Source organism: Notamacropus eugenii, chromosome 7 (assembly GCF_028372415.1).
Source record: "Notamacropus eugenii isolate mMacEug1 chromosome 7, mMacEug1.pri_v2, whole genome shotgun sequence".
NCBI classification, from domain to species: Eukaryota; Metazoa; Chordata; class Mammalia; order Diprotodontia; family Macropodidae; genus Notamacropus; species Notamacropus eugenii.
The window spans coordinates 7,663,876-7,735,964 of record NC_092878.1 but is presented as its reverse complement, the minus strand read 5'-3'; the positions used below and the strand labels follow the sequence as shown (position 1 = coordinate 7,735,964).

The window sequence follows — 72,089 nt, the reverse complement described above, 5'->3', positions numbered from 1 at the left end:
CTTGTAAATACTCCATAAGCTGATATTTCTCTGACCATAGTTTTACAACCCAGAGGATAGTTCTCCCATTGGATGATTGTGGTTCACTCAATCAGAAGAGTCTTTGGGATCTTGATAAAAGCACCAGAAGAACAATGAATTATATTTAAATACCTTTAGTTGGTCAAATAAAGGAGAGTGTTATACTTTGATTCAGGATTCCTTGGTATGAATTTGGCCTCATACAAATATGGGAAAGCTGTTTGAACATGTATGAGTAATTTAAGTTGTTAGTTTCAGTTTTCTCATCTATAAATGGGGCTAATAATTCTTGAATTACTTGCCTCAATGGGATTGTAAAGGGGAAAGTGCTTCACAAATCAGCAAGTTCTAATGTAATTCTGTCACTCATTCCTAAAATAATTTTAACTGACTTTTCGTCTCATTATATATTATCCCCAGCAGAGTGAAATTTAATCTAAAATCACTTTTGATTTTTTGGGGAAAAATTAGAGGTGGTTATAAAACAATAAAACAAAGATCTTTTCTAAAACAGCCCGAAACTACTTTATGATTGGACAACAAGAATGAAGAGGCCTGACAGCTTTGAAATCCTAGAGGAGCTTTGATTGTCAAATTTGAAAGAAAGGGTTAATTTTACAAGAAAATTCTGAATTATTTCTTCATGTCAAAAACACACTTTTATGTATGCATATACACTGAGTACAGTAAACATACATGTGTGTGCACCTTAGTGTATAAGTCATTGAAAGTTTTAAGATATTTTGTTCCATATACAGAAAGCACTCTTCTAAAGTGTGGGAGAGTTGTGAATAATGATCACAGCAACTCATTTCAATCCAAGAAATGTCTGTGTGTTCATTATAACAGATGCTGTTCTAGGTACTGAAGCTGATTTTAAAAAAAAAATTAAGAGGACAGGGCTCTTCCTTCAAGGCATTTGTAATCTTTTGTTATTTCATTGGGTCAGTTAGGTGGATAGAGGGCTAGGCCTGGAGTCAGGAAGACTCAACTTCTTGCGTTCAAATCTGACCCCAGAACCCTATTAACTGTGTGACCCTGTGACTATTTTTGCCTCAGTTTCCTCATCTATAAAATGAGTTCGAGAAGGAAATGACAAAACATTCCATTATCTTTGCCAAGAAAATCCCCAAAGGGCTCACAAAGAGTAGGACACAACTAAAAAGACTGAATAACAACAACAAATTCAGAGAGAGTTTGTAATCTACCTGAGGGAAATGAAATGCATTTAACTAAGGGCATAAAAGAGAAGATAGAACAAAGTCTTATTAGAGGTTGTGCGTGAATGAGGATACTAGAGTTACAGATCTGTAGTCAGGAAGATGAGTTCAGATTCAGCTTCAGATAGCTATGTGACTCTATAAAATGAGAAGTTTGAAATTGAAAACCTGGGGAAACCACCTAATCTCTTTGTCTCAGTTACTTCATCTTTACAATGAGGGGCTTGAAATCAAGAGCCACTTAAATTTCATTCACCTCAAAGTCTTTTTCGTTATTGTTAGGTAAAATGGCTTGCCCAAGGTCACATAGCTAGTAAGTGTCTGAGGTCAGATTTGAACTCATTTTTTCCTGACTCCAGGCCTGGTGCTCTATCCACCGTGCCACCTAGCTCTCCTCAGTCTTTCGATCTTGTGATCAATAACTGATTTAACAACCTTGATTATAGAGAGATAATTGATGTATCATTGTCAAATAGGACATACTCTCCAGGGATAGACTGGAGCTCATCTCAGTCTTTTCTTGTCTAACACTTTCATAAAGACAGAGTTGTGGAATACGCAGATGACAAATATGCAGTACTTAGAGTGTTGGTCCTGGAATCAGGACAGCCTGAGTTCAAATCCAGTCTCAGACGTTATAAGTGTGTGAATCTAGTCAAGTCTTCTGTCCCTTGTCTGCTTCAAAACATCACATCCAGTGCTGTCGGGAGGATGAAAAACGAGATAGTATGTGTAAAGTGCTGCGGAAACCTATTTGATTGTTCTTGTTAATGCTTTGAATGAAAGAATGAAAATTAAAAAAAGATTTCATGGAACTGGAAGGAAGAAGAGAAATGAAGAGGGATGAATGCTAATAGAAATCATTATAAAATTTTGTACTTAGGTTAAAAAAATCAGTTGAACCAGTAATGAATGTCAAAAAAAAACGGTTAGTCAGAAGTTTATGTAAAGAAGACCAGAGAAGTTGAGTTGACTCCAAACTCAGTATGACTCAATTTGACTCTAGCAGAATGTGGAAATCATAAATATTAATGGTGTCTTTCTTAGATGTTGTCATCCAGTTCTGTCTGACTCTCTGTGAAGCCATTTGAGGTTAACTTGGCAAAGATACTGAAGTGGTTTACAATTTCCTTCTCTAGCTCATTTTACAGATGTGAAAAATGAGACAAACAGAGTCACACAGCACGTAAGTGTCTGAGACGAGATTTGAACTCAGGTCTTTTTTACTCCAGGGTCCAAGCTCTATCCACTGTACCATCAAGCTGCCTTTACTTAAAAACTCAAAGGGATCTCTGGTGCTCTTCATTTAGAAGTTCCTTTCACTGATGCAGATTGCAACTCATCTAAAATTTGACCCCCCCCCCCACATAGATATGCATGTATGTATATATTTCTGCATATATGGATTAGGTTTATTCCATGAACGTCAAGAGGGCTAAGATGGTTTTACTGTAGGTTAGAGAATGCACACTTCAGCTCCTTTTAAACAAATGAATGTTTCAACATTAAGAGTTATCCATTGCTCTTATGAATCACATAAGAAGTAAGTTCTCCATCATTGGAGATATCCAAGAACGACAATAGAGGTCAAAGGTGAGAGATTTCCAACATAGAAAGTCTGAACTAGATAATCACTAATATCCTTCCTAGTTCCCAAATTAATAATTTTATGATTGTTTATAGGTGTGAGAGGGACAATTGGATGTGCTCACGTCTGGGGCCACAAAAATTTTCAGGAAAGGGAAAAGAAAAAAATTATATGCAAGGTCAAGGCAAGATGACCTAAAGTCAGTGAAATAATCACTGGAATAGTTAGCCTCCAAGAACCTGGGCTGGAGTCACAGAAATCAAAAGGGTTTTTTTAAATTTGTTTTTGGGAAAAACAGCAGCATGTTCCAGGTCTAGAGGCCATAATAATGGTGGTAGTAGTAGTAGTGGTAGTAGTGGCAGCAACAGAGATTATGATGGTGGTGATGGTCGTGGTGGTAGTATATGTATGTGTGTATGTGTGTATGTGCATGTATGTGTGTGTATGTGTGTGTGAGACAAGGCCTCTCCAGGCAATTAAGTTAAAGCCATAAATTAAAACTGGTGACTTAAATCTGAGAGTGACAGTTTGAGTATATTTTTCTTTCACTCCAGAGGAGTAAAAAGAGTAGGATCTACTGATTGGCTTACATGTTCCAAAAGCTCTACCAGCCAATCTCATCTGTTAATAGATCTCAGTTAAATTCACATCAGCAAACATAATACTCCATAAATCCATCCATTTCTCTGATTTGGTTTTTCCTTTTATTTCAGTCAAGACAGGTTTGAAATTTTTCAGAAGGAAATTTTTCTGACCAAAAAATCTAAAATGAAAAGTGATCTTTTTCCCTCACAACATATAGCTTAGAGGTTATGTGTGATGATGTGTCAGAGCAACTAGGACACTTCAAGAGGCTAGGGAAGCCAGAAGAGAGAGTTAAACAATGGAGGGATAGAGATAGGACCACCTGTGGATATTGGTGTCCCCATGCTTAGGGTTTCTTCCTTTCTGTCAACCTTCACCAGAAAATTTGCAATATAGTAGAGGAAAATAGAAAGATGAAAAGATGTACGACAAAGTATTAATCTGTAAAGGTTGCATTTTAGGCAGTGTGGTAACCAGAAGATATTTGCAAAGGTGGGGATTATGATGGCAGAGTTCTCAGATCCTCTGAAGTCAGCATCACATAGCTGGACAGTTAACACAGGTTATGAGCCAACTTTACCTCTGACCCATGTCAAAGAATTAATATTATTGAAGGACAGACAAAAGTGATGGAATTTCACTAATGTAGCTTCTCTGAATTTGAATAAGGAGAGGATGTCATCAGGAGACACAAATCAATATAATATCAGGTACAAAAATCCAACAAACATTTTAAGTGCCCAACTACTTCTGCAGGCTGCTGAGGAACATACAAAATTTAAATGGAGTTTCCAGTCCACTAGGTAGATATGGCATGTGGCAATTCCTCCTTCTATAAATGACTTTGTATTTATTCCGCATACACTTACCTATGGGAATGTTGTCTCTTTTAATGAAATGCAAGCCCATCTGTGTATTTCTAGTCCCTAGCACATTATCTGCCATATAGTATGTATTTGATAAAATATTTTTGATGGGTTTAATGTTGTTTAGCCATTTTTCTCATGTCTGACTCTTTCTGATCCCATTTGAGGTATCCTTGGTCAAGATACTAGAATAATTTGCCATTTTCTTCTCCATTTCATTTTTAAAAATGAGGAAACTGAAGCAAACAGGGTTAAGTGACTTGCCTAGGGTCACATAGCTAGTAAATGTCTGAAGCCAGGTTTGTACTCAGGAAGATGGGTCTTCCTGACTCCAGGTCTGGCTCTTTCTCCAGTGCTTCATCTCAATGCCCTATGATGGATCAATAGTACAAAATTAATACATTATGCTAGAATAAATCATATAAGGTAAAGTGACACAATGAGTGGTGGGAAAATGTATTAGTTATGGGGGCACCAGGTAAGAGATTTAAGCTGAATTTTAAAGAATGGGTGAGATTTCGGAGTTTATAATCTAGTCAGGAGAAATGACACATCTAAAGACAAAAACAATATACGTGACTAGAATCATAGACTATAAGGAATGGAAGAGACCTCAGAGGTCCTTTAGTTTGACTCTTATTAGAAGCATGAACATCTCCAATCTAGGCTCATGCTGAAGACTGACAGAGACAGGAGTGCCTGCCAAGAGTGCAAAGCAGCAGGGGATAGTGGACAGAACACTCTCTTTGGAGTGAAAGGACCTGGATTTATCTCAACTCTGTCACTTCCTACCTGTGGGATCTTTGGCAGGTCCCTTACTTCTCTGGGCCTCAGACTTCTCAACTATAAAATGAGATGGTTGGATGAAGTCATGTTCTAAGATTCCACCAAGCTCTAGATTACATTGTAATAGTAATGATAATGTAGTTCAGTTGTGTCTGACTCTTCATTATCCCATTTGGGGTTTATTTGACAAAGACACTGGAGTGGTTCACCATATCCTTCTCCAACTCATTTTACGGACGAGAAAACTGAGGCCAACAGGGTTAAGTAACTTTCCCAAGGTCACACAGCTAATGAGTGTCGGAGCCCAGATTTGAACTCAGGAAAATGAATCTTCCTGACTCCAGTTCTGGCACCACCCAGCTGTCCTAACAATAATAATAGTAGCAGCTGACATTCATAGAGTGCTTAGAATGTGCCAAGCACTATTCCAACTGCTTTACAATTATTATATCATTTTATCCTCACAACAATCTTAGTAGGTAGGTGCTATTGTGAACCCCATGCTAAAAATGAGAAAACTGAGGCAAATGGTCACACAGCTAGGAATTGTCTGAGGCAGGACTTTGAACTGAGGTCTTCCTAGATCCAAGATCGGTACTCTATCTACTGTGCCACCTAGCTTGCTTGCTTAATATTCTCATTATCAACTCACTCTCCAGATTGATTCTCCACCTCACCAGCAGCATTGCTCCCCTGGAGCTGCCTCAGCACCTGGGGCCTGCTTTTCTGATTGGAGTGTCTATCATCAGGACCATCGTTTTATGAGAGGCCCCATCCAAGCTCACTATACTCCCAGGTCAGTTGACTCTCCAGACTACTCCACACCCACACCAGTTGCCATGCCTCTGTGTGTGCTCTCCCCTTTCAGATATATTTTGTCTTCTTTTAGCATGCGGGTACCTTGAAAGTAGGATCAACTTGTTTTCTTGTTTTTCTGTCCTCAATATTTCTCATAGTGTCTAACACACAATAAACATCCATCCATCTATCATCTATCTGTCATCTATCTATCTATCTATCTATCTATCTATCTATCTATCTATCTATCTATCTATCTATCTATCCATCTATCCATCCATCCTTCCATCCATCCATCCATCTATCTATCTATCTGTCTATCTATCATCTATCTATCTATCCATCTACATTTAGAGAAACCCCATCCCATCATTGAATAGCTTTAATTTCTAAGAAATAAGAGAATGTTAAGTGCAACAGAGTATAAATACAATAAAATCAAATTGTTCTTACATTACTATAGCAAAACTTCATGTTAGCCAGAATGTTTGGGAAATGGAGTGAAATGATTAAGTAATAGTGGATAATAATTTCTGCCTATAGTTGTGAATATGCAACATGATGCAATAAATCTTTAGCAGCAATGCTCAATAAAGATGAAATATAATGAACAAGTGTTAATGACGTGATACCTGCTTAGCGCTGTGCTGACTGGAGGATAGAGAAGAGAATGACTTTTTTTTTCAAGGAACTTAAAATCCATAAGGATTTCTTTGAATTTAGGTAGTTAGGCTCAGTGGACTCAATTTGGTTGGCAGAGTAGACATCCTGATTGGAATACGTTGATAACAGATGGAGGCCAATCTAGGTCAAGATTATTTGCAGAGTTCAGATGCTAGGCATAGTTAGTACAAGCCAGTCATTAACAAGAAGAATCAGAAAGCAGAAGACAATGGGCCTTGTTTCAGCTTGAAATATGATAAAAGTGTAGTGTAGGACACAGAAGTGCTCCTATAATATTGATACCCAGGATATTATTTGGGACTCAGATAACAATAAGCATTTATTAAGTTTTCATTAGGTTAGGCACTGTGCTAAGCACTAGAGAATACAAAAAAGGCAAGAACATGGTCCCTGCCCTTCACTAGGTCAAATTCTAATGTTTTGTTTGACAACAAATTTCTTTCATCCTAAAATAGACTGTTTTATCCAGTTAATGCCTAGCAGCAGCAGCAGTAGTTTCCACAACAGTAGTAATAATAGGAGTAGTAGGAGTAGTAGTGGTAGTACTAGTAGTAGTAGTAGTAGTAGTAGTGGTAGTGGTGGTGGTGGTGGTGGTGGTAGTAGTAGTAGTAGTAGTGGTAGTGGTGGTGGTGGTAGTAGTATAGCAGTAGTAGCAGTAACAGCAGCAACAACAGTAGTAGTAGAAATAGTAAGAGTAATAGTAGTAATAGTAGAAGTAGAAGTAGTAGTAATAGTAGAACAGCTAACATTTGTATAGTTCTTTCAAGTTGATAAAATACTTTACAAATATTACCTCATTTTGTGGGTGAGAGACAATATCTATCTATACCTATATAGAGATATATAAATGTATAGATATTTCCACACTAGAATTCAGATGACCATTCACCATCTTCCATTTTATCTACAAGAATGACAAAACAGTTGAGATGCTAAATGGCTTGTACACACTTTTCAGAATATAATCTAGATATAGATACACAAGAGAGTCACAGTGTAAATGGGAGTTCATCTTATAGGAAGTTATTACCAGTGGTAAAGGTTGGAGATGGAGTAGACTGAGAAAGGTCACCTGTGGAAGGAGTCAGGGAAATCAGGAAGTAGAGATGAGAATATTCAAGCCAATATTTGATAGAATAGTAGGCAGAAATCAGAGAACATTGCCACAGATGAGTCTAAAAGCTATGTCATATGGATTCCAAAAACAGGCAAATGAGCCCTTTCTAAGTCTCTGGAGGTCAGGCCAGCAAGCAAGTCTCAGAGGACCAGCTTTATGCATTTTGCTTGAATAATAGATATCTTCTTCCCAACATACCTCACTATTTAATTTGGTTGATAGTGGACTGTGATATTCATTGAAGATTTTATTACATTTCAATCTTTATTTTAAAAATCTATATCACTCTCAAAGGCTCAGCTTCCCATATTTACAAATCCAATATCATTTGCAGTTCCTTATTCACCATCACTCCACACATACAGATAATCGACAAACCTTTCTATTTCTACTTACCCAACATCTCTCACTTCTTCTCACTTCCACAGTCACTACCCTAGTTCAGGTCCTTGTCACCTTTTTCTTGGACTATTGTAATAGACACTATTGAGTTCTACTGCTTCTATTGTCCACTTTGTCTTCTAGAGTGATTTCCCCGAAGCAGTTTTGACTACGTCATTTACCTATTCAATTAACTCTAGAGGTTCCCTATTGATTCTAGGATTAATCATTTTTCAGAATTATTTTATCCATCTAAATGTCTATTTTTGCATAAGTTTTATAGCATGGTTTATTATCAATTCAATAATAAATGTATATAATTTACAAATAGGTGAATATGCATATATTTGGGGTATATGCCCAATTATTTTTTTTTATTACTAAGATAGAAGCAGCAGCAGTAGCTGTAGCAGCTACTGCAGTTTTGGGAAAATAATACGGAGACTACTGACCCAGAGGGCTACATTTAAATAATCAAATAATAGCAACCAAGCCTCCACAATAAAAAGACTGGTAAATAAGTTAGATTCCTGCCTTATATGATTCCTGCCAGCAGTGAGGTCCCCTAGTGTCAGCAATGTTTTTCCTTTTTCAGTTTGGTATAATTGGTATTGAATTAAAGCCTATTGTGTGTGGGCATGCCTGTGTGTGCGTGTGTGTGCGTGTGTGTGTGTGTGTGTGTGTGTGTCTGACAAGATTGCTCCAAGTCATAAGGGAAGGAAAGCTTTCTCTGCTGACTCATTGCAATTTACTTTCTCACTTTTCTGTCAGGATGAAAATTAAATTCAAGGTCTGCTCTCCTGCTGATAGCTGTCTGACAAGGTGTGAAATTCCAGACTTTACATGGCTGTAATCAACATATATAAAGTCTTTCAAAGTGACTTCTGAAGTCCTCCCCCTGGTTTTGGTCTTAAGGCTTTAGGTTAGCAGCTGTTGAGTATAGAACACCAGGCTCTCTAATGTTGACTCATTGTAGGACTTCCCATTCCTCCTTTACCTCAAGCCAGACATGACTGTCACTTGAGCTTTCCCATTTTTTGAGGTTTCAGTGTGTTAGGGGTCCTGATCTCCTTTTCCAAGCCTCTCTGTATTCTATATCCTTGCAGGGTTTCTATGAATAATACCTTAATGTGGCAGCATGATGAAGTAGAAAGAGAAATGGAGCTTGGATTCAGGATATGTGTGTTCAAATCACTGGGCTAGATACACTCATTATGCAATAAACCCTCGGTAAGTCACTTAACCTTTTTCGCTATTGTTTTTCACATACGTAAAATGAGAATTATCCTCCTTTTACTATGTCACAGGGTTGCTGTGAGAAAATGACTTTGTAAACCTTTAAAAAGGCCTTATAGATGTGTTATTGATGAATTAATAAACCTCTTTTCCAGTTGGTCAGCTCTTCCTGGGGCCTCCATTTTGTGCCTGTATACATGTACACATTTTTATTTTTGTAGGGAAAGGTAACAGAGCATAGTGCATAATGAAGTATTTTTCCCACTGTCTCACCTAGCTGCCTCATGGGAAGTAATCATCCCACCTCTGGCTCAGCTCCTGAGTTTCTGGACTTCAAAACTATGTCCCTAGCCTGAGTACCTCCATTCCCTTTCACCTCTCCCTTCCCACTCTTTTTTGTTTATTGTCTTCTCCTGTTCGAATATTAGCTCCTCAAGGACAGGGAGATACTTGTATTTTTTTCTTGTACTATATTATTTATATAGTTTTCAAGCTTTTTTATCTTATATTTATATTCCTGAGATTAGCACAGTGCCTAGCACATAGTAAGCACTTAAAAAATTCTTCCTTCTCCCCCCTACTCTGCATTCCCTTCCCCTCCCCCTTCCCCTTTTCCTTTCTTTTTTTCTTTCCCTTTCCATTTCCCTTTCCCTTCCCCTTTCCTTCTCTTCCTTCCCAACAACTTCAAAAAGTCTCTCTTTGAATGAAGGCAACATACAGCAACTCTTCACTTAACTCAGGGGATCCACTCTGAAAAGTGCCACCAGAGAACAAGTGCATCATATGAAGAATATTTCTATGAAAAATTATGTAAAAGATGAGGGCTGGATATCCCTTTCCACAAGCCATTACTCATGTGTGACTTTCAAGTCATTATTAATCCAGAATAAGTCTGCTGAGCAGACAAAAGAAATCTCTGAGAGACAGGGTCCCCAAGACTGAACAGAAAATGTCATCAGCCATTGAGAAACCTCTCCTTTAGGTCTAGAAGAAGGTCTCCTAATGGAACAACTACATTGTAGAGAGAACATTTTTTTTTTGTAGATATTCAGGTAGATTTCAGTATGACATAGGAATTCTGATAACCTGTTAAATTCTTTAAAGGAGATGACTCCATCTGTAATTCAGTGAGACCTGTAATTCAATAAGGATAGATAACCTGGAGTTTCTTAGTTTTTCAAGGTGGAGAAGAGTGACAACAAAGTTAGAAAATGAAAACACGTGATAGTGTAAGAAAATCAGAAACTTCATGGAGAGCATAGAAGGAGAAAAGTCAGAGGCAGCACCAGCTCATTATATCTATAAGCAATGGTTGTGTCTCTGTGTGTTTTATAGTCCCCCTCCCCCAACCTGCCCCCCAGACAGCTAATTTGGTCTTTAATAGTGCTTACTGGCAAGGGGTTATTTCATATTTTCTGTTGACTCAGTTATTAAAAAAGGAATGGATAATGGTGCGTATTTTGTGAATTATTTATAAAGAAATATTAGAGATTTATTATTGAATCCAGAAATTTTGATAGAAGTGGGGATTTTAATTTGTTTGTTTTAAATGGTTCAATTTATAGGTTTTAGTTCAAAACTCCATAAAATGTAAACAATTGACCACCCTTTACTTTCTTGAAGTACTATCTAGTGGTTTCCAACTATGTTATGTATCTTATACAATTTGAAGTTGGACTGGCCATAGGGAGGGAAACAGTAGAAAAAGAAAGTGAACGAAGAATACATATTGACTAATTTATGAAATGTGATTGGATGGAAATCCAGTGAATTAATCGACATACATGCACATGCATGTCTTTATATGTATTTACAAGTATGCATATAACTCATATGTGCATATATACATGTACACATTTTTCTTGTAAGGAAAGGCAACAAGGCATAGAGCATAGTGAAGTACTTTCTCCACTGTGTCCCCTAGCTGCCTCATGGGACGTAATCCATATAGAGATGCAACCAGATTAGCACTTATGCAAAATGCTATCACTCTGGTCTCTTCATCAGTCATAGCTACTGAAGACTCTAAAAAGAAAGTTTTGAGGCCAAATTCTTTGACATTGCCACATGGTACAGCAATAAATAGTATATTTATCAATGGAAATGACATTAAGGAAGACATATTACTGTCTGGTTTTCTGCTGTATGCTAAGTGCAACTATGCCTTTCTTTCAGATTTCTAATCAAAAGAGCTATATATTCTTTTCCCATTAGAATGTGACCTCCTTAGGAGCACAGACAGTCATGGTTTCTATTTATATATCCAGCACTTAGCACAGTTCTTTACACATTGTAAGCACTCAATAAATGCTTTATCACGCATGCTTTCAGTACCCCAAGCAACTCTCCAAGTCTATAACATATGTGTTCGTCCTTCGTTGCCAAAGAAGACCATGCCATCAGAGAAATGATGACATGACTTGTACTTGACTTTTGAGCGAGGGAGTGCTTTGCAGGTCACCAGACTCACTTCTCCTCCAGAGTTATCTGAATCTAGTGACTAGATATTCATCAGAATGACTGGAGATGACCCAGGATGAGGCAATTGGGGTTAAGTGACTTGCCCAAGGTCACACAGCTAGTAAGGGTCAAGTGTCTGAGGTGAGATTTAAACTCAGGTCCTCTTGACTCCTGTACTGGTGCTCTATCCACCACCAGCTGCCCCTCCAAGTCTATAAGTTGTAGAGAAAATACTGATCTTCATAGGCAAACAGAATTTCTTACCAGGAACTCCCTACACTAATGAAATCACAAATAACAGTTTAAAAATGTCTCATACAGGCATACATACATACATATATACATACTTATATACATTTACATATATACATATATATACATATATATATGCAAGCATTCCACATTAAAAATACATGTCCCTCCCACTCCACTTCCTCCTAGTATTTTTAACACCCATATTCCCCCAGTGATAATGAAATAGCATGATCTTAGCTAAATTACAGATGTAAGTTAACCAAAGGGGAATGGAAGGAAGCATGATAGAGGTAAGTTGTAATACCTAGGACTCTCAAACTACTGTTGCATTTATTTGAATATCTATATCTACATCAGCATCTATGTCTATGTCTATATCTGTTTCTGTATCTATAAATAGGGTCTTGGGCAACTTCCAAATCAGTAAATTTCTTCTATTAATGAAGGTTAATAAATTTTCTATAACTTACAGTCTCAGGAAGTTGTCTAAAGGACTGAGACATTAAATTATTTCCTAGGGTCCCCTAACCAATGTGTATCAGAAGTAAGAGTTGAATCCAATTCTTTGTGGCTCTGAGACCAGAACCATTCAATATTCCACAGTGCTTCTTCTCCTTTATATAAATCAATTAATCAGTAGCTATTAAACCCTGTGATGAGCACTGGGGATACACAAAGGCAAAGGACAATGCTTGCCCTCAAGAGCTTAACTAGGAGAAGCTGTGGATTGGTCGTATAGTGGGGTAGTAATAAACAGATAGACAGCGTGAGGACAATAGTGGCACACCCGAGTTATTAAAAGAACTATGGGACACTTTGATAGTACTGGATAGAATATATACATGTCTGGCATCTTACAAATTCTACTAAGGTTAATGAAAGGGATAGTGGTATGAGGAACACCCCAATTCAAAGAGATTTGGAGAGCAGGGAGAGTGGGCTCAGATGGTACACGTATGAGTCTCAAATCTGAAATATGCCAATAGCTCTTGAGTTCAACAAATCAAATTCAAATTCTTTCTCTAATTTTACTGCAATTCCATCACTCTGGACTCATTTGTTGCAGCCTAAAAAGCAATCTGAAGTCTTTGTGACTTCCTATCCTGCCCTCTTGGGCCTTGTTGTGAATTTGCTAGTCTCATTCTGAAAGTACGTCCCACATCGGCATTATCTACCTACCTAGTTCTTAATGTTTCGTTGCCACCATATGGCTCCAACTTTTCTTTTGCCCTAGCATTTCCTCCCCTCTCCAAAGATGAGGTTTAATTAGCAACACTGACTGTACTGTTTATGGTCTTCCTCAGACCCTGGCTCTGGGAAGGGCCATTGTGGAGGATTTACACAAAAACACAGAGAAGAACCACATGGAAAGAAATGAAATGGGACAGGTATGATTTGCACTAGTATGGAAAGTATTTATGCAAATTATATTAGTATTTCTTTTGTGTGCCACTGTATTTTTACACCATGAAAATGAATAAAATATTTGAAAACTCTTGTCCATCTGTCTTTTCTGACACTCCTATTACATACTTCACCTTCATGTCCTGAAACCTGGTTTCCATTCTTACTACTTCACTTGCAGTTCTCTATAGTTTCCAGCATTCTCTTCCTGAACAAATGCAAAATTTTGTTTAGTTTGGATTTTTAGCAGTTTTGATTCTCAGCTGATAGTGTGGTACAATGTAGGGACTGCTAGATTTGGAATCTAAGGACTAGGATCTGTCAGCTCCAAAATTTGCTAAATCTATGACCATGAGCAAGTCACTTCATTCTGTTGCACTTTACACCATTTTCTTCATAGGTAAAATGAGGATAATGAAATTTATTCCATATTTCATAGAGCTGTTGTGAGGAAAGTACTTTGTAAATGTTAAAATGCCCTATAAAATGGTTCATATTCTTTGATCCAGAAGTTGCAATGATGAGCATATGCCTCCAGGTGGTCAAATAGAGAAACAAATTTCACTAAATAAAAAAAATATTTCTTCATAGAAGGACACATTTTGATAGCAAAAAAAAAAAAAAACAAAACAAAACCCTGGAAACCAAGGGAGTACCCAGTAACCAACCACAATGCATTTATTAAGCTTCTACTTTATATTGGCCACTGTACTAGGTACTGGGGATACAAAGGCAGAAGTGAAACATGATCTGCCTTCAGAGACCTTACATTCTTCCAGGGTAGCACACATATGGAGAGTGAATATAAAACAGTGGGAGTGATGCAGTTGCAAGCATCAGGTAGAAGGTGGAACCTGAGTGATGTTTGAAGGTAGTTAGGGATATACAAGGTCGAAATGAGCAGAGAGAGCATTCCAGGCATAGAGGACAATGTAGGCAAAAAGGAGATAAGAGATAGATTGTTATGTATGGAGATCAGCAAATAAACCCGTCTGGGTGACACCAAGAATATGTGAAAACCAGTAATGGCCAGGGGGAAGAATCTAAGATGTATTCATATAATGGAATATTATTATGTAATAACAAATGATGTCTATGAAGTATTTCAGTGAAATACAGGAAGAATTATATATACTGAGGCAGAGCAAAGTAAGGAGAATCAAAGGGACAATCTATATAATGACTTTAGCAACGTATAATCAAGATATCTTTACATGGAAGCAAATCTCTGAATGACTGAAAGAGCTTTGATGGTTCTTCACAATACACAGTGAAGCTCACATCCATCCTAACAGTGGATAGTCTGGTTAAGATGTGAGTATGGCCAGTAATTATGCCTGACCAAAGTAGCCTCTATAATCATTCTTGCTGATGGATGGTTGACAGGAAATTCAATTTAAAGGAAAAAAGAAGGCATTTCCAAAGATGATGGTGATGCAAAAACCAAAGCTGTCTACAAAATATGAAAAATAATAGCCATGGCTGTAATCAAAGTCTTCTATAAGTTAGAGTTGCTGTTTGGCTGACACCGCTGCTTTGATCCTCCTCTGCAGTTTCCCCTTCAATGGACCTCTTCTACCTCTAAGAATCCATTGGAGTATTCTATTTGGACCCCATGGAAGCTATCCTCTGTGACAATGATGCACATTTTTGATAAGTACACCTCACTATATATTACAGCTCACTTGATATATACAGTAAGAAGATCATTAAACAGAGTTGTCTTTGTAATTATTTATTGAAGAATCTTGCATGACCTTAATATTTGTTTTAAAAATCTGTTGAAGAGAAGTTTTTATTGCTATGTTTTGCTTTACTGAGTCAAATGTGTGTGACTGAGTGGGTGGGGTGTTGTAAAAAACAAACAAACACAGTGGGATTGTGTATTCTCTGTATGTATGTATTCTTTGTGAAAATTGTTACATAGTGAATGATGAACGCTTTTTCATTCCTGTAATTTTTGTAGAGAATAATTTCCCAAACCCTGACTGTTACTTTCTCATGTTTTCATCAAGGGTATCCATCATACACATTTAGATAACTTTTATAAGCACTTTATAAAGAATGAGGGATTATGCATAGTGATCCATAGTTATTGATGTTCTCTAGATTTTATTAATGGAGCATTCATATGCAGTGATTTTTCCCCATTTTTTGAAGCTTTCCTTTTCTGATACATTGTATTAACCCTTCAATACTTTCAAGATAATTATGTCCAGCATAGATTTGTATGATATAGACATGGCTTAAGCTAGCTACTTCTGTCATCTTCATCATCAGAAGTACCATTTCTACACCTTTCTGTAGCTTACTTAAAACTGAGGCAATAGCATACAAATGTTGTGGTTCATCTGACACTGATGACAGAAATTATATTATAACTATTGATACATTTGTGCAATTTTTTGTCTTTGCCATGCTCCATATATAAAATGATCAACAAATAAATATTTCCTCATGTTCTTGAAAGTTCTTGGCATCATATGAATTCAACTGAATCCCACAGCAAGCTTTAGATGTGATTTCATACACTGCTTTTCATTGCTTTATGAGGCTGTGATTATTGTAATCTTTTATCCTCTGTGGTGTCTTATAAATTATTTTTTTTGAACTGCCATTACCTTTGGTCACCATGTTTTTTCTACTTAAGGAGAAAAGATATTTGTTGCATGGTCTTTGAACTCTTTTCGAGGTTCTTGTGTCTTAAACTTAGGAATATGAGAGTGTTGAAGCCAATGTCCTATTTTCAGACTTAGCCATTTGATGCTGTATGAATTAACATTATCCTTGACTGAATTTACCATTTTTAGCCAGCTGATGGACACCCAACAGAGACTTCCCACAAGTCTAGAGAATAAATGGTTGGTCCCAGCCTAGGAAAAGAAAGTTAGTTTTCTTTTGTTTTGGGGTGAAAATACTGGATAATATTTTGTGAATACTATGGGACAGAATTTTTTTTATAAGGAACTGATGTTCAACATCATGGTATTGGAGAAACAAACTAGACTGGGAGTCAGGAGATCCGCCTATATCTGTCATTAACTAACTAAGAAATTCACTGAACAAGTAATTTCATTTAGCTTTTGTTTCAGTATCTGTAAAATGAGTCAACTTGGATTCTTCAATCTCCTTTATCACACATATGTAATTATTTTCCAGTTCTGTTGATTCTACTTCAACAAAATCTCTTACATCAATCTCTTTCTCTCTGCTCATGTGGCCACCAGCCTATTCTAGGCATTTGCCACCTTTAACCTAGACGGCTATAATAACTTACTGATTGGGATCTGTACAAAAAGTCTCTTCTGTCTCCCAACCATCTTCCATACAGCTGCCAAAGTAATTTCCCCCTAAAGTCTAACTTTATCACTTCTTTGCTCAGTAAGAGTCAATGACTATATAATATCTCTAAGATCATATGACAACTCCAATTTTGCATTTAAAATCCATTGAAAACTGACATTGGTTTCTAGTACCAGGAATTTTATGTACTCTACTTCCTACGCTCTAAGATCCAAGCACACTGGACTTTTTGTTGTCCTTTACACATTATACACCTAAAGGTTGACCTCCTCACTTCTGCCTTTCACAATCCTTTGTTTCAGTCAAAGCATATTGGAAGTTCTACCAGCTATACAACATCTTTCTTGATTCCTACAGTTATTTGTAATTCAACCCTACCTCAATTACCTTGTATTTACTTTTTATATATGTATATATACACATGTGTGCATATACACATATAGTATACATATATAACACTTGCATATGTACATGTCTCTTATCACAGAACATAATCTCAAGGTCAGGAAATTTGTGTGTGTGTGTACATGTGTGTGTGTACCTGTGTGTGTATATAACTCCCACCTAGTTCAGTGGCTGTCAAATAGTAGGCATTTAATAGATGTATGTTGACTGATTGAAAGAAAATAGACTATCATGTATAATGCTGTTTCCAGGTCTCAAAAGTTTGTGATTCTGTGTACCAAAAGCTCAAAATTTTATAACACTTTTTTTTGATTTATGACCCAGGAATTCACATACTCAGTCACACCACAGTACTCACCTTGAAATACCTATATATTTGAGAAATGAGGCCTTTATCAGAAAAACTTATTGTCAATTCCCCCTGGTCTTCTGTTCCAATTTCCTGTTTTTTTTAAATTTTGCCTCAGCAAAACTTCTTAGTTTCTTGTAATCAAAATTGTCCATTTTATTTCTGGTAATGCTGTCTATCTCTTACTCAGTCATAAACTTCTTTATCCATATATCTGATAAGTAAATTTTTCTGTACTTCCCAATTCATTTATGATATCACCTTTTATATCCAAATCATATACCTATTTTTACCTCATCTTGGTATAGGATGTGACATGTTGGTCTATGTCCAGTTTTCACCAGACTGCCTTCCAGTTTTCCCATAAATTTTTGTCAGATACTGAGTTTTTGTCCTCTGAGCTTGGATGTGTGGGTTTATAAAACACTAGATTGCTATAATCATCTATTATAATCATTATAGATTACTGTATTTTGTGCAACTAATCTATTCCACTGATCCAACACTCTATTAATTAGCCAGAACCAGATTGTTTTCAAGATCATTGCTTTGTAATAAAGTTTGAGGTGTCTAGTACTGCTAGGTCATTTTACATTTTTTAAATTAATTTCCTTGATATTCTCGATCTTTTGTCCTTCCAGATGAATCAGGGTTAAGTGACTTGTCCAAGGTCACGCGACTAGTAAGTGTCAAGTATCTGAGGCTGGATTTGAACTCAGTTCCTCTTGACTCTACAGCCAGTGCTCTATTCTCTGCACCACCTAGCTGCCCCTAAACTAATTCTTTGTAGTTTGATTGGTATGGTACTAGCTAAGTAAATTAACTCAGGCAGAGCTATTGTTTTATTATAATTGATTGCCCTACTCATGAGCAATTAATATTTCTCCAGTTGTTTAGAGCTGTCTTTATTTGTGTGAAAAGTCAGATTTTATGACAATTTTTTAAAAGAAAAAGTGGGATGTGGTCATTATGTGATGCTTTTAAAAAATTCTTCCAGTATTACTTAAAATCATTTATGACTAAACTGTCTTTGGTGGAAGATTAGGATACATGGAATACTCATGAATATATGTTAAAATTGATTATGGACAATGCATGTGCGTTGAAATTATAGGCCCACAGTCACAAGGCATCAGAGATAAATGCTTATCCATATGCCACTGGTGAATACATTGCTTCTCTGTTTACCTTTTAAGTGGCATGACAAACAGAATTTTACCGTGGAATGATTACACAATAAAAGGTTATAAAACTAATTTTGGACCGAAAAAGAGCAGTGTGAGACAATTATGTGGTGGTGATGATTATGCAGTGAAATGCAGTGCTTTTTGGTTTTGTCCGTATAGTCCTTGTGCTTATCTTGGCAGGTAGGCTCCCAAGTGTTTTATATTGTCTGTAATTACCTTAAGTGATTCTTTTTATCTCTTCCTGCTGGATTCTTTTTTAATAATTTTATTTATTTATTTGTTTGCTTGTTTATTTATTTATTTTAAGTTTTCAACGTTCATTTCCAAAAAAATTTGAGTTCCAAATTTTCTCTCCATCTCTCCCCTCCTCCTACGCCTTGCATTCTGATTGCCCCTTCTACCAATGTGCCCTCCCTTTGAACATCCCTCCCTTCCTTCATCCCCATCTTCTTTCTTGTCCTGTAGGATAAGAAAACTTTCTATACCAAATTACTTGTATTTCTTATTTTCCAGTTGTATGCAAAAACAATTCTCAACCTTCGTTCCTAAAACTTTGAGTTCCAACTTCTCTTCCTTCCTCCCTCCCCACCTATCCCCACTGAGAAGGCAAGCAATTAAATATAGGCTTTATTTGTGTAGTTTTGTAAATGATTTCCATAAGAGTCATGTTGTGTAAGACTAACTATGCTTCCCTCCATCCCATCCTGCTCCCCATTTCTTCTGTCTCTCTTTTGACCTTGTCCTTCCTCAAGAGTGTTTACTTCTAATTGCTCACTCCACCCATTTGTCCTCCCTTCCATCATCCCACCAACCCTGCTTTTATCCCCTTCTTCCCTACTTTCCTGTAGTGTAAGATAGATTTTCACACCAAATTGAGTATGCATGTTATTCCTTCCTTGAACCAAATGTGATGAGAGTAAGCTTCCCTTTTTCCTCTCACCTCCCCTCCTTTCCCCTCCATTGGAAAAGCTTTTTCTTGCCTCTTCTATGAAAGATAATTTGCCCCATTCCATTTCTTCCTTTCTAGTCCCAATATGTTCCTCTCTCCCCCCTTAATTTTATTATTTTTAGATATGATCCCTTCCTGTTCAACTCACCCAGTACTCTGTGTCTGTCTGTCTCTCTCTATAATACATACATACATATATATATATATATATATATATATATATACATACATATATATATACATATATATACACATATATGTGGGGGGGGGGTTGTGGGGGGGGTGGGGGGGTGTAATCCCTCCAGCTTCCCAGATACTGAGAAAAGTTTCAAGAGTTACAAACATTATCTTTCCATGTAGGAATGTAAACAGTTCAACTTTAGTAAGTCCCTTATGATTTCTCTCCTGTTTACCTTCTCATGTTTTTCTTGATTCTTGTGTTTGAAAGTCAAATTTTCTTTTCAGCTCTGGTCTTTTCAACAAGAATGTTTGAAAGTCCTCTATTTCATTGAATGACCATTTTTTCCCCTGAAGTATTATACTTGGATTTGCTGGGTAGGTGATTCTTGATTTTAATTCTAGTTCCTTTGACTTGTGGAATATCATATCCCAAGCCCTGTGATCCCTTAATGTAGAAACTGCTAGGTCTTGTGTTATCCTGATTGTATTTCCACAGTACTTGAATTGTTTCTTTCTAGCTGCTTACAAGATTTTCTTCTTGACCTGGGAACTCTGGAATTGGCTACAATACTCCTAGGTATTTCTCTTTTTAGATCTCTTTCAGGAGGTGATTGGTGGATTCTTTCAATATTTATTTTGCCGTCTGGTTCTAGAATATCAGGGAAAGTTTTCTTGACAATTTGGTGAAAGATGATGTCTAAGCTTTTTTTTTTTTTTTTTTTTTTTTTTTTTTTTTATCATGGCTTTCAGGTAGTCCCATAATTTTTAAACTGTCACTTCTAGATCTATTTTCAAGGACACTTGTTTTTCCAATGGCATATTTCATATTATCTTCTATTTTTTCATTCTCTTAGTTTTCTTTTGTAATTTTTTGGTTTCTAATAAAGTCATTAGCTTCCATGTGTTCCATTCAAATTTTTAAGGAACTGTTTTCTTCAGTGAGCTTTTGAACCTCCTTTTCTATTTGGCTAATTCTGCCTTTTAAAGCATTCTTCTCAATGGTTTTTTGGACCTCTTTTTCCATTTGATTTAGCCACTTTTTAAAGATGTTATTTTCTTCAGCATTTTTTGGGGATCTTCTTTAGCAAGCAGTTGATTAGCCTTTCATGATTTTGTTGAATCTTTCTCATTTCTCTTCCCAATTTCTCTTCCATCTCTCTTACTTGATTTCCAAAATTCTTTTTGAGCTCTTTCATGGCTTGGTACCATTGCTTATTTATTTTGGATGCAGAAGTCTTCACTTTTATGTCTTCCCTTGATGCTAAAGATTGTTCTTCCTCATTTAAAAGAATGGGAGAGAATATCTGTTCACTAAGAAAGTAACTTTCTATAGTCTTATTTTTTTTACCTTTTTTGAGCATTTTCCCAGCCATTAACTTGAGTTTTGGGTCCTTTGTCAAGAGTAGGGTGGACTCTGGGGATCTGTAAGATGTTAGTTCCTCTGAGGTAGCACAATCAAGGGAGAAGAGTTTACTCCTCAATGATCTCCAGCTCTGCCATGCCAGCACTCCTCCTTACCCCAAGATCATGTTCACAGCTGAGGTTCAAATCAACTGGTAAATTCCCCAAGGGGCTTCAGGCAGGGGCAGAGCTGCCATTCAGTGTGAGATTAAGATCAGCTGCTCAATTACCTCAGTGGCTTTAAACTGAGAATTCCTACAATGGAAGCTGACTGCTGCTGCCACCCTGCCACTATCTGAGGCAGGGGTTAGGGGAGGACACTGCTCCCTTTTCAATAAGGAAAATGCCCTCTCATTGACCTCTGAAGCTGCTTTTGGCACCTATGGCTTGAGGGATCTGCAACCCTCTGCTGTTGTCAGGGGTTCAGTCCCCAAGACCTGCTCTGGTCCTGCTCCTCCTGGCACTGCACAGCCAAGGCTGGGCTGTGCTGCGCTCCACATCCAGTGCAGCAGACCCTTCCCATCAGTCTTCCAGGTCACCCTCCCCTGGAAATCTCCTTCACTCCATTGTTCTGTGGCTTCTGCTGCTCTAGAATTTGTTGAAAGTCTTTCTTTACAGGTATTTTATGGGCTGTGGGGGAAGAGTGAGAGTATGTGTGTCTTTCTATTCCACCATCTTGGTTCTGCCCCCTTCCTGCTGGGTTTTGTTGATGGTAGAAAGAAATGCTTGTGATTTATGAGGGTTTATTTTATATTTTGCAACTTTACTAATGTTATTACTTCAATTAATCAACAGAATTTGTTCTCTGTTATTTAAAAATACACTCCTATCATCTGCAAAGATTGAGAGTTTTGTTTTCTCATTGTTTTTTTTCCTTCAATTCCTTTTTTCTTCTCACTAAAGCTTACATTTTTAATACACTATTGAATAATGATTGTGATGATGGAAGTCCTTACTTCACCCCTGATCTAATTGGGAAGATTTCTATCTAATTTCCATTATAGATAATGCTTACTCTTGTTTTTAAATAAAAACTGCTCATTATTTTAAGGAAAGCTGCATTTATTCTTAACTTTCCACTGTGTTTTTTTTCTTTTTTGCTTTTGAAATGGATATTATATTGTGTCAATAGTTTTTCTACTTTTAGTGAGTTAATCATATGATTAGTTTGTAATTTATATGGTCAGTTATTTAATAATTTCCTAATATTGAACTAGCCCTGCCTTTCTGATATAAATCTGACCCATTCATAGTATATTATCTTTTTGATTTATTGCTGCGATTACTTCTTTACCTATGTTTTTCAAATTTCATATAATAATGAGAATAATTGTTCCCTAACTGTTTGGTAGAATTCACCTGTAAATTCATCTAATCCTGAGGATTTTTCTTAGGGAGCTTATTTATATTTTTTCAATTTCTTTTTCTGAGATACAGTTATTTAAATATTCTATTTCTTTTTCTTATGTTTTCTAAAATATGTATTCATTCACTTAGTTTGTGAATTTTAAAAGCATATAGTTGGATAAAATAGCTCCTAAGAAGTGCTTTAATTTCATATTTATTGGTGGCATATTCACCTTTTTCATTTTTGATACTGATAATCTGATTTTGTTCTTTCTTTTTATCCATCACATGGAATTTCTCTTTGTATCTCTTACTGCTGGACTTTATTGATAATATATAAAAATATTGATGATTTAGGTGGAGCTATTTCATATCCTGCAATTTTGCTAAAGTTAATTATTTCAAGTAGTTTTTTTTAGTTGGTTCTCTATGATTCTCTAAGTATAACATCATATCATATGCAAAGAATGATAGCTTTTTTTTCCAAATTGCCTATTCCAACACTTTCAATATATTTTTCTTCTTTTATTGCTAAAACCAATATTTCTAGTACAATATGAGTAATAGTGGTATTAATAGGCTGTTGGGATTGGAAGCTCAAATCCGTGTGGATGGTCTCGGGTGGGTAAAAGTGGGACTTCTAAATCTTAGAGTCTTACAAGGCCCTCCATGAACAGTGGGGATTCGAGAAGGTCAGACTGAGCTAGCTCGGCTAGCTCGGGTATTTCCGCCTCTCCCCGGGAGATTCGTGATGGGTGGAGTCTCCCTGCCCTCGAGGTCGTCCCGGATCTGGGCACACTATTGTTATCTAACAGCACGGTATTTAGATGCAAACTATGCTGCTGGAAGGTTAAGTAGGATTGAGGAAGCCTGAAAGCTCTCTTAGCACAGAAGGAGCCAAGAGGACAGTAGGCTCCGCTTCTCTTCTCTTCTCTCTCCCCTCCCCCTCTCTCCCCGCTTCTACTTCCAATCCCTTAAGATCCTAGCCTCCTTAGGAAATCTCCCCCTCTTCCTCCTAAGGAAGACCCTCCTGCACTTGTAACCAAGACCCTGAAATAAAGCTCAACCCTTGTTCGACTCTGGAACGTCCTTTCTCTCATATGAGCATCCGGTTTTGGCCAACCAAAGACCTCGGAGGTGAGGTAAGAAGACTCGGGTAGCCCACACAGGCCTCTAGGCCTGGCAATAGGCATCCTTGTTTCACCTCTGATCCTATTAAGAAGGCCCTAGCTTATCCCCATTATAGATAATGCTTGATGATGGTTTTAGATACCACTTAATATTTTAAGGAAAGTTCCATTTATTCTGGTGCTCTCTAGTCTTTTTATTAGAAATGGGTGCTGAATTTTCTCAAAAAAAATTTCTGTGTATACCAAAATAAAATCAAAATGAATACATGATTTAAATATAAAGGCTGATACTATAACCAAACTGGAAGAACAAAGAATAGTCAGATTTCTGGAGAAAGGAAGAATTTATGGCCAAACAAGAAATAACATTAAGAAATGCAAAACAAATAATTTTGACTATATCAAATTCAAAAAGGTTTTGCACAAACAAAATCAATGCAAACAAGATTAGGAGGGAAGCAGAAAACTGGGAAAGAATTTTTATAACCAGTGTCTCTCATAAAGGCTTTACTTTTTTTTAATGTTTATTTTTAGTTTTCAACATTCATTTTCACAAAATATGAGTTCCAAATTTTCTCCCTATCTCTCCCCTCTCCTGTCCCAAAATACCATGCACTCTGATTACCCCTTCCCCCAATCTACCCTCCTTTCCACCACATCTCTCCCTTCCCTTATTCCCATCTTCTCTCTTTTCTTGTAGGGCAAGATAGATTTCTGTACTCCATTGCCTGTATTTCCTATTTCCATGTTGCATGCAAAAACAATTCTCAATCTTCGTTCCTAAAACTCTGAGTTCCAACTTCTCTCCCTTCTTCCCTCCCCAACAATCCCCACTAAGAAGGCAAGCAAATCAATATAGGATATATATGTGTAGTTTTGCAAAAGACTTCCATAGTAATCATATTGTATAAGACTAACTATGTTTCCCTCCATCCTATTCTGCCCTCCCATTTAATGTATTCACTCTTTTGACCTTGTACCTCCCCAAAAGTATTTACTTCTAATTACTCCTTCCTCCCATTTGCCCCCCTTTCTATCATCCCCCCATTCTGCTTATCCCCTTTTCCCCTACTTTCTTGTAGTATAAGATAGATTTTCATGCCAGACTGAGTGTGCATGTCATTCCTTCCTTGAGCCAAATGTGATGAGAGTAAGCTTCACTTTTGGCCTCTCACCTGCCCCCTTTTCACCTCCATTGAAACAACTTTTTCTTGAATGTTTCATGAGAGATTACCTGGCGCATTCAATTTCTCCCTTCCCCCTCCCAATATATTCCTCTCTCACCCCTTGATTTTATTTTTATAGATATCATCCCTCCCTACTCAACTGACCCTATGCTCTCTCTCTCCAAATATACATATATGTATATATGTATGTATGTATGCATGTATATATATATATGTATGTGTGTGTATGTATGTATGTATCATCTCTCCAAGTATCCAAATATTGAGAAAAGTTTCAAGAGTTACAAATATGTTCTTTCCATGTAGGAATGTAAACAGTTCAACTTTAGTAAGTCTCTTATGATTTCTCTTTCTTTTTTACCTTTTCGTGCTTTTCTTGATTCTTGTGTTTGAAAGTCAAATTTTCTATTAAGCTCTAGTCTTTTCATAAAGAATGCTTGAAAATCCTCTATTTCATTGAATCAACATTTCTCCCCTGAAGTATTATATTCAGTTTTGCTGTATAGGTAATTCTTGGCTTTAATCCTAGTTTCTGTGACTATCCTGTGAATATCATATTCCAAACCCTTTGATCCCTTAATGTAGAACCTGCTAGATCTTGTGTTATCCTGATTGTATTTCCACAATACTAGAATTGTTTCTTTCTAGGTGCTTGCAATATTTTCTCCTTGATCTGGGAACTCTGGAATTTGGCTACAATATTCCTAGGAGTTTCTCCTTTTGGATCTCTTTCAGGAGATGGTCAATGGAATCTTTCAATATTTATGTTGCCCTCTGATTCTAGACTAGAGGGTTCTAGGGTTATTTTCCTTAATAATTTCATGAAAGGTAATATTCATGAAAATTTATTTATTTCATGAATAAATTCATGAAAGGTCTAGGCTCTTTTTTAATCATGGCTTTCAGGTAGTCCCATGATTTTTAAATTGTCTCTCCTAGATCTATTTGCCAGGTCACTTGTTTTTCCGAGGATATATTTCACATTATCTTCTATTTTTTCATTCTTTTGATTTTGTTTCATAATTTCTTGGTTTCTCATAAAGTCATTAGCTTCCATCTTCTCCATTCTATTTTTTAAAGAACTGTTTTCTTCAGTGAGCTTTTGAACCTTCTTTTCCATTTGGCTAATGTTGCTTTTTGAAGCATTCTTCTCATTGGCTTTTTGGACTTCTTTTGCCAATTGAGTTAGCCTCTTTTTAAGGGTGTTATTTTCTTCAGCATTTTTTGGGTCTCTTTTAGCAAGCTGTTGCCTTGCTTTTCATGATTTTCTTGCAACTCTCTCATTTGTCTTCCCAACTTTTCCTCCACTTGCTTTGCTTGATTTTTAAATTTTTTTTTTGAGTTCTTCCATGGTCTGAAACTACTGCATATTTATTTTGGAGGTTTGGGAGACAGAAGTCTTGACTTTTATGTCTTCCTCTGATGGTATTCATTGTTCTTCCTTATCTGAAAGGATGAAGGAAAATACGTGTTCACCGAGAAAGAGACCTTCTATAGTCTTATTTTTTTTTCATTTTTGGAGCATTTTCCCAGTCAATTACTTGAGTATTGACTCCTTTGTCAAGAGGATGGTTTACTCTATGGAACTGTAAATTTTCCTTTCCTCCCAGGTGGCACAATCAAGGGAGAGGAATTTACTCTTCTCCTTGCCTGGGCTCTTGTCTGTGAGCAACCACAAGCACTCTGTTCTGCCCAGGATCTGCAAGTATAAGTCCCTTTCCGCAACTGCCTTCAACTCTACCACTCCAGCACTTTTCCTCAACCCAGGAGATCCACTCAGGGCTGAGATCAAGATCAGCAGCTCAATTTCCCCAGGGGCTTTAGGCTGAGGGCTCCAATAATCGATGCTGCCACTTCAGTGGCTGCTGCTGGTGGAGCCAGACCCCATTACCTTTTCATGCAGGTGAAAGAACTTTCTCACTGAACTTTGAAGCTGTCTTTGATGTTTGTGGGTTAAGCAATCTGGGAAGCATAGCTGCTGCTGGGGATTCTACCCTCTGAAGCCTGCTCCAGTCCTGTCCCTGACTTGCCACAGTCAAGGCCAGGCTGTGCTCCACTCTACCCCTGATGTGATAGACTAACATGTACAAAAATATTTATACCATCTCTTTTTGTAGTGGCAAAAAACTGGAATTTGAAGAGTTGCCCATAAATTGGGGAATGGCTGAATAAGCTGTGGTATATGAATGTAATGGAATACTATTGTGTTATAAGAAACGATGAGCAAGCAGACTTCAGAAAAATCTGGACTTTTATGAACTAATGCTCAGTGAAGTGAACAGAACCAGGAAAACACTATAAACAGCTACACTCAAATTGTGTGATGACTGACTTTGATAGACTTCGCTCTTCTCAGCAATGCAAGGACCTAAGACAATTTCAAAAGACTCAAGATGGAAAAATGCTATCCACATTGGGAGAAAGAACTTGGACTCTGAATGTAGATAGAAGCATATTCTTAGTTCTCTTTTTCTTTTGTTGTTTTGTTTCTTCTTTCTCGTGGTTCCTCTTATTCTAATTTTTAGAATAGAAAATATGTTTTAAATGCATGCATAAGTAGAAGTTATCTCAGATGGCTTGTCATCTTGGGGAGGAGAAAGGAGAGGAAGGGGAGAAAATTTGACAATCAAAATCTCATAAAAGTCAATGCTGAAAAAAAAAAACAACTGTCTTAAAAGTGTCTTTTTTCTGAATCTATTAAGATAGTCAAATGATTTATGTATATTTTGTTACTGATCTTCCCTAGTCATAGAGTATTATCCTCATGAGAAAGTGCTGTAATCTTTTTGCTAATGATTTTAATTTTTTTCATTGTTTTCATTACAGAAGTTGGTCTATAATTTTCTTTCTCTGTTTTGGTCCTTCTGGTTTAAGTATCAGCACTATATTTGTGTCATAAAAGGAATTTTGAAGGACTCTTTTTTTGCCTATTTTTTTCCTAACTCTCTATATAGTATTGGAATTATTTTTTAAATGTTTGATAGGATTCACTTGTAAATCCATCTTGTCTTGGAGGGTTTTTTTTAGGGAGTTCATTTGACTTGTTCAATTTCTTTATCAATAATGGATTTATAGAGGGCAGGGCCAAGATGGTGGAGTAAAAGCAGGGACTTTCTTGAGGTCTCCCCTCAAACTACTTCATACCTATAAAAATGACTCTAAACAAGTTCTGGAACTGCAGAACCCACAGAATGATGGAGTAAAACAAATCTCCAGTCTAAGACAGCCTGGAAGGTTAACAGGAAGCATCTATCACACCATATTGGGAGCAGAGCATAATCCAACATGGGCTGTGCTGGCCTAGATGGGGCCTGAGCAGGCCTTGGGGTACTGAATCTTTGCAGGTGTAGTGGTTTCCAGATTTCTTGACCACAAAATACCAAGGATATCTTTGAAGTCAGTGGAAAAATCCTGTGGGACCTACGTGAGAGAATAGCAGGTTCTTGCCCCAACCCTGGGGGAGGCAGAGAGGGAAGCAGGGTCCACAGGAGTTATAGCAGCAGCATCAGTGGTGGCAGTGGCTGTTTCTGGAGCTCTAGGCCCACAGATTGTGGGGGATCAAGTGGGTGATCAGAGAGGGATTGCAGGGATCTCTTTGTCAGTGTCCCGGAGGAATTCTCTTTCTTGGCCCTGCTTGGTTCTGGATTATAGTCCTGGGAGGCAGTCTTGGGTTGAGGAGGAGTGCTGGCATGGGAGAACTTGTGGCAGTAGTGGAGAGGGAATGCTCCTTATTGTTCCAGGGCACAAAAGCATGGGTAAGGTCATACACAGACCAGAGCATGGACCAGGAGAGGAGTAAAAACTTCTCTGTTGATCATACAACCTTGAAAGAGTTGAAAATTTGAAGGTTCCTTGAAATATTTTTGAAAAAATCTGCACAAAATCCCTGAAGCCTGGGACAGTACAGTCCCCTATTAGCAATGGAGGCAGAGAACTACCATGACAAGGAGCTCAAAATTCAAGTAATTGGCTGGGAAAATGATCAAACACAGGGGAAAATATCAGACTAGAATCTTACTTTGATGACAAGGAAAATCAAAACATACAACTAGAAGAAGACAAAAAAAAAAAAAAATCAAAGCTCCTACACCCAAAGCCTCGAATAAAAATATTAATTAGTCTCAGGCCATGGAAGAGCTCAAAAAGAATTTTGAAAATCAAGTAGGAGAAAAAGAGCAAAAATTGGTAAGAGAAATGAGAGTAATGCAAGAAAATCATGAAAAATTAGCCAACTGCTTGCTGAAAGGGATCCCCAAAGTGCTGAAGAAAATAATACATTAAAAATATACTAATCCAAATTGCAACAGAGATCCTAAAAGCCAATGAGGAGAAAAGTATCTTAAAAAGTAGAATTAGCCAAATAGAAAAGGAGGTCCAAAAGCTAACTGAAGAAAGTAACGGCATATGGGGGGAAGAGCTAACATGTCGGAGTAGAAAAAAATACATATGCTTAGCTGTTACCCCACAGCCCATAAAATACCCGTAAAGAAGAACTCTCAACAAATTCTAGAGCAGCAGAAGCCACAGAACAACAGGCACCAAAAGTCAGTGAGAGAGTGTTTTTGGCTGGCCGAGAGGGGAGCAGGGTGTCCCCCTAACTCAGGTCTCCTCAGGAAGCAGCAGCAGAGGCAACAGCAGACTCACAAAGCAGACAGTAGCCTGCATTCATTTTTAAAGGTCTCATCAAAAAGCCCCTGAGGGAAATGAGCCCTGTGTGGCAGCCCTACCCCCATCTGAGCAGCTGACCTTAATCTCACACTGAATAGCAGCCCACCCCCGACAAAAACCCCTGAGGCTTGGGAGCAGCTTATTTGAATCTTAGCCCCCAAGTGCTGGCATGGCAGAACTGGAGGCAAGGTGGCTTTGGAGAGGAAACTCAGAAGTCAAGTAACTGGCTGGGAAAATGCCCAAAAAAGGGGAAAAAATAAGACCATAGAAGGTTACTTTCTTGGGGAATAGTGTCTCCTCCCATCCTTTCAGATGAGGAAGAACAAGGCATCCTGTCAGAGGAAGTCAAGGCCCCTGACTCCAAAGAAAACTTAAATTGGGTTCAGGCAATAGAAGATCTTAAAAACCAAGTTAGTAGCTTACTAAAGGAGAACCAAAAAATGCTGAGGAAAATAACAGCTTTAAAAAGAGGTTAACTCAATTGGAAAAAGAGGTCCAAAAAGCCAACAAGGAGAAGGAGGTTTTAAAAAACAGCATTAGTCAAATGGAGGAGAAGAACAAAATAATTCATTGAAAGAGAGAATTGAGTTCAGGGAATCGAATAACTTTGAGTTAAACCAAGCAGTTAGAAAATAAAACCAAAAATTTGAAAAAATAGAAGATAATGTGAAACAACTCATTGGAAAAACAACTGACCTGGAAAATAGATCCAGGAGAAATCATTTAAAAATTATTGGACTACCTGAAAGCCATGATCAAAAGAAGAGCCTAGACATTATCTTCCATGAAATTATCCAGAAAAACTGCTCTGATGTTCTAGAATCAGAGGGCGAAATAAATATTGAAAGAATTCACTAATCACCTCCTGAAAAAGACCCGAACAGAGAAACTCCTAGGAATGTTGTGGCCAAATTTCAGAGTTCCCAGATCAAGGAGAAAATACTGCAAGCAGCTAGAAAGAAACAATTTCAGTACTGTGGAAATACAATCAGGATAACACAGGATCTGACAGCTTCAACATTAAGGGATCAAAGGGCTTGGAATGAGATATTTCAGAAGTCAAAGGAACTTGAATTGAAACCAAGAATCACCCACCCAGAAAATCTGAGTATAATACTTCAAGGGAAAAAATGGTCATTCAGTGATATATACTACTTTCAATCATTCTTGTTGAGGAAAAGACCAGATCTGTACAGAAAAATTTGGCTTCCCAAGACAAAAATCAAAAGAAGCATGTAAAGGTAAACAGGAAAGAAAAATCATAAAAGACTCTCTAAAGCTGAGCTGTTTACATTACTACATGAAAAAAATATTTTTAACTCTTGAATCTTTTCTCAGTATTTGGGTAGATGGAGAGATTGTACACACACACACACACACACACACACAAACACAAACACACACACATAGATAGAGAGTACAAGGTGTGTTATATCAGAAGAGATGATATCCACACACAAAATAATAAAATTAAATTAAAAATTAAGGGGTGAAGGAGGAAAATTCTTGGAAGAGAAAGGGAGAAATGGAATAGGGCAGGCTATAACTCATAAAAGAGATAAGAAAAATCCTATTCAATGGAGGAGATAAGGGAGAAGGCAGGAAATAAAGCTACTCTCTCCACATGTGGCTGAAGAAGGGAATAACATGCTTACCAAATTTGATATGAAAATTTATATCACACCACAGGAAAGAAGGAGAAGGGGTGAAAAGCGGGGTGAGGGGATTGTTAGAAGGGAGGGCAAATGCAAGAAGGGAGTCACTAGAAATAAACACTTTTGAGAAGAGACAAGGTCAATTGTAGGGGAAAAATAAGGGGGAATAGACTAAGACAGAGGGCAATATAATTAGTACTACACAACAGGATTATTATGGAAGTCTTTTGCAAAAGAACACATGTTTAGTATGTATTGAATTGCTTCCCTTCTCAGTGGGGCTGGGGATGGAAGGGGGGAGGGAGAGAAGTTGGAATTCAGAGTATTAGAAACGAATGTTGAGAATTTTTATTGCATATAATCGGGAAATAAGAACTACAGGGAATGGGGTATAGAGATTTATCTTGCCCTACAAGAAGAGAGAGAAGATGGGGATAAGGGAAGGATGGGGTGTGATAGAAAGGAGGGTACATTGAGGGAAGGAGTAATCAGAATGCAAGGTATTAGGAAGCAGGGGGAGGGGAGTGATGTGAAGAAAAATTGGACATGTTACAAAGTGAGGTAAAAGCAATTAGCATCAACACAATTGACTGAATTAATTACTGAGAATAAATCAATGACATCTTTTAGTTTGGGGAAAAGAATTTTAGTCTAAATTTCCTACAGGAAGGCAGCCTTGGGTAAAATTTGGCATTGATGGAAAAGTTAAGGTTTTAATGGTAAATTTGATTTTATGACTGCTATTTAATCAGGAACTAGAACATGTATAGAAAGACATGTAAGCCACTTAAGACTTGCCTCAAAAGATGTTTCTTAGCCAAAGTGAAAATTATAATCATATTTGAACCCTGGTTATTGGAACTTGCCATTTTTAGATATTATGGGACTATTAAGTGACTGTTCTTCTGAGTCTAACTCTAGGTATAGGTAGCAAGAAAGGTGATCTGAGCCTCCAACCCATGATGTCAGTAAGCTGGTGAGATGCTTGTATGAACTGCAAAAGGTGATCTCATGGGAAGGGTGGGAGAGTGGCTGTTCAGCCTGGGCTGAGGTAGGATTCTCCTGACTCAGTTTCCCCACTGACACCTGGCAGACCTGAAGCCTGACTGAATGCAAGTGGATAATCTAATCCTCCCTAGAATTGACATGAAGTTGGGGAGATGTTGCATTCTTGCAATATCCTTACTCTTGTTGGCAATTTCCTATAGTTAAAAGGTTTGCAAGCTTAATAGCAGGTCTATTCAATTATAGATTATTGGCAGGGCAACATGTGAGATTGTCTAAAATTAAGCTATTAGGCACAAGACTTTAGACCAACAATAATAAGTTAGGGTCCTTTAATTCTTAGTTGTACTGTGGAGACAATTAGGTCAAGAGCTTGTGAGGTTAGCAACTTAAATATTATTTGTGTCTCAGTTGGTTAATGTTTGAAAAAAAATTCTTTCATGGTCCATATTGTAAATGCTTTAAAAAGAAGTGTCACCTAACCAAAAGTCTGAATTGTTTTGTCTATTATAAACTGTGTTAAAAAATGAAAAATTAAAAAAACAAACAAACTAGAATGGAGTAGATGGAAGCCAATGACTTTATGAAAAAATCAATAAATTATAAAACAAACCTAAAAGAATGAAAAAGTAGAAGACAATGTGAAATACCACATTGTGAAAACAACTGACCTGGAAAATAGATTAAAGAGAGATAATTTAAAAATTGTTGGATTACCTGAAAGTCATGATAAAAAAAAAATAAAAAAATCCTAGACATCAACTTCCAAGAAATTATCAAGGAAAACTGCTCTGATGTTTTAGAACCAGATGGTAAAATAGATCTTGAAAGGATCCACCAATCACCTCCTGAAAGAGATCTCAAAGGGAAACTCCTATGAATATTATATAGCCGAATTCCAGAGTTTCCCTAGTCAAGAAAAATATCATAAGCAATCATAAAGAAAAAAAATTCAAGTACTGTGGAAACACAACCAAGATAACACAAGATCTAGCAATTTTCCCAATCTTCTCAATTTTTCCTGCACCTCTCTTACTTGATTTTCAAAATCCTTGGTCTGAGACCATTGCATATTTATTTTGGAGGTTTTCAATGCAGAACCCTTGACTTTTAGATCTTCCTCTGATGGTATGATTTGTTCTTCCTCATCTGAAAGGATGGAAGAAAATAGCTGCTCACCAAGAAAGTAGCCTTCTATAGTCTTATTTTTTTTCTCACTTTTTGGGCATCTTCCCAGCCGGTTACTTGGCTTGTCAGTCCTTTGTCAAGAGGAGGGTATATTCTGGGCATCTGTAAGATTTCAGTTCCTCCAAGGTGGCATAATCAAGGGAGAGGAGTTTACTCCTCTCCTTGCATGTGCTCTTATCTGTGAGCAACCACAAGTACTCTGATCTGCCCAGGATCTTCCAGTAGGGTTCCCTCTCCAGTACCTCTACCAGCTCTACCACCAATGCTCCTCCTCACCCTAGGGTCACCACTCAGGGCTGAGATCCATATCAGCAGCTCAATTCCCCCAGGGTCTTTAGGCTGTGGGCTCCAAAACTGGAGGCTTCTGTTGCAGTTGCTGTTGCTGGTGGGGCCAGGCCCCATTCCCTTCTCACCCAGGTGAAAGAGCTTTCTCACTGACCTTTGCAGCTGTCTTTGGCATTAGTGCATTGAGCAATCTGGGAAGCACAGCTGCTGCCTGGGATTCTGCCTCCTGAGGCTTGCTCCAGTCCTGTCCTTGCCACGCCACATGGCCAACATTGGGCTGTGCTCCGAGGGCAGTGCTTCGCTCCCAGGTAGTGATATAGACCTTTCCTGTCAATCTTCCATGCTGTCTTGGGCTGGAAATTTCTTTCACTCTGTCATTTTTTGGCTTCTGCTGCTCTAGAATTTGTTTAGAGTCATTTCCTACAGTTATTGTATGAGCTATGGAGGGGGGGTGAGTTTCTACAGGTCTGTCTTTCTACTCTACCATCTTGGCTATGCCCAGCTCCACAAGATTTTTAATTCCAAATTTTCTCTCCATTTCTCCCCTCCCCCCATGCCAAGACAATGTGCATTCTAATTACCCCTTCCCCCAATCTGCCATCCCTTCTGTCATATATTAACTTCTCATCCCCTTCTATTCTTTTTTCCTATAAGGTCAGATAGGTTTCTATACCCCATTGGCTGTTTATCTTATTTCTGAGTTCCATGTAAAAATATTTTTTTACTGGTTGTCATAGGTTTAATAGTGATTAGTTCTTAACATGCTGGATACCCCCCAAACAAAAAAGCATAAGCTATTCAATTACACTTAAGTAGTATCAAATTTGTAATTAATCAGAGATTCAAGAATTGTAGTGAACCAATCACTTCGTATTACCATAATGTAACAAACTCAAATATAATATAAAAGTACACCAATTAAATACATGAAGCTTACAATGCTTTTAAAAGGTGGAAATATGAGGATGCTGATATGTGCTGCAAATAATTCACCTTCTCTCAGTAATTCAGGTTGTGTTGCTGTGTCCCATGGAACTTTATGTCTTTCAATTCTTTGTGTGAGTTAAGGTTTGAAGTTGTTATTTGTGAACTGTAGATTCCTGTTTGGCATGAAATTCACTTTCAGAAGGGGATGTTATGTAGCAGTCATCAAAATGTGATGATCAGTTTTCTATATTTTCTACAGATTAAACCTCCTAATTTGGTTAAGCAGCTATGGAAAAGTCACAATTATATCACTTTCAGAGCAGCAGTTCATGAACCAAGATTTTCTGGAAGATAGAGCAAAAGATACAGTTCATAATGTTCTCCAGATTCAGAGACTCTTATGTTGTATCTCTCCTGAGGAGAGATCAGTGAATCATATGGCTTCCCAGCCCTTACTAAAAAACTCAGTAATATACTGGTGCATAGAAAAGAACATTTTCATACAAAAACCCATGCAATAGCAGTAAATGCTTGGGTTCAGAAGGGAACTTCTCTGCTTGCATGGCCACAGATCCTGAGTAATAGTCCTGTTCATTCTGATCTGGGTGAACCATAAAATGTTCTGTATATTCCATATCATAGAAAATCCACAGAGTAACTAGAGTTCCAACAATGGCAACCTTGAAGATATGTGACCTCTGCATTAATACTATCAAAAAGAGGTATCCTCCATAGGATCAGCCATGGATGCCCATACGATCTAAATCAATGAAATCATACTGAGATGCTAGGTACTGAATCCTTCCATCTGGTCTTCAATTTTCTATTTGACTCACTTTATATTTGAAGGCACCTTCAAATTTAAGCCCTTGGTGACAAGATCCCCTGTTGCCTGTTATCACAACTGCATAATCCAGAGATGCCAATGTTTTTAAGCAGAAATGCTTGACTCCTTTAAACCGTTTATTCACCAGTTGCACCTGAGGACCACCAAAGTTGAACAGCACAGTGGGATATTTCTTCCCAGGCTATAGATCTTGAGGTTTGTAAATCATTCCATACAACATAAATCCTGTGATACTTTCAAATGAGAAGTTTTCTGGTGGTGTGCAGTCAGGAAGAGAACCTGCTGAATCTAAAATAGTGGCCCAAAATTGCTGTGTTCTGCATGCTGGGTCACCTTTAGGACCAGAGAGCTTGTAAACGGACACACAGTGAGGATTCTTCTGAATACTATATTTACTTGTAAATAAATTATAATGCTGGCTAATATAGCAGGAATGAGAGTAGCCACGATTTCTCAACCTTGTCACTTCTCCAGGATTATCAAAGCTCACAATATACAAGTGATACTCTAAAAAGGAGTCTTCAGTGCCTTCAAAATACCCCAGCTTCTGTATTTCATCAATTTGGATATTAGATCTATGTAGGACAAGTTCATCACTTGTAATTGCTACTTCTTCCTTGACTGGACCCTTGAAATCACTTGGAGCAGATAGTCCTCCATTGGACCGTTTATACTTGCTTTACTTTAAAATGGATGTGATTTTATACAGATTGTCGGGACCTTTTTTGCATTCTGAGGCAAAAATAAGCTCTTTCATCTTCATGACTTTGGGGGAAAACATAAAAGATATCGTGGATATTTATCCAGATGTCTGTTGTTTCTTCATAAATAATGAGTGGTGTCACAGAATCAGGCACTGACTCTATTAGTTTCTGTCATTCCATTGCATCATCTTATAATGGGATGAATAATGCAGAGGATATTAACCGTATGTATTTGATTTTGAGAATGATCGGGTAGGATGGACCAAACATATTTTCCCTCTGAAGTCCATACAGCCTGGGCAATATACTCAACTCCTTCAAACAGAATTTCAAAGGGTTGTACTAGTTCCCTTTCCACCACATCAGCAATCCTTTCTTCTGCATCAATCGTTATTTCTGACATCTTAAAAGTGACTTTTGGATTTGCTGTGCCTGTTTCAAGATATCTGAATGAATCTGTCCTTCTAGTCTCTAACATGGGGGATGTAACAGGAATAAATTCCACTTCTGATTCATCATTTAGATGATGATCAATAGAATGAGAAGAACTTTTCTTCCTTTCAGAGTTGGTTCATCCTCTGGACACCACCAATAATTAGAATATCTATCAAACTCTTACTGAATGAAAAAGGTAGCAACCCTAGCAGATCTTGGATTCTCTTCCATATTAGCAAGCTTATTGTGCACATAGGTGAGCATTCTATCTTCCCCAGTTAAAATGTTCGCTATCCAGATGTCATTGTTATGGATGAAAGCAATCCAGTCTGGATCAGCAGGGCACAATTTTGCATCCATCTTCATGTTGGGGCAACTGGTCTACACTAAATTGCATCTTAAGGGTTGTTGAGTAAATTCATGTGGGCCTCCATCTTTTATATGATAAATTGTGCTACCATCTTGGAACAAAAGTGTTTCACTTTCCTGGTGATAATCATAAGAAACAATTCCAGTTGTCTCAATGTGTTTTCTTTCTCTTAATAACTCTTCTTCTCAAGCATATATTCCATAGTTCAGGGTTGCTGAAGAAGAGCTAAGAGTGGCTTCCAAGACAGCATTAAAACTGCTGCTTTGTTGATGATTTGGGGAATTTCTGAATAAAACAGTGTATTTTCTCTGTTCTCACCAGACATAGCAAGGTAATAGATATTGTCTGAATGAAGTCCATCTGGATCATTTTTCTTTACAAACATAAAGTCATGTGGTGCCTTAGCCACCACATAGCCATGGTATTTCCTGGTATCTGCAAGCAGTTTCTTAAGCTGACTCCAGGAATATCTCTCAAAATAAAATGCCTCAAATTTAGGTTGTTCTTGTGATTCAACATTCTCCTCATGGTCTGCAGTTTCAAAGATTTCAATACTCAGCTGTTCAGTTTCCATTGGTGCTGCCATGTGGCATGTTCCTTCCCCTGAGGCCCACCTGGCCAGGTGGACATGAAGCACCCTACAGATAGGGCCATCATTGCCTTTTATGCCACTCCATGCCCTCCTGAGTACCATCTGTGGCAACTGCCCTGTCTCCAAGCGGCTCCTCAGCTACTGGTGGATGGGCAAAAATGGTGAACATGGCTTCTAGGAGCAGCAACTGCCCTGTAAAAAAAATTTTTAACATTTGTTTTTAAAACTTTGAGTTTCACATTCTCTGCCTTCCTCCATCCACGTCCACCCACATTGAGAAAGCAAGCAACTCAATATAGGTTATACATGTACAGTTATGCAAAACACTTCCATAAAAGTCATATTGTGAAAGATAATTATATTTTCCTCCATCCTGTTCAGCCCTCCATTTATTCTATTCTCTCCTTTGACCTGTGCCTCCTCAAAAGTGTTTGCTTCTGATTATCCCCTCTCCCAAACTTCCATCCCTTCTGTCATACCCCCTCTCTTATCCCTTTCCCCCTTACTTTCCTGTAGGGTAAGATGGATTTCCATACCCACTTGAGTGTGTGTGTTATTCCCTCCTGAAAGCAAATCTGATGAGAGTAAGGTTCACTCCTTCCCTCTCAAATTTCCCTTCTTCACCTCCATTGCAAAAGCTCTTTTTTGATTCTTTTATATGAGATGATTTACTACATTCTACTTCTCCCTTTCTGCTTTTCCCTGCATATTCCTCACAACAATTAATTTCATTTTTTAGATATCATTCCTTCATATTCAGCTCACCTTGTCCCTTTTCTCTCTCTCTCTCTCTCTCTCTCTCTCTCTCTCTTTCTCTCTCTCTCTCTCTTTCTCTCTCCCTCCCTCACTATACATCTATCTATCTATCTATCTATCTATCTATCTATCTATCTATCTATCTATCTATCTATCTATCTATCTATCTATGTATAGATATATACCCTCCATCTACCCTAATAATGAGAAAGGTCTCATGAGTTACAAATATCATCTTTCCATGTAGGAATACAAAGAGTTCAACTTTAATAAATCCTTTATGATTTCTCTTTCCTTTTCCCTTTTCATGCTTCTTTTGATTCTTATATTTGTAAGTCAAATTTTCTGTTCAGCTCTGGTCCTTACAGCAAGAATGCTTGAAAGACCTCTACTTCATTGAATGTCTATTTTTTCCCTTGAAGAATTATACACAGTTTTGCTGGGTTAGTGATTCTTGGTTTTAATCACTGCTCCTTTAATCTCTGGAACATTATATTCTAAGAACTCCAATCACTTAACATAAAAGCTGCTATATCTTGGGTTATCCTGATTGTATTTCCACAATACTTGAATTATTTCTAACTGCTTGTAATATTTTCCCCTTGACCTGGGAACTCTGAAATTTGGATACAATATGCCTCAGAGTTTCACTTTTGGGATCTCTTTCAAAGATGATTGATGAATTGTTTCAATTTCTATTTTACCTTCTGGTTTTATACTATCAGGGAAGTTTTCCTTGACAATTTCTTGAAAGATGATGTCTAGGCCATTTCTTTTGATCATGGATTTCAGATAGTCCAATAATTTTTATATCTCTCCTTGATCTATTTTCCAGGTGAGTTATTTTTCCAGTGAGATATTTCACATTATCTTCGATTTTTTCATTATTTTGTTTCTGTTTTATAATTTTTTGATTTCTCATAAAGTCATTAGCTTCCACTTGCTCCATTCTAATTTTTTAATTTAATTATTGTATTAGTTTCCAGTGTTCTACACCCACTTCCATATATCTTAGATCTTTCCTCTCCCTACCCCTTCCCCCTCCCTCCCCTGTCCTTCCCTGAGATGGCATGCAATTTTATATAATTACTACACAAACATTCCTAATAAATACATTTTCACCTTAGTCATGTTGCATAGAAGATTTAAAATGCATGGGAGAAATCATAAAACAAATCATAAAAGAAAAGAAAATGGTCTGCTTCATTCTGTGATCAAATTCCATAATTCTTTCTCTGGATGTAGAAGGCATTTTGCCCCCAGTCCATTGGAAATTTTTTAAGTCCTTGAATTTCAATGAAGTTCTCAATCTACCACAAAAAATCCTTGCACAGTGCAGTTGTTGCTGTGTACACAGTTCTCCTGGTTCTGTTCCTTTCGCTCAACGTCAGATCGCATAATTGTTTCCAGGCCTTTATGAAGTTATCTTGTTCATCATCTCTTATATTAAAAGAGTATTTCATACATTCATATACCACAATTTATTCAACCATTCCCAATTGATGGACATCCCCTTGATTTCCAGTTTTTGGCCACCACAAAGAGAGCTGCTATAAATATTTTTACACATGTGGAACCCTTTTCCATTTTTATGATCTCTTGGAGATACAGTTCTAGAAGTGATATTTCTGGGTCAAAGAGTATACACATTTTTGTAGCCCTTTAGGCATAGTTCCAAATTGCTCTCCAGAATGGTGGGATCAGCTCACAGCTCCACCAACAATGAATTAGTGTTCCAACTCTACCGTATTCTCGCCAACATTTATCATCTTCGTGTTTTGTCATATTAGCTAGTCAGATAGGTGTGATGTGGTGTCTTAGAGTTGTTTAGATTTTCACCTCTCTAATTAGTAGTGATTTAGAGCATTTTTTCATATAACTATAAATAGCTTTAATTTCTTCCTCTGAAAACAGCCTGTTCATATCCTTTGACCATTTATCAATTGGGGAATGACTTGTATTCTTGTACATTTGACTTAGTCTTCTATATATTTTAGAAATGAGGTTTTTATCACAGACACTATTTGCAAAAATTCTTTCACAGTCTTCTTATTCCCTCCTAATCTTGGTTGTATTGAGTTTGTTTGTGCAAAAATTTTCAATTTAATAAAATAAAAAATATCCATTATGGACTTCATGTTTTCTATCTCTTGTTCAGGCAAAATTTCTCCATTCTCCATCAACATGATCAATATTGTATCAGTCTTTATACCTAGATCATTTACCAAATTGTACTTTATTATTGTGTATGGTGTCAGGCATTGGTCTATGCCCAGTTTTTGCCACACTGTTATCCAGATTTTCCAGCAATTTTTGTCGAACAATGAGTTCTTATCACAGAAGTTGGGGTCCTTGGGTTTATCAAACAGTAGATTGCTATATTCATTGACTACTGTGTCTTGAGTACTAACCTATTACACTGGTCTACCCCTATGTTTCTTACTCAGTACCAAATGGTTTTGGTAATTGCTGCTTTATAATAAAGTTTGAAATCTGGTAGGGCTAGGCCACATTCCCTACCATTTCTTGTCATGCGTTCCCTTGATATTCTGGATCTTTTGTTCTTTCACACGAATTTTGATATTAGTTTTTCCTAGCTCTAGAAAATAATTGTCTGATAGGTTGATTGGTATGGCACTGAATAAGTAAATTAATTTAGGTAGAATTATCATTTTTATAATATTGGCTTGGCCTACCCAAGAGCAACTTTCCAGTTACTTAGATCTGACTTTATTTGTGTAAAAAGTGTTTTGCTACTGTGTTTATATAGTCTCTGGGTTTGTTTGGCAGGTAGATTCCAGAATATTTTATAGTCTGTGCCTTAGCTTTAAATGAGAATTCTCTTTCTATCTCTTGCTGTTGGACTTTGTTACTAAAATACAGAAATGCCGAAGATTCGTGTGGGTTTGTTTTGCAACCTGCAACTTTGCCAAAATGGTTTATTATTTCAAGTAGTTTTTTACATGACTCTCTGGAATTCTCTAAGTATATCATCATATCATCTGCAAAGAGTGATAACTTAGTTTCTTCTTTGCGTACTCTAATTCCTTCAATTTCTTTATCTTCTGTTATTGCTACAGATAACATTTCTAGTACCATATTGAATAATAGTGGTGATAACGGGCATCCTTGTTTCATCCCTGATCTTATTGGAAATGCATCTAGCTTATCCCCATTGAATGTAATGCTTGCTGAAGGTTTTAGGTAGTTATTGCTTATTATTTTATGCAAAGTTCCATTTATTCCTATGCTCTCCAGTGTTTACAATAAGAATGGGTGCTATATTCTGTCCAAAGCTTTTTCTGCCTCTATTGAGATAAACATGTTATTTCTTTCAGTTTTGTTATTGATATGATCAATACTCCTAGCAGTTTTCCTAAAATTGATCCAATTCTGCATTCCTGGTATAAATCCTACCTGATCATAATGTATAATCCTCGTGACAAGTCATTGTATTCTTTTTGCTTAAATTTTATTTAAAATTTTTGCATCTATATTCATTAGAGAAATTGGTCTATAATTTTCTTTTTCTGTTTTGGATCTTCCTGGTTTAGGCATCAGAACCATATAAATATCATGAAAAGGTTTTGGGAGGGCTGTTTCTTCCCCAGTTTTCCCAAATACTCTGTGCAGTATTGGAATTAACTGGTCTTTAAATGTTTGTTAGAATTAACTTGTAAATCCATCAGACCCTGGAGATTTTTTCCTAGGGAGTTCCTTGATGGCTTGTTCAATTTCTTTTTCTGAGATGAGGTAATTAAGTATTGAACTTCCTCTTCTGTTAACCTGGGCAATTTATATTTTTTGAAGTAATCATCCATTTCATTTAGATTGTCGCATTTATGTGCATACATTTGGGCAAGATAATTTCTAATTATTGTTTTAATTTCCTGCTCACTGGATGTCAATTTGCCCCTTTCATTTTTGATGTTGGTAACGTGGTTTTCTTCTGTCTTTTTATAAATCAAATTGACCAAATATTTCTCAATTTTATTGTTTTTTTCATAAAACCAACTATTTATTGTTACTTATTAGTTCAATAGTTTTCTTAACTTCAATTTTATTAATCTCTAATTTGGTTTTTAGTATTTCTAATTTGTCATTTACTTGAGGATTCTCAATTTGTTCTTTTTCTAGGTTTTTCAGCTGGGTGCCCAATTCATTGATTTCCTCTTTCTCTATTTTATTCATGTAGGCATTCAAAGATATAAAACTTCCCCTAAGAACTGCTTTTACAGTATCCCATAAGATTTGGTGTGTTGTTTCATTATTGTCATTGTCTTGAATGAAGTTGCTGATTGTTTCTATGATTTGTTGTTTAACCTACTCATTCTTTAGGATAAGATTATTGAGTTTCCAATTAATTTTGGTTTATCTTTTCCATGGCCTTTTATTGTATATAATTTCTATCCCATTATCATATGAGAAGGATGCATTCTCTATCTCTGCCTTTCTGCACTGCATTGTGAGGTTTTCACTCTCTAATCCATGGTCAGTTTTTGTATATGTATCATGTATTACTAAGAAAAGAGAATATTCATTTCTATCTCCATTCAATTTTCTCCAGAGATCTATCATATCTACCTTATCCAGAGTTTTATTCACAACCTTAACATCTTTCTTGCTTATTTTGAGATTAGATTTATCTAGTTCAGAGAGGGAGAAGTTGAGGTCCCCCACTAGTATAGTTTTGCTGTCTATTTCTTCTTGTAATTTCCTTAACTTTTCCTCTAAGAATTTGGATGCTATACCAATTGGAGCATATATGTTTAGTAATGAGATTGCTTCATTATATATGGTGCTTTTTAGCAGGATATAGTTTCCTGCCTTATCTATTTTGGTTAGATTTATTTCTGCTTTTGCTCTGTCTGAGATTAGGGTTGGTAACACCGCTTTTTTACATCAGATGAAGTGCAATAAGTTCTGCTCCCATCTCTTACTTTGCGTGTATCCTCCCATTTCAAATGTATTTCTTGTAAACAACATGTTGTTGGATTATGGCTTTTAATTCATTCTGCTATCCATCTCTTTTATGGGAGAGTACATTCCTTTCACATTCACAGTTATGATTACTATGTGTCTTTTCCTCCATCCTCGTTTCCCCCATTTCTGCTTTTAATTCACACTTCTCCCTTCCCCTTTCCAATAGAGCTTTAATTTTTGACCACCACCTCCTTCAATCTTCCTTTCCTTCTTTCAGACCCCCTCCCTTTTATTCCCCTTTACTGTCACTACTTCTTCCCTCCCTTGTAGCCTCCCCTCCCTTTTCTTTCCCCCTTCGCCTCCTACTGCCTATAGCACTAGTCACATTTCTCTACTAACCTGAGTTTGTTGTTCCCTCCTTGAACCAAATCAAATAAGAGTAAATATCAAACAATACTCATCTCCCTCCCCTCTTTTCCTCTACTCTAATACAATTTTGTGCCTCTTTCTGTGATGTAATTTACCATTTTCTGCCCCCTCTTTTTCACATCTCCTATTACAATCCCTTTGCTCCCTTAAACCACATTTTTATAATCACATCATTTACTTTATACCCACTCCCTTTCTCTATGTATGTCCCTTTTGTATATCATGATAAATACAGTTCTCAAGATTACAAGCATCATCTTCCTTTATAAGGATCTAAACAGTATGCCCATATTGAATAACAAGGGTTGTTTCCCCCCTGTTTACCTTTTCATGCTTCTCTTGAGACTTGTGTTTGAAAATCGAATTTTCTGTTGTGTTCTGCTCTTTTCATCAGGAAGGTCTGGAAATTCCTTATTTAATTGAATGACCATTTCCTTGCCTGAAATATCATGCTCAACATTGCTAGGTAATTGATCCTTGGTTGTAGTCTCAGTTCTTTTGCCTTGCACAATATAATATTCCAATTTCTTTGATTTTTAATGTAGAAGCTGCAAGGTCCTGTGTGATCCTGACTGTAGCTTCCCAATATTTGAATGGTTTCTTTCTGGTTGCCTGTATTATTTTCTCCTTCACTTGACAATTCTGGAATTTGACAATGATATTCCTTGATGTTTTTGGTTTGGGATCACTTTCAGAAAGTGAACAGTGGATTCTTTTGATGACTATTTTACCCTCTGGATCTAGGACTTCTGGGCAGTTTTCCCTGATGATTTCTTGGAAGATATTATCCAGGCTCTTTTTTCCATCATGGCCTTCTGGTAGACCAACAATTCTTAGATTTTCTCTCCTGGATCGATTTTCCAGGTCAGTTGTTTTGCAAATCAGATATTTTACATTGCCTTCTATCTTTTCATTCTTTTGATTCTGCTTGACTGATTCTTGATGTCTCATAGGGTCATTAAGTTCTACTTCCCCATTCTAATTTTTATCAGATTGTTTGCTTCAGGTAACTTTTGCATCTCTTTTTCCATCTGTCCAATTGTTCCTTTTAAGGAGTTATTTTCTCTTTAATTTTTTTACTTCCTTTTCCATTTGTCCAGTTTTCCTTTTTAAAGATCTCTTCTCTTCAGTGAATTCTTTTTTCATATTTTTAAAATCATTGACCAGTTTTCTTCTATTTCTCTAACTTGGCTTTTAAAATCCCTCTTGAGCTCTTCCAATAGTGCTCTCTGTGCTTGCAACCAGTTCATATTCCCTTCTGAAGTTTCAGATGGGATTACATTCTCAATACTGGCCTCTTTGGTATTCGTATTTTGGTCCTTGTCCACGTAGAAAAATTCTACGATCTTTTCTGCTTTGCTTCTTACTCATGATGATCACCGTTTTCCTGGATATTAAAGTAGATCTCTGCTTCTAGGGTACAAGGGATTCTGTCCCATAATTTTTTTGCCTTGAACTTGAGACTTTGTGTGTTGTGGCCTCTGGTTCTTTCAGCCAGATGCTAAAATGATGCAGCTTACCTGGTGCTGAGGTGACTGGTGTGAGAATACAGAGGTCAGTTGAAGTCTTTCTGGGTTTCCCCAGAGTTGTCTTGGAGTTAACTGTGTTAAGTGTGGAGGAGGGATGGTCTGGCTACAGCATGTCTCCTCTGCTGAGTTAGAGCATAGACAAGCTCAGTGGTTGGTGAATCCATCTGCACTAGTGTCTTCCAGATTCCCCTGGGGTGCTGAGGTATGACTGGGGTCCTGGTGTTGGAGGTTGCAGGCTCCACCCCTCAGACTTCAGGATCTCCTCATGGTTTTCTGAGGTGGGTCTGTCTGGGACAGCTCCAGTCTTGCACTGGTCCCCTTCAGCCACAGCAAGAAGAACCCTCCTTAGTGATTTTCCTAGTCTCATGGGCTAAGAATCTGTTTACCTCTTCTGCTGCTCCCACTGTTCCAGGATTTTTCTGGGGAAATATTTTATGGGTCTTTCAAGATCAACAAGGGAAGGGGGAGAGCATGTACCCATCACTCCACTATCTTGGCTTCAGGAAGTTCAAGTAGGTGACTTATAGACATTTAATCTGTACCTGATAGTCTCAGGACCAGGTGCTGCAGATTCCTGGGACTCTGCAGCTCTCACATTCTGGATTCCACTGGACTCCCGTCCTTGGCTGATTTGCCTGAGATTCTGCAGTACAGCCACTCCCTCGGAGCACCCAGGGCTTCCTGCTCACCCTTGCTGTAGTGGGGAGGCACTGAAACAGTCTGTGCACTGTGAACTGTGTGCTCTTCCAGCCCCACTCAACAGATCCTTCCCATTGACCTTCCAATCTGTCCTGGATTGTGAATCTGACACAGTCTTTCTCCTACTAGATTCTCCCCTGCCAGAATCTGTTCCAATTCCCTTTTTAGAGGTATCTAAAGGAGTTTGTCTAGGAGATTACGTGAGTAATTGTTTTCTCGCTGCCATCTTGGCTCCATCCCCAAAATCAAGATCCTTCATTTTAATTTTTAAGAAATCATTTTCTTCAGTGAGTTTTTGGACCTTCTTTTCCATTTGGTCAATTCTGCTTTTTCAGGTATTCTTCTCCTCTTTGGTTTTTTGGATCTCTTTTGTCATTTGGGTTAGTCTTTTTTTTGTGTATTATTTTCTTCAGCATTTTGGGGGGGTTTCCTTTAGCAAGTTCTTGATTTGTTTTTCCTGATTTTCTTGCATCACTCATTTCTCTTCCCAATTTTTCCTCTAATTCTTTTAATTGATTTTCAAAATACTTTTTCACTCCTTCCATGACCTGTGAAGAATTTCTATTTTTCTTGGAGGCGTTTGATGTAGGAGCTTTTACTTTGTTGTCTTCTTCTGGTTGTATGTTTTGATCCTCTTTGGCATCGAAGTAAGATTCTGTAGTGTGACTTTTTTTTACACTGTTTGCTCATCTTCCTAGACAAATATTTGATGTTTTAACTCTTTGTCAAAGTAGGACTCTGCTTCCAGTGGAGTTGGGTGTGAGTTTACTATCCCAGGCTTCAGGGATTTTATATCAGCTGCTTGATCCCTCACTATCTGTGGGCCCAGAGCTTTGGAAGAAGCTGCTGTAACTGCTGCTGCTGTGGCTGCCACTTCCCCCAAGCCAGGGCTAATGCTGGACCTTAGCCAGACCACACACATCTTTCACCCATGTCCCACTGACCTATGTTGTCTTTGGCACTCATGGTTGAGAAGTCTGGAAACTACCACATTTGCTATTGATTCAGTCCCCTGAGGCCTGTCCTGGCCCTGTCTGTGCAGGCATGGCCAACACTGGACTGTGCTCTGCTCCCAACCTGTGCAATATACCCTTCCTCTTGACCTTCCAGGTTGTTTTGGGATGTTTTACCCAGTCGTTTTGTGGGTTCTGTAGCTCTAGTATTTGTTTAGACTCACTTTAAAAAAAATTATTAATTTTATTTATTTTCGGTGTTTTACAATCACTACAGTATAACTTAGATTTTTTTCCACTACCTCCCTCCTATATCCCCCCTCCCTTGCTGAGATGGCATAAAATTTTATATAGGTTCTACACATATATTCCTATTAAATACATTTTCACTATATTCATGCTGTGTAGAAAAATTAAAATGAATGGGATAAATCATATAACAAACAAAAATATAATACAAAAGAAAATTTTCTGCTACATTCTGCAGTTGAATTCCATAGTTCTTTCTCTGGATGTGGAAGGCATTTTGCTTAAAAAACCATTGGAAATTTTTTAAGTCCTTGCATTGCAATGAAGTTCCAAGTCTACCAGAAAAAACTCTCACATACTGTGGTCATTGCAGTGCACAAAGTTCTGCTGGTTCTGCTCCTTTCACTCAGCATCAGATCATATAAGTCTTTCCAGGCATCTCTGAAGTCTTCCTGTTCATCATTTCTTCTAACATAATAGTATTCCATTATATTCATATACCATAATTTATTCAGTCATTCCCCAATTGATGGGCATCCCCTCCATTTCCAGTTTTTGGCCACCACAAAGAGTGCTACTTTAAATATTTTTGTACATGTGGGACCCTTTCCCATTTTTATGATCTCTTGGCGATACAGTCCTAGAAACAACATGTCTGTGTCAAAGGGTATGCACATATTTGTAGCCCTTTGGGCATAGTTCCAAATTGCTGTCCAGAATGGTTGGATCAGCTCACAGCTCCACCAACAATGAATTAGTGTTCCAACTCTACCATATCCTCTCCAGCATTTATCATCTTCCTGTTCTGTCATGTTAGCTACTCTGATAGGTGTGATGTGGTACCTCAAAGCTGTTTAGATTTGCATGTCTAATCAACAGTGATTCAGAGCATTTTTATATGACTATAGATATCTTTAATTTCTTCCTCTGAGAACTGTCTGTTCATATCCTTTGACCATTTATCAATTGGGCAATGACTTGTATTCTTGTACAATTGACTCAGTTCTCTATATATTTTAGAAATTAGGCCTTTGTCACAGACACTAGCTGTAAAAATTCTTTTCCAGTTTTCTGCATCCCTCTGAATCTTGGATTCATTGGGTTTGGCTGTGCAAAATCTTTTCAGTTTCATGTAATCAGAATTACCCCTCCTGCACTTCATAATGCTTTCTTTATCTGCTTTAGTCAGAAATTCTTCCCTTCTCCATAAATCTGATAAATACACTATTCCTTGCTCCACCAATTTGTCCATAGTATCAATCTTGATACCTAGATCATGTACCCATTTGGACTTTATTCTGGTGTACAGTGTCAGGCATTGGTCTTTGCCTAGTTTCTGTCACACTTTTATCCAGTTTTCCCAGCAGTTTTTGTCAAATAGTGAGTTCTTATCCCAGAAGCTGGGGTCCTTGGGTTTATCAGACAGTAGATTGCTATATTCATTGCCTACTGTGTCTTGAGTATCTAGTGTATCCCACTTGTCTACCCTTCTGTTTCTTAGCCAGTACCAAGTGATTTTCATAATTGCTGCTTTATAATGCAATTTGAGATCTGGTAGTGCTAGGCCACCTTCCCTAGCATTTCTTTCTATTAGTTCCTGTGCTATTGTGGATTTTTTGCTCTTCTAGATGAATTTTGATATTATTTTTTCCAGATGCAGAAAATAATTTTCAGATAGTTTGATTTGTATGGCAATAAAATGTAAATTAATTTACATGAAATTGTCATTTTTATTATATAGGCTAGGCCTACCCACGAGTAACTGATGTTTTTCCATTTACTTAGATCTGACTTTATTTGTGAGAAAAGTGTCTTGTAAGTGTGTTCATATAGTCCCTGGATTTGTTTTGGCAGGTACACTCCCAAATATTTTCTAGTGTCTACCCAACCTTTAAATGGGATTTTTCTTTCCATCTCTTGTTTTTGGGCTCTGTAACTAATATACAGAAATGCAACAGAGGCAGAGGCAGCAGTTGTCTCTGGAACTCTATGCTCACACATTATGGGGGAATTGAGTGGTTAACACTACACTTCTCCAAACCCCCACTGGAAGCAGGGAACTACCTTGACAAAGAGCTCACAAGGAAAATAAATGGCTGAGGAAATGAGCAAAAAGTGGGAAAAGAATCAAACTATAGAATCTTACTTTGGTGACAAGGAAGACCAAAATATACAAACAGAAGATGACAACAAAATCAGGGCTCCTACATCCAAATTTTCCAAGAAAAATAGGAATTGGTTTCAGGACTAGGAAGAACTCAAAATTGAAACTGAAAATCAAGTAAAAGAAGTGGAGGAAAAATTAGGAAGAGAAATGGGAGTGATACAAGAAAATCATGAAAATTGAGTCAACTGCTTGCTTAAAGGGGCTCTGAAAATATATTGAAGAAAATAACACCTTAAAAATAGACTATTCCAAATGGCCAAAGAGATCCAAAAAGCCAAAGAGGAGAAGAATGCCTTAAAAAGTAGAATTGATCAGATGGAAAGGAAAGTTGAAAAGTTAACTGAAGAAAATAACTCCATAAAGGCTAGAATGGAGCATATGGAAGCTAATGACTTTATGAAAAATCCAGAAAATTATAAAACAAAACCAAAGGAATAGAAAAAAAGTAGACAACGTGAAATATCTCATTGTAAAACAACTGACTTGGAAAATTCATCCAGGAGAGACCATTTAAAAATTATTCGACTACCTGAAAGCCATGATCCAATAAGGAGCCTAGACATCATCTTTCAAGAAATTATTGAAGGTGGAACCGAGATGGCACAGCAGAAAAATGGATCTGTAGAGAAACTCCCTCACATAGCCCATAAACTACCAGTAAAAAATGACTCCAAATAAATTCTAGAGCAGGAGAAGCCACAAAACAACAGAGTGAAAGAGATTTCCAACCCAAGACAGCCTGAAAGGAAGACTGGAAAGGTCTATCACACTGGACATGGAATAGAGCCCAGCTCAGTGTGGCCTGCAAGGCACAGCAGGACCCGGAACAGACCCCAGGGAGCCACCAGCAGCAGCAATTCCCAGATTGTTCAACCTACAAATGTCACAGCCAGCTTCAAGGGTCATTGAGAATGCTCCTTCATCCAGGAGAAGGGAATGCAGTGTGGACTGCTGCAGCAGCCGCTGCAGAGGCAGCATCCATCTTTGGAGCCCTCAGCCTAAAGCACCTGGTGGAATTGAGGGGCTGACCTAAATCTCAGCCTTAAGCTCAATGCTAGGGTGAAGAAGAGTGATGGTGTGGTGCAGCTGGAGGCAGTTGTGGAGAGGAAATTCTACCCTTAGATTCTGAGCAGAAAAGTTTTTGGTTGCTCCCAGACCAGTGGACAGGCCAAGAAAGGAGTAAACTCCTCTCCTTCCATTGTGGCACCTTAGAGGATTTGAGAACTTACAGAGTACACCCTCCTCTTGACAAAGGACTCAAAAGTCAAGTAACTGGCTGGGAAAATGCCCCAAAAAGGGGAAGAATCAGACTATAGAAGGCTACTTTCTTGGTGAACAAGTATTTTCTTCCACCCTTTGGATTAGGAACAACAATGCATAGCATCAGAAAAAAATCAAGGCTTCTGCATCCAAAACTTCCAAAATAAATATGCCATAGTTTCAGGTCATTGAAGAGCTCAAAAAGGATTTGGAAAATTAAGTAAGAAAAGTGGAGAAAAAATTGGGAAGAGAAATGAGAGAGATGCAAGAAAATCATGAAAAGCGAGTCAACAGCTTTGTAAAGAAGACCCCAAAAAATGCTGAAGAAAATAACACCGTTAAAAATAGGATAACTCAACTGGCAAAAGAGGTCCAAAAAGCCAATGAAGAGAAGAATGTTTTAAAAATCACAATTAGCCAAATGGAAAAGGAGGTTCAAAAGCTCATTGAAGAAAATAATTCTTTAAAAATTAGAATGGAGCAAATGAAAGCTAATGGCTTTGTGAGAAACCAGGAAACCACAAAACAAAACAAAAAGAATGGAAAAATAGAAGATATGTGAAACACATCATTGGAAAAACAACTGACCTTGAAAACTGATTCAGGAGAAACAATTTAAAAATTATGGGACTACCTGAGAACCATGATCAAAAAAGCCTAGACATTGTTTTCCATGAAATTATCAAAAAACCCGCCCTGATATTCTAGACTCAGAGGGCAAAATAAGCATTGAATGAACACACTGGTTACCTCCTGAAAGTGATTTGAAAGGAGAAAGTCCTAAGAATATTGCTACCAAATTCCAGAGTTCCCAGGTCAAGGAGAAAATATTCTAAACAGAAAGAAATAATTTGAGTACTGTGGAATACAATGAGGATACCACAAGATCTAGCATCTTCTACATTAAGGGATCAAAGGGTTTGGGATATAATATTCCACAAAACAAAGGAACTAGGATTGAAACCAAGAATCGCCTACCCAGCAAAACTGAGTATAATACTTCATGGGAAAAATGGCCATTCAATTAAATAGAGGACTTTCAAGCATTCTTAATGAAAAGGCCAGAACTGAATAGAAAATTTGACTTTCCAACACAAGAATCAAGAGAAACATGAAAAGATAAACAAGAAAGAGAAATAATAAGGGACTTTCTAAAGTTGAAGTCTTTACATTTCAACATAGCAAGATAATATTTGTAACTTTAGGGACTTTTCTCAGTATTTGGGTAGTTGGAGAGATCACACACACACAGACACACACACATATTTATATAGACAGAGAGCACAGAGTGAGTTGAATAAGAAGGGATGATATCTAAATAAATAAAATTCAGGGGTGAGAGAGGAATATATAAGGAGGAGAAAGGAAGAAATGAAATGAGGCAAATTATCTCTCATAAAAAAAGCAAGAAAAAGCTTTTTCAATGGAGGAGAAAAGGGAGGAGAGGTGAGAGTGAAAAAGTGAAGCTTACTCTCTTCACATTTGGCTTAAGGAGGGAATAACATGGTCAATCGATTTGGTATAAAAATCTGTCTCACACTACAGGAAAGTAGGGGAGAAGGGTACAAGTGAGGTGGGAGGATTATAGAAGGGAGGGCAAATGGGAGGAGGGAGTAATTGCAAGTAGACACTTTTGGTGAACGACAAGGTCAAAAGAGAGAATAGAATTAAAGGGGGGCAGGATAGGATGGAGGGAAATATAGTTAGTCTTACACAACATGAGTGTTATGGAAGTGTTTTGCAGAACTATACATATATAGCCTATATTGAGTTGCTTGCCTTCTCAGTGGGAATGGGTGGGGAGGGAGGAAGGGAGAGAAGTTAGAACTCAAAATATTAGGAACAAATGTTGAGAATTCTTTTTGCATGCAACTGGGAAGTAAGACATACAGATAATGAATTATAGAAATCTATCTTGCCCTACAAGAAAAGGGAGAAGATGTGGAAAAGGGAAGCAAGGGGTGTGATAGAAGGGAATATTGAGAGAATGGATAATCAGAATGCAAAGCATTATGGTGGGGGGCAGGGTTGAGATGGGGAGAAAATTTGGAACTCAAAATTTTGTGGCAATAATGTTGAAAACTATAAATAAATAAACATTAAAAAAGAAATTATCAAACAAAACTTCCTTTATAATCTAGAACCAAAGCATAAAATAAATATTGAAAGAATTTGCCAATCGCCTCCTGAAAAAGATCCCAAAAGGAAAACTCCTAACAATATTGTAGACAATTTCCAGAGCTCACAGGTCAAGGAGAAAATACTGCAAGCAGCCAGAAAGAAACAATTTGAGTATTGTGGAAATATAATCAGGAGAACATAAGACCTAGCAGCTTCTACATTAAGGGATCTCAGAGCTTGGAATATGATATTCCAGAGGTCAAAGAAGTCAGGATTAAAACCAAGTATCACCTACCCAACAAATCTGAGTATAATACTTCTGGGGGAAAAAATGGACATTCAGTGAAATGGACAATTCAGCGAAGGGTTTCCATGAATTACAGGCTTTTGAAGCATTCTTGAAGAACAGACCAGACTTGAATAGAAAATCTGACTTTCAAATACAAGAATCAAGAGAAACATGAAAGTGTAAACAGGAAAGAGAAATCACAAGGGAATTACTAAAGTTGACCTGTTTACATTCCTATATAGAAAGATAATATTTATAACTCTTGAGACTTTTCTCCATTTTAGGATAGTTGGAGGAATTATATATATGTAGACAGAGGGCACACAGTCAGTTGAATACAAAGGGATGATATCTACAAAAATTAAGGGGTAAGAGAGGAATATATTGTGAGAGAGAAAGGGAGAAATAGAATGGGTTAAATTATCTGTCACATAAAAAAGGCTAGAAAAAGCTTTCTCCATGGAAGGAAAGAGAGGGGAGATGAGAGAGAAAGAGTGAGCCTTACTCTCATCAGATTTGGCTTAAGGAGGAAAAACAGGCACACTCAATTTGATATGAAAATCTATCCTATATTAAAAAGAAGTAGGGGGAAATGGGATAAGTGGGGCATGGTGGATGATAGAAGGGAGCACAAATGGGAGGGGAGGTTAATTAGAAGTAAACATTTTTGCAGAGTGACCAGGTCAAAACAGAATAGAATCAATGTGGGGCAGGATAGGATGGGGGGAAATAGTCATTCCTAACATGATTATTATGGAAGTATTTTGCATGACTACACGTGTATAACCTATATCAAATTGTTTGCCTTCTAAGTGAGGATGGATGGGGAAGGAGAAAAATAGAGAAGCTGGAACTCAAAGTTTTAAAAACGAAGGTTAAAAATATGTTTACATGCAACTGGGAATTAAGACATACAGGTAGTGGAGTACAGAAATATAACTTGCCTTGAAAGAAAATAGATGGGAAAGGGATGAGAAAAGGGAGGGATATAATAGAAGGGAGGGCAGATTGGGGGGAGGAGTAATTGGAATGCACATTGTCTTGGGGTGGGTGGAGGGGAGAGATGGGGAGAAAATTTGCAACTCAGAATCTTGTGGAAGTGAATGTTGAAATCCAAAAACAAATTAATTAAACCAAATAACATGTGCATACCATTTGACCCAGCAATATCTGTTCTAGGGCTATATTCCAAAGAGATCATTAAAATGGGAAAAGGGTCCACATGTATAAAATATTTAAAGTATTTTTTTTTTTTGTAGTGGCCAAGTACTGGAAATCAAGGGAGTGTTTATCAATTGGGGAATGAATGGGTGAAAAAGTTGTGGTATATGAATGATATGGAATACTATTGTACAGTAAAGAATGATCAATGGATGGACTTCAGAAAAAGCCTGGAAAGACTTATATGAACTGATACTGAGTGAAATGAGCAGAATCAGGGGACTGTTATACAAAGTAATAGATAGAGTGAGTGAGGACTATTTCTGATAGACTTAGCCCTTTGCAGCAATGCTAAGATCTAAAACATTTCCAAAGGACTCTTGATGCAAAATGCCATCCACACGCAGAGAAAGAATTGTGGAATTGGAACACAGAATGAAATAAACTATTTTCTCTTGGGTTATGCTTTGTTTTGATTTGTTTTTTTCTCATGGTTTCTCACATTCATTTTAATTCTTCTCTGCAACATGACTAATGTGAAAATGTATTTAATAAGGATGCATGTGTAGAACCCATGTAAGACTGCATACCATCTTGGGGAGTGAGGGAGGAAGGAGGGGAAGAAAATTTAGAACTTATGGAAGTAATTATTGAAAACTGAAAACAAATGGATTAAAACAAAGAATTTGGATACCATACCATTTGACACATATGTGTTTTGCGTTGATATTACTTTGTTGTCTACAGTACCTTTTAACAAAATGTAGTTTCCCTCTGAGTCTCTTTTAATTAGTTTTATTTTTTGATTTTCTTTGTCTGAGATTATGTTTGCAATCTGCTTTTTTTTTCACCTCAGCTGAATGAAGCATAATGGATTCTGCTCCAACCCCTTATTTTGCTTTTGCTTTTACTTCTCTGTTTCAAGCGTTTCTTATAAACAGCATGTTGTAAGATTCTAGTGTTTAGTCCACTCTGTTATCCACATCTGTTTTATGGGTGAATTCATCCCATTCCTATTCACAGTTTTGTTTTGTTTTTACCAATTTTGCATTTCCCTCCATCCTATTTTCTTCTATTTATCCTTTTCTCTCTCTTTATACCCCATCCCTCCTCAAAAGTTCTTTTTCCTTCTGATCACTGCCTCTCTTATTCCAACAATGGGACCATTCTTGCTATACTCTGATACTGACATCATTCTTAAAGTTCATTTCCTGGGTCTTTTTCTTTTCTTACATTTTCTTCCACTCCACTGAAGTACAATTAATGGTCATTTTCTCCACTATGTATGCACTATATTTTTCTTACCTTCACACATTTCCCCATTTCACACACCCATTCTATGCCTTTGTGATAATCAAGGTACAGAAAACATTCTAATGGGTCCTTGTAGCCTAGGCAACAATCAGTGACAACAAATGCCACTTAAAGATGGCATCAAGGGCATTGTCTTCATCAGTGTCCATAGCATGCACCTCACCTTTTCCCACCTACTGCTCTCCTGAACTTCATGGTCTCCAGATACTTATCCTTTTGTAAGATACCATACACCTGAAGCTCACATCTCCTTAGTTCCCCCTATCCTAAGCAATCCTGCCTCCAATTAGACAGAATGGTGTGTACATCAGAAAAGTTCTTCCAAATCTTCTACCATTTCAGGAGGTTGCCCAGATGATTCACCTCCCAATTTCCCACTCTGACTGCAGGACTTTCTCATGCTTCAGAGCCAGGTACCTTTTTTCATCTCCACTTTCCTTGCTTTTAAGCTTTTTAAGTGTTTTCTTCCTCATTAGACTATGAGTCCCTTGAGAGCAAGGACTATCTTATAACTTTATTTGAATCTCAAGTGTTTTTAGCATACTGTCAGTCACATAGTAGGCACTTAAATCTTTATTGACTTTGACTCTGTCTGGAAACAATACTTGGCCCTTCTTAACTGCATTTTCTTTGAATGTCCAGTTTTTATAGCAAAAATTAGCATCCTATTTTTTTTTACAGACAAACTCAAGGCTATTGTGTTTTGTCCATAAACAGCTAGTAATCAACAGACTCAATTTTTGAATCCTGGTCACCTATCCCTAATTCCAGTCATCATGTTTCTGGACAAGAAAAATCTTGTTTCTCTGTATTCAGAAGACATAATACTTCGTTAGCAAAACAAACTGTATCTTACATGTCCTTTTTTTTTCATATTATTTTCTGTTTCTATGCATCACTATGTATTTATGGTCATTTGAGAGCTTCTGCACTCTCATGACCTCATCATCTTTCACTGTTGACTTCAAAAGAAGGTGGAAAAATGATCAGGGAGGGTGGAGTTGCCTAAATGACTCAAGGGCATGAGAGAATCATTTATTACTTTATGCATGACTCCTGGTGAGAGTGTTTAAATGATCATTTGGTTTTTGGTGTCCAACAATTGGTTTTCAGATCTGACTCCATCCATATATGTTCCTATGGGGAATTATGCATGGCTTGTTGATTGCATTCAACAGCAGGGAAGGCAGCAGTGATCTATTTTGCCCTAGCTGAGTATCATTGCCACCAGCAAGAATTTCTCTAAGAGCTTTCAAGGGACAGCCTGACGGCCAAAAGGCAAAAACAGAACTAAATGATGATATAAAATCAGAGCAAACCTAATTAAACTGGGTTTGTTAGTGGTGGTAATGTGTTAGCTATGTGAGTTTATCGTGGGGGCTGACCTAGAAAGTCAGAAAAGCCCACTATGGTTAAGAGACTCAATCACATGGCTCCATATGGTTGAAGGTATTTAATATTCTATTTAAAATCACCCATTTTAGGATGGTTGTAAAAAATTCATCCTTCTGCTCATGGTGAGATCCATCTGGTGACTAACACTTACCATGGAGTTTGGATGACACTGTGCTCAGTGCTCTCTGATGACAGCCTTATAATGCAGAAAAAGAAAACAAGCATTTTCTCAGCAAAAAATCACCAATGGCCCCATAGATAATTTATCACCATCCATTTCCATTAGAAAGCAAAGTTAAATCCATCTCTAAAATCTAATCAGGAGATAGAATTCACAATATGCCAGCAGGAGAGTGCTGGGAGGAGGAGGGAGGGGGATTGGTAGTGCGGGGTGGGGAGCTGTCATTCTAGCTCAAGTAGATTCTATTAGAGATGCACGATGTTCCCTGATCAGACTGCTCACAGAAGGCTGCATGATGATTTCCCCAACAACATGCAGAAGAAGCAATGAGCTTTACTAAATCAACAGCACTCCCTGAAAGTGTGCACAAAATGTATTTATGAAGCTACCTATTTCAGTACATCCAAATACATGTAGTTCTCACATTGTCCCCTTCACTTCATTCCAGTGATGCTCAATTCAATTCAAACACACAGTTTTGAATGGACAATAGACTGTAGAACACTGTTGTAGGCACTGGGGAAGAGGGGCAGTGGCAAAACTTAGCTACCATACTGTCTGGCTTTAGAGAGGGGAAACTTGAAAAAGAAACAGACATAGCTGGTTAGAATACAAGTATACCAATCCAATACTTATTTATCAAGTGCCTACTATGTGCAAGACATTGTGATGGACACAAATGACCTCTAGAAGTTACATTCTGTTCTGTGGGGACACCACTTTACATAGGATGAGAGTCTAAATAAAGCTCTATGTGAAGTCTGGGTGGAGATGGGGAAAGAATCATTATGAATGGGAAGAATAACACTTGGGGTGCCATCTAGATTAGGATTTAAAGGGTGGGTAGCATTTCAACAAGAAGCAGGGAGTGCATTCTAGGCATACTCATCAGTGTTCTCAGGGGTAAGTTCCAATCAAGAAAGTATGGGTTGTGTAGTGCAATGAGCTAATACACTTACGCTCAACATATCTTTAGTGTCCTCCAAATAATGAAGAAAAAAATAAGGTGCCCCAAGGTCATTCCTTCTTAACCTGATTTATAATATTTTAAAGAACTCATTTATATTAAAGAGGACCTGTATAAGCATTTGATAACTGTGAATATGAGGCCAAATGACTGTCCATTATCACTCCTCCACTATTGAATGGGTCAGAGAAAAAGAGGCACAAACACACACACACACACACACACACACATACATTCAATTGACTAAGAGGCAAATGCCAACATTATAGATTCCACCTTTCTATCATTTTCATTTTAATATTAAGATGCTGTTTGTAATCGTTGGCAGTAACAACGATGGAGCTAATCTATTTTTAAGCTTTCTCTAAAATGATGGACTTTTAGAACTAGACAATTTTCTATAGACCACCTAGTCCAAACTTCTCATTTCAGAGGCAAAGCCCAAATTGGTGAAGTAACTTACTCAAGGTCACACCGCTAATTGTTGGCCAAGTGAGAATTTAAATTAAAGTCATAATTCAATCCTCTGTCCAAAATAAAACTCCAGTTTCCTAAAGGTATTAATGTCACTTTGTTCCACATATAGTGAATAGAACACTGGACTTGGATTCTGGGCAGAAATGGATGAGAATCCTATTTCATACACTATCAGCTGCATGACCCTGGGTAAATAACTTAATTTCTCTGGGCCTTAGTTTCCTCATCAATAAAATAAGAAGGTTGAACTTGACAGCCTCTAAGACCTTTCAATGCTAGATCGATGATGCATGGCTCAGGAAGCAACAACATATGAGATGTGATCACATGAAAAGAAAACTTGTAATAAATATAGACCCCTATGTCTGGAATTTGAGTGTCTAATCTTGTGGTTGTGGGGGAGTTATCTTGGTCTCCTCTTTGGGATGTATTTGTGTATGTATGTTTTTGTGTGTATGAAGTGGAGGGGTGTGGAGATGGCAGGTTTGGAGGGACAGTTTAGATGAACATAACTCCCAACGTTAGGGAGTATGATTTAGGCCTGCAGCTATGTTGCCATCTTTGTGCACTGGCTGAAAATACCATTTAATGCTACAAGCATCTAGGAAATACCTATATGTTAAAGGCACAATGCTTGACATTAATGACAGGAAATAATAGGAAAAGAATATAATAATCCCTGTCCTCAAGAAACTTACATTCTAATGGAAAGAACATGAAACAAACTTATATACACATACACACATGCATATACACACACACATACACACACTCACACCCACACCCATACCCACACCCACACACACACACACACACACACACATATGCCAGACCAGTGATTTCATTGAATTGAGTAACTACAAAATTCTGTAGAAAAATTTGAGAATGGGGTAAATTATTTTACATGAAGAAGCATGAAAGACCTATTATAGTACAGGGGAAAATGCAAAGGTGGACAATGAGCATCACTTGAACCTTACTGTCATCAGTATTGGCTAAAAGACGGAATGATATAAACAATCGGTTGAATATAGAAATCTATTTTACCTGACAGGGGAGTCGGAGGGGAGGGGATAAAGTAAGAGGGTGTGAGGACTGACTGAAGGGAAGACAGAGGATAGACAGAAGCAAAACACTGGTGAGGAGGGAAAGGGTAAAAGGAGAGAGAGGACAAACAGGAGGAAGAATAGGATGGAGGGACATACCCAGATAGTTATCATAACTGTGAATCTGAAAGCGATGAACTCTCCCATGAAACACAAGCAAATAGCAGAAAAGATCAAAAACCAGAATCCTTCAATATGTTAGGAATAATCTACTTGTCAGGTCTATGAGGATGGGAAGAATTAATGACCAAAAAAGAAATAGAGGGTATAACAAAATATAAAATAGATATTTTAATTACATTGCTGAAAAGCTATTGCACAAACAAAACCAATGCTACCAGAATTAGAAGGAAAACAGAAGGATGGGAAACAATCTCTAGAGCAAGTGTCTCTGATAAAGACCTCATTTCTCAAATATATAAAGAATTGAGTCAAATTTATGAGAATTCAAACCATTCCTCAATTGAAAAATGAAGAGAAGAATGTGAACAAGCAGTTTTCAGATGAAGAAATCAAAACTATCTGTAGGCATATGAAAAAAGATCACTTTTGATCAAAGAAATGCAAATTAAAAAAAAATAACCTCTGAGATACTACCTCTCATCTATAAGATTGGCTAATAGGACAAAAAATGAAAATTATAAATGTTGGAGAGGATGTGGGAAAATTGCAACATTAATACACTGTTGATGGAGTTGTGAACTGATTCAACCATTCTGGAGAGCAATTCAGAACTATGCCCAAAGGGCAACCAAATGATGCATACCCTTTGATCTAGCACTACCACTGCTAAGTCTGTATCATAAAAAGGGGGAAAGCACTTATGTGTGCAAAAATATTTATGGCATCCCTTTTCATGATGGCAAAATATTGGAAAGTGAGGGGATGCAATGGCTGGACGAGCTGTGATATATCAATATAATGGAATACTATTGTGCAGTAAGAAATTATGAACAGGCAAATTTCAGAAGATCCTTGAAAGACTTGTATGAACTGATTCAAAGTGAAATGAACAGAACCAAGAAAACATTATACACAGTGTCAACAACATTGTGTGATGATAGACTATGAAAGACTCAGCTCTTATCAGCAATAATCCAAGACAAGTATAAAGGATTCACGAAGGAAAATGCTGTCCATATCCAGATAAAGAAGTAATGGACTATGAATGCACATTGAAGTATATTATTTTTTACTAACTTTATTCTTTCTCATTTTTTCTCTTTTTGGTCTGTTTCTTCTTTCACAACTATGAATAAGATGGAAATAGTTTTTAAATGACAGTACATGAATGAACTATATCAAACTGCCTACCATTTTCAGAAGAGGGGAAGGGAGGATGGACAAAAATTTGGAACTCAAAATCTTGTAAAAATGAATGCTAAAATTTTCTGGACATGTAAATGGGGGAAAATAAATTACTATTAAAATACAAAAAAAATAAGTTCATGGATGCCTGGTTAAGAGGTAGCAGGGTAAAGCCTTTTTCTGGGCTACTGGCTGTTAGAGTAATTTAACTGTCCTTCTTTATGCCTTTGTCCATACCTGGGGTGCACTCTATCTCTACCTCTGCCTTTTAGGTCTTTCACTTCCTTCAAAGTTAATTTCAAACAAACTTTGTTGGACATAGCCAATGTGGGCATTTATTTTGCTTAATTACAAATATTTGTTACAACATTTTCTTCCTTTCTTTTTTAAAGGAAGGAGAAAAAGAAATTAGATGCTCATTCATTGAAAAAAAAATAATTTCCAAAATCTCAGCTCACATGTGATCTACAAGAGATTTTTACAAATGTCCCTTAAGCTACTAGTTCCTTTCCAAAATTACTTTATATTTCTCTAGCCTATATTTTCCATTTAATTAAAATAGTGTGTATTGCTTCCAATCAAAAGTAACAACAAAAACAAGACAAAAACTAAGCCATTTGGGGGCAGGGGAAGTTCCATTTTTTTAGCTTTGTGTCCTTAGTGTGCAGCATAGTTCCTAGGACACAGTACTAAAGCTCTTTGAGCGTGAACAGTTTGTTGCTAACTTGGAGGAAAAGTGGAATCAACACACAGTTGGCAGCAGTGGAGCAGAAAAGGAGTGGGTAGCTTTCAGAGATTTGGTGCACAGCACTGCATTTGCTCATCTGGGTCAGAACACACACAAACACCAAGACGGGTTTGATGAAAAGGATGGGGAAATTCAGAAGCTGCTAAATGAAAAACAAGAACTCCACAGGATTTACCAGCAGGATAGTTCATCCACTCTAAGAAGGCAGCATTTAATTCCATCAAAAACAAAGTACAAGCAAAGCTTAGAGAGATGCAGAATTTCTGGTTCACTAAGAAGGCAGATGAAATTCAGTTTTATGCTGATAGTAACAATCCAAAATACTTTTATGATTCCCTGAAAGCTATTTATGCACCAAAAACCTATGGTGTATCACAACTACTCAGTACCGATGGAGCCACATTGATTAGTGATAAGGACATGATCCTAGAGACCTGGGCTGAACAGTTTCATAGAGTTCTCAACAGACCATCTTCAATCAATGCTGAGGCCATTAACTGTTTACCTCATGTTGAAGCCAATCCCTCCTTAGCTGATCTTCCAGCTGAAGAAGAAGTTTTGAGGGCCATTAAGCTCCTTTCATGTGGCAAACCACCTGTGGCTGATTCTATTCCAGCTGAGATTTAAAAGGTAGGGGGGCCATTGCTCATACAAAAGCTGACTGAAATTTTCCAGGTTATATGGCAAGAGGAGGCTATCCCTCAAGTGTTCAAGGATGCCTCCATTGTCCATTTCTATAAGGGTAAAGGGAATAGATTGTCCTGTGACAATCACAGTGGGATCTCTCTCTCAGTCATTGCTGGCAAAATTCTTGCTAGAGTTCCCCTTAATAGGCTGATCCTTCACCCGGAAGATGGTCATATACTTGAGAACCCGTGTGCCTTTAGAAAGGACCAAGTAACAGTTGACATGATGTTTGCTGCCCAACAACTTCAGGAGAAATGCCAGGAGCAGAACAGAGGTCTGTAAACAACATTTGTAGATCTTAGCAAAGCCTTTGACACTGTTAGTCATGAGGGCTTATGGAAAGTTATGACAAAATTTGGTTGCCCGGAGTAGTTCATCAGTATTTTACATCAATTTCATGATGGCATTTTTGTCTGGTTTCTGGATGATGAACAATGCTCTCGTGCCTTTGACACTGTTAACTGTGAGGGTCTAAGGTCTCCCAGTACATCCTGGGTCATCTCCAGTCATCCTGGTGAATATCTGGTCGCTGGATTCAGATGGCTCCGGAGGACAAGTGAGGCTGGTGACCTGCACAGCCCTCCCTCACTCAAAACAAGGTCAAGTGCATATCATCATTTCTCTGATGGCCTGGTCTTCTTCATCTATGAAGGATGAACACAACTTAACCTTTATTTGCCTGATTTTCCTCAACTATAAAATGGGAGTAATAATTACACCTTTCTCTCACTTATTCTGAGGGTCAAATGAGGTAATATTTGTAAAAAGTGCCTAGCACGGTGCCTGACCCATGATGTGAGGCTGTTCTGTTGGTTTTCACTCATATCAAAATCTTTGTGACTTTATTTGGAGTTTTCTTGACAGAGAAACTAGATTAGTTTTCCATTTTCTTCTCCAATTCATCTTGAAGATGAGGAAGTTGAAACAAACAGGGTGAAGTGACTTGCCCAGAGTTACATAGCTAGTAAAGGTCTGATGCCAGACTTGAACTCAAAAAGAGTCTTTCTGACTCCAGGCTTGGCATGCTATCCTCTAGCTGCCCTTCTGGTGCCTAATAGGCACTTAATAAATGCTTATTCAGTTCAACCCTTCCATGCTTTTCTGAGGGTTCCAAAATAAGCTAGTCCAGGGAAGGGAGCCACGTTCCCCAGCATTATGTAAGCTCCCTTGTTCCTTAGATGTTTGAATCTGAGTCGGTAAAATTATTTCATGCTAAGATATTGGAAATTAACTCCAGAGGTTGAACAAAAGGATTCACTTTGTTTCAGCAAGAATTCAAAATGGATATGAAACTGAAATCCCCATTTTCCCTGGGTGCTCCATTGGCCATGAATTATGTGTCACAGTGACTCAGTCATAATCTAACCATTCATGCTTCAGTCAACAACTTGATTTGTCAAGAGAATATCCCTGCAAGCTGCCAATAAAATTGATGTCCACTGAAGAAGTATAATTAAACCCGCAGTGAGCTAATTTGTTTTTCTTTTATAACAACTTTAGGTGCATGAACAGAAAATATGAAGCACTGATAAGGCAAGTGACATTCTTTGCTCTTTCTGCATTTGTAGCAAGCACTCGACCTTCTTTTAAAATCATATAAACATTTTTCAAAAACATTCTATTCTGCCTTCCGCCAAACACCTACTTATATTGTACATGTGTTTGTAGCAGCCGAGCAATATTGAGCTATTTCTAGGTGTAATATTTTCTTCCAAATTAACTCCTGAGGAGGCTTTGTGCTACATTCATGGTTTGTGTTGTTTGAGTTTATTATATGCTTTTATCATGAGATAATTTTATCTCTGAGAACGGAGAAATTGATTTTGAGACACCATACCATTCATAGGCAGTGGGATATAGGAGAAAAGGCATTTATAGATTTGAATGTTTGGTTAGATGCTTAGCATTTTAATGGGAATGAGTAATAATTTAAAGAGCTGAATCCTTCTTATTTATAGCTCAAAACTGGAAATCTAGCTGGTGATATCTAGGGAGAAGCTTGATCATAATCTTTGAAAAAAATTGTTATTTCATTGAGATGGGTACTTTCTCTCCTGTTAGAGATCATAGTTTCCAGGGTCCAATAACCTCTGCTACAAGCACTTCTGAAAGACTCATTAAAGGTTTGGGAATTATTGTGAAGGAAATAATTATAACTGACATTGTGACCCATAGCTACCATTGCACAGTCATTATCATTCCAGGTTCTTTTTTTCTAAGACTTAGGGAAGTTTCCAGTTTATCTTAGCATACAACATTTCTTTAGGAATACATGCACACAGGTGAATACCACTGGTGAGAAATACCTGTATGGGAGAAGGACCCATGTTAACCTCTGAGTCCACACAATCTTAGAATATTTGAATATCACTATCATGCCTTTTCCAGGTCTTTTCTTCCTTAAGCTAAGAATCCTCAATTGGTTGAAATGACCTTTCTATGGTATGAAATCAAGATCCTTCAAGATTTTGATTCCCTCTTCTAGGATATTCTTGAGTTCATCAATTTCTTTACTAAAATATGGTGCCCAGAACTGAACACAATGCTGAAGATATTGTCTGACCAACTCAGACTACAACAGAACGGTTATTTTCTCATTCCTATACACTGTGTCTCTCTTAATGTAGCCACAATTACATTTACTTTTTTTTAAGCTGACTTATCACACTATTGACTTATATTGACTCTGTCTTCCTTGAATACGCTCAGATCTTTTTCAGACTATGTAGCCATGCCTCTTCCATCTTGTGGTTAAGAAGTTGCTTTTTGAACCCAAGTATAAGACTTTACATTTATCCCAATTAAATATCCTATAAGTAGGTTTGATTCAAGTTTTCATCACATCAAATCTTTTGGGGGGAACTCAACTGTACAATGCACTGGGTTGACTATTTCTCCCTGCTCACTAGAATCTGAAAATTGCAAAAGGAAGTCATCATTGCCTCTATTCAAGTTATCAATGAAACTGTTAAGAGAGAAAGGGAAAGAAGTATGCATTTATTAAGTGCCTACTCTCTATTTAGGGAAAGTAGGTGGTACAATGGGTAGAGTGCCAAGCCTGAAGGCAGGAAATCTCATATTCCTGAGTTCAAATTTAGTCTTAGATACTAGCTATGTGACCCTGGGCAAGTCACTTGACCCTGTTTGCCTCAATTTCCTCATCTGTCAAATGAGCTGTAGAAGGAAAATCCAAACTACTATCTTTGCCAAGAAAATCCCAAAGACGTCACTACCAGTCAGACATGACAGAAAATGACTGGACTACGACAACACTATGCATCAGGCACTGTGCTGAGTGCTTTTTTGTTGCAATTATTATCTCATTTGATACTCATAATAAACCTGGGAGTAGACGTTATTATTATCCCAATTTTACAATTGAAGAAAAGGGGGAAAATAAATGGTAAGTGACTCACCCATGGTCACCTAGCTTCTAAATGTCTGAAGCTGATTTGAAATTGAGTCTTCCTGACTCCAGACCCAGTACTCTGTATACTATGCCACCAGATTCCCCAAGAATAAGCAAAGACACAGATTTAAGCAACAGTTGGGTTGTTATAATGGAAGTCTACTTTCTAAGCTGGTATCAAAGACTATTCCATTGAGTCTTCTGCCCATTCAATCGTCAGTCCATCTCATTTTGTTGTTAGCTATTCCTCATCTCCATCTTTTGCATGAGAATGTCACGAGAGATCTTGTTAAATACTTTTCCAATATCTAGGAAAATTATATCTATGGGATTTCCTTTATCTTTCAATTTAGCAGAACCCTGTCCAAAAGAAAATATTATTAATCTATTATGACCTATTCTTGATGAATCTATGATTGCTCTTTATGATCATTACCTCCTCCCCCCAATATATACATTAAATGTCTTTAATGATAAGTTTTAAATTTATATAGAGGGAAACATTTTTGAGTTGCTGGGGAAAACCGAGTTTAGTTATTCTGAATTCAGGTGGAGGCCACCTGGCAAAAATCTGGGCACTTGTAAAATTTGCAGCATTGCTGACCAATGGTCACAAGAGGAGAATTTAGAATTCAAAGTATTTCATTGTTTCACAAAGTTGAAGGTGGTACTATAAAACATCAAAAGATTTGGGAACTGTAATGAGGTCACTTGGACAGAACCCCACAGAAGCTGAATGATAGGATATGCTTAAGAAAGTAGATACTGTTGATAATGGCACAGTTGGCTTGTCAGTATTTCTTATGATGATGGCTAGACACAGATGGTGAAGAAGAAAGTAGAGAAACATTCTATGTGTTTGATAAGAACGGTGATGGTTATTTATATTAGTGATGTAGAAAATTAGTAAGTGATAGCATACTTTGGAGAAATTAACAAATAAGCAGAAGACATATTCAGGGAAACAGGTAGTGATCGTAATGACCAAGTACGTGATGCAGAGTTTGCACAAAGGAATGGGGGCAAAGTGAAAACATTGTATAGGATGAGGTAAATTCCTTGAAAAAAATGTTTATCTTTCTTTGCAACTTATCTTCAAAAAGTCTCTTCACTCCCCAAAAGATATGTTTGTGTATAGTTATCAGGACTTCATTTTAAAATGTTGTCTTTCCTTTATCATATTGTCATCTATCTGAAACTGTATTTTGGAAAATTTACCAAGTAGCATATTGTATGTGTCCCTTCTGCACACCTAAACTTAAATGGAGTTGATCAAATAAGGAAGCAGGTTATGTCTTCATTTTTGCAAAATATGTATTCTTTTAGGCTTTGTTAATATGTTGGTGAAGTGTGCAGCTAAAATAGTGTGAACTATGAGGAATCAACACTAACTTTAAGTTTCATTATTGAAAACTGGATGTATATCCAAGTAAATGTGCACTATTTTTTCTTTGTATTGATTGTCTTGTATCAAAACTCACACATTTTTACTCATTTTTTAACCTCATTTAAATTTTGCTTGTGGAATAAATTGCCTTTAAAAGGTTATATATTTGTTTTCTAATAAAAACTTCTTATTCATCATCATCAAAAGATCAATTTTCTAGATTTTGTCAAAAATTTAGCATGAGTAGTGTGTCTAATGCTTTCAACCAATCCCAATACATTCTGTGACCTTATTTCATCCAAAGACTGAAGCACTCTATTCCTTCACAACTTGATTAACCAGATTGTTCACAAGTAGTTTACGCTTTTGCTTGATCTATTGGAAATCGTTGGGAAGTGTTCACACAAATTCCACATGTGATGTGTTGATTCCAGATATCAAAGTGATGTCTTCACCAGAGCAAAGAGCATCTTGTTAGTTACACTCATCAGCCTTGGGGAGAGCACAGGAAATATGCCTCTGATGTTACTCTTTTTACATTGATAAACTGGTAACCTTTTAGAATAGCTAATGGAAGCTGACAAGTATACAGTTTAGCTTTTATGATTGCAGAGTACTTTACATAGATCATCCCATTTGATCCTCAAAACAACCCTGTGAGGTAAAAGCTATTATTATTATTTCCTATTTTATGGATGAGGTAATTGAATCTGACAGAGGTTAAGTGACTTGAACAGAGTCACAGAGTTACAAAGTACCTGAATTTGAATTCAAGTTCTCCTAACTGGAAATTCAACACCCTCACCATTATACTAGAGAAGTCAAATTTGAAAATAGCTCACAAATCTCTTGAGTGGGCAGAATCAGATTAACATATAATTAGGAAGTGTTTACCAAAATGAAAAGAAAATACAACATAGATGATGTTCATTTGTGGTTTTCTAAGTCTGCATGTGGCTCAAAAGTATCTGTTTCTGTTTGTGTTGATACCACTGAATCATACCATCTTACTGTCCAGCCCAATGTAACCATCTATAAGGTCAGGCCCCATAACTTTGTAAAATTGCAATATATGCAAGTATTCTTTGAGGAGGGAAGTACCCCAGTGACTTTCCCCATTCCTCCTACTCAACATACAGTTCAAGGTTGATATTATCACAGTGGAAAGCTTTTCATTTTGTGGAATAACACAGGACCGCTTCATGAGATGTACTTAAAGTGCTGGGCTCCTTCTATCAGATTGTGTGGCAAAACTGACTGACATCTTTTTCATATTTTTCTCTGTTTATTATATATCCAAATTCTAGCCAAAGTTTTATACGAATGAAATCATTCTCACCATTAACAGGTTGCCAAGTGATTCTTCCCATTGTAATTCAACAGCACTTTGAACATCTACTGTAGGCAGAGTACTTTACGTACCTATCACTATAAAGACACAAGAGCACAACAGCAGAGACAGGTTGTGTTCATACAATACCAACAGTCATCCACTGAAAATGACAAACTCAGCCCATTAACTATATGAGGGCCTTGCCTCTTTCCTAGGTGTCTTTTCTTCTCCCAAACCTCATAGAGACTTAGAAGGATAACCTCAGATGTGAATCCTCCAGATAAACTGAACTCAGTAAACTTTCCCCAGTAGTCCTGGAATCACAGTAACTTTACTAATTGAGAATCAGTCTTTAAAGTCCTTTAGCTTCACAGAGATCCACACAGATGTCCACAAAAGAATTCTCTCAGAAACAGGAATGTTGAATCTTATTCCCCCTTCTAAAATGTCCAGGATGCTGGAGCAGGAAGAAAAAAATTGTTCCAAAAGATTTTCATTTCTTTATATGGTGTTAAAAGAGCATCAAGGCCACAGTACTTACAAAAATGGAGAACCTTGGGGCAAAGTCTCATTTGCTCCATAATACTTTCTGTAAGAAAGTTGAATTGGAGGGGAATAGGAGGGTATTGCAGATGGGATGTGATATTTTATCTAAAGGCAGTAGCAATATAAATGGTCTTTTCCCATATCTTTGATACTATAAACTTTTTTGTAGGAAACAAAATTTGGTGTTATCTGGAGTAGATTTCTCCCTTCCTCCTTCTCCTCTCATTTCCTTCTCTTCCTTTCTCCTCTTTCCTTTCTTTTTTTTTTGCTTAAATCTTCCTCTCTTTTCTAGACTAGAAGTAGAGTGGCCACTCACAGACCCAACCCACTGATAATTGGCATAGAAGCTTTGACCTGTTTTATTTCTAAATTAGGCCAAAAATCACATTAGGCAGCCCACTTCACTCATCCCATCCTTCCCTTCTTCATCTGACCACTCCTGGGGTTTCTCTGTGTTGATCCTGGACTTAGTGTGGACACTCAATCAACTTTAGCTCTATTGAAGCTGAGTAGTCTTGAATCCAAGCAAGCCATCAGCCTCAGACTCTCCTAGCAGCTAGAATTGCTAGCATGTACCACCACCCTGGATTTAGAATAGGATTTCCAGAATAAATTAGTTACTCTACTTGCTGATCCTTTTGGTGGAGAGTATGCCTTTTTATCATTTATAGGACCAGAACATCATTGCATTCTGTAACACATGGTAACCACACAATAGAGTTAAATGGCACCAAATTAACTCCCGTATCATGTATTTACATGATTATTTACGTCCATTTTCAGCTGAAAGGGCCACTGTTAACTCACATCAAGACCTCTTAGTCAACAAAATATCAGTAAATCTGTATAAACTACAAATTCTTGAAAGTAGTATTTAATTAGAAAAATAGGAAACTGGCTCATCTTGGATTGATAGTTAAAGCATTTTCATGCATTGAGCAGAACGTAAGAACATTGTCCCTTGGAATGTTGATTCTTGCCATTTCTTTCCACATGAGAAAACATTTTCAGAATATTAGAAAGGGGGCTAAGAGTATGTTAGATGTAGGAGAACAGGAAAAGGGAAGGGTGATTTGACTGAGATCTGTATTTTCTTGTGGAAAGGGAGTGGGAGACTAGGGGTCTAGAATGGTGAGTACTCACCCCAGCTATGTTACTAAGCAGTTATGTAACCTTGGGCAAGTTACTTTATATCTTCGGGTTTTAATTTCTTCACTGGCTAGGTGGCAGAGTGGATAGAAAACTGGGTCTAAAGACATGAAGACAAATTCAGATCCCACCTTAGGTACTTATTAACTCTGTGATTCTGGCCAAATCACTTAACTGCTTTCTCACTCAATTTCCTCACCTGTAAAATAGGTATAAAAGTAGGATGTATCTCCCAGGATACTTGTGAGGATAAAAAGAGATAATATTTGTAAAGGGCTTAGCACAATGCTTGGCTCACAATAGGCACTTATAAACGTTTGTTTCCTTCTAGTAAAATGGGAGTGTTAGGCCAGTTAGTGCTAAAGAGCCTTTCTAACTTTAAATTTTATAATTAAATTTTTCTCTATCCCAAAATGAGTATGCTCTGAGGATATCAAGATTTGAAATCATAATTCCCAAATTTCCTCTCTGAGTGTATCAGCAAATACCTTGGCACTCCAGAGGACCTGCTGCGCAGGTTCTTAGATTTGCTTTTCTAAAAGGAAAACATCGTTAAGAGAGGTAAACAACCTTACGTTAATTACATATACCAGTGGAGAAAATACAAACAAGACCAACAGACAGAGTTTCCAACTGTCTGACCATAGGCATTACATAATGTCATTACCAGAGAGAGAAGCACCAACATCTGGGTATTCAAAGCCAGGGAGTCTTCTTACTATGGCTGCTCGGAGTCTCATCTGGCACATGAACCTCCTTCCAAAAACTAGGCCTTTTTTAACTCCCATTCCAGTCAGTTATACACTCAATTCCAAAGAAAGTATTCCTTTTCTACTTCTATCCTGCTCCTGTTTGCTTGAGAAAGCATCTTTTTGTACCCAAACATACATGCCAATAATAAGAACAAAAACCACAATAATAAAAATTACCTAGTACTTTAAGCTTTATAATATACTTTACAAATACTACAGCATTTTATCCTTACAATAATCCTTGGAGATGGATGATGTTATTATCCCATTTTACAGATAGGAAATGAGCTGATTGAAGTTAAGCAAACTGTCCAGTGTCACCCAGCTAGTAAGTATCTGGAGTCCCATTTGAACTAAGGTCTTCCTGACTCTAGGCCAGAGCTCTACCTACTGCAACATCTAGTAGTCACTTTTATCTTACCTATGGGATATAAGAGGAGGAAGAATGATCTACAGATTATTCTAAGTAAAATAAATAAATATGATATCATGTCAGAAGACAGTATGACATAACAGCAATAACAACATGAAGAACATTTAATGTTTATATTCAAAATTGTTCTCTATTTGTAATTTATAATATTTACAATATCAGCACAATAATGTAAAGAAAAATTGAGATAAAGTGAGTCATTTTTTAGAGATACAGTTTAAGCCCATTATGGTTCTAACTAGCTTTACGTTGATTACTATCTCTTCTAAACATAATTAAGTGTGGCTTGAAAAATAAAGTATGAAATCAAAATATCTTATAAATCACTTGATGTATATGGATGACAGCAAAATATGTGGTTTCACTGAAAAACACATTAAATGCCCTTATTTCATGTAATTTTCTTTCAATAATATAAAAATATTGGACTTGATAATTATAAAATTCTTGCCATATGCCATAGAAAAACAAAGATTGAATGCTTTAAGCTTAAATCTAGAGACTACATGGAACCAATGGATGTAGTTGATGCCAACAAATATCTTATTCTCCCCCTGGCAAAAGCTATTGAATACAAGGCTTTATGATTTGAGCATAGAGCTAAAGGGTTCTCAGTTGGTGACTACTGCATGGACTTGGGCAAATATATATCAAAAAGGAACTATTGAACAAATGGCGGAACAATTTGGATTTCTTTTTGTAGACAATAAGCATAAAATTCTTAAATATGCCAACAAAAGTTAGAGATTGAAAACTTAAAGACTGAATCTGCAGGTCAAATTGAACCAATAAATGAAGTTTATAGCAACAAATACCTTAGTGTCTTCCAGGCAAGACAAATCCAAT

The 72,089-nt window shown here is 37.3% G+C and overlaps 1 pseudogene; it reads right to left on the bottom strand.

Annotated features, from left to right (window-relative positions):
• Positions 1-34,560: 34,560 nt before the first annotated feature.
• On the bottom strand, positions 34,561-55,408 carry LOC140513479 (dipeptidyl peptidase 8 pseudogene; annotated as a pseudogene).
• Positions 55,409-72,089: the final 16,681 nt, after the last annotated feature.